Genomic DNA, 72,089 nt, shown 5'->3' with positions numbered 1-72,089 from the left:
GGACCTGCAAGCTCACAGAACACTTAAGTCTTTTTATTTATTTAAATCATTTTAATGACTTAAGCCATTTGATTGTAAGTCATTTTAATTCCCTCTCCAGTTCCTTCCACACTCTATGGTTAAAAAAATGTAAATAAATATAATAATTAATGCATATTAACTTTTCAGATTACAATTTTTACATTCGTCGCATATCGACTTAGCCAGATTTATAAAGATAAAATGCCAGAAAAGAAAAATACTTTCCAATGGAATTTGGGCAAAAGGGACCTCGAAGCAAAACAGAAAATTCTAAACGAACAAGCCCAAGTCACGCGTTTTTTCTTTTTATTTCTGTTTATTAATTATCTAAGTACATCCTTACATATCATGAAGTGGATGGTGAATAAGGCAGCTAATAACATTCTCTCTCTTGTTTTTGAAACATGTTTTCCTCGACACGTTAACGTATTAAATGCGTTAATGTGTGTTTGCGTTTATGCATCCATGTTTCCAGTATCGGTTATGCCTTTTCAATTATTTCTTCCCTTTATAGACATCAGATTACATTTGGTGCTTTTGATATCGTACGTTCATAAAATTGGCCGATCATTGCAGAATAAAAATATCAACATAATTAAGAATAATAGTTATCAAATAATGATAAGGGAAAAACTTAAGGTGCTTATCAAATGTCATCAGGATTTAATTTTGTAAGTATAGTTTTAACATTTGTTGCACATAACATATCCATTCGTATTGTTTGTTCTAGTCATTGGTTTGTTCGGTCATCGTTCAACGCTTAAGGCGCATTCTCACGACTCGTGTACTTGACAAACATTTGTTATTGGAATGTACTCGCCATGTCGTGAGAAGTGAGAACGGTTTCCTTGGTCACTCGTCGCGTTCCCACTCCCTGTCGGTAAACATAGCCTCAGTCAAAGGATCACAATTATTCGTACCCTTGCCAAGTGTAGATTTGGTTAGCCTTGGCTATACTTGCCGATGCGCAAAAAAACTGCGCAAATAATTGTACTGTTATAGTACTGTCCCGTTTATTATCGGATCTTAGTATTTTTCGAGTTAATTGCGGATAATTTAAAACAATAATGAATTACTCTCCAATAAAATCCTTTATGAGTATTTCGCCACTGCACTGCAAGAAAAATCTACAAAATAAAATAGTTATTTTTGTAAACACTTCTGCCGAGGGGGCAACCGCGGCTAAAATTTTGTACACCATTGCCAAATTAATGCCAAAAATTGCCAACTAATGCCAACTATTGCCAACTAATGTCAAATAATGCCATCTATTGCCAAATAATGCCATCTACTGCCAATTAATTTCAGTAATTTCCATACTAATGCCAACAATGCCACTAATTCCTATGACAATCCCAAACCGTACCGTGTAATTTCTGATGTAACAGTGGTCGCCATTTGGTTTGTTATCTAGGTATGTAGTTAAAATTGATATTTGCTTAATAAGGTACTATGCATATTTTGATGTGAATTAACTAATAAACTTCCACCACTTAGAAAGTACTATATGATCGAAAAAAACGGTGTTAGCGATGGCTGTGAAATAAAGATCGCTGTCATTTTATATGTAAAATTTTATGGGGAATGTCATAGAAGAACGTCATTTTAAATTAAAAAAATATGCACTTTTATATTACCTTATTAAATATATCCAAATCATAATTACAGTCTCATATAAAAGAAACGTAATGGCGATATGTAACCTATCTTCGTGGTCAGCCGGTCGTCGGTGGTATGACAATAAATTTGGACTATCAAATGAAATTAAAACACCCATAAAAACATATCTTTATTCTTATATCAAATTAGCAACAAATCAATGAGATCATCTTTCTACTACAAATCATATGTTTTTAATTGTTTTACTTCAACGAAGCATAGCCGATATAAAATTTTAAAAACAAATAAAACGTATAGAAACTATTTACAAATTGATTTAAATATTTTCTTTATGTTAACAAGGTCATGTCTTTTAATAAATGGTGCAACACCCGCCATTTCAACTGGGCCGTAAAAAATAAGTTTTTTTGGACTGTATCGATATCATCCTTTTTAGGCCATATACATTTATCCATATTTTATATACAGGGTGTCCCAGGCTGAGCTTGCATTAGAAGTTTCTAGAGAACCACAATATCTAGATCGGAGATTGTTTGCACGTCATTGTTTTACAACGTATTTCACAAGTACACGGGGCCTACAGTTTATCGCCGAATCCGAACGGCACTATTTGAGAGGCTGTACATGGCAAACATACTCAAGCTGGTTTGCCATTGCTTTCCATGAGGTGGCGCATGGCGGCTCGCTGGTCGCTCTATTTAGATAAATATAATAATATTTTTATTTAAATAAATCTATTTCAAAAATTAAATTGTTCAAATGTAATATAATAATGGCGGTAGCTGTCATGGAATTGAGCGATTAAAAATTATCATAAATCATTTTTTTTTAAATGGAAATCTACGTTTTTTATTTCACTAGTGAAAAGGGTTTTCAATTCGTTACTTTTTAACTGTGCATGTTCCTATATCTAAAATAAATATTTTTTAAGTTATTTAAGATTTAGTTTGAAAACGTATATTTTTCTTGATTTTATATAGCTTCCTTTGACATTAAGTGTCAAACAGTCATGTAATTTATTTCCATCTGTCAGAAAACGAATTATTTGAATTTTCTATTTTATAAATACTGCTGCTTAAAAGTTTAAAATAGTTATTTTTTATACAAGACGATAAAATGGTATTTTATCGTCGACCGAAAAGATTAATTCACGAGCGAGTGAGAATTAATTTCGGGAGACGATAATGCAATTTTATCGTCGTGTATAAAACAATATTTTTTTCCATAGCGAGTTACGTTTTAAAAAATATTCAGAAATTATTATTTCAAGGAATTTATTACGAGAAGAAAATATATTGTGCTGGGTTGGCGTTGGTTTCTATGTAATTTGACAAATAAATAAAGCTGTCTCTTTAGTTGTAAGTTTAGAGTCAATATTTTTTAATTCTTTTTCGTGTCGATTGCTGATTGAATTGGAGCCAGAAATGGCTCAAAACGAAATAAGTAAATTACCGACAGGTATTCAGGCTAAGGCGACAAACGCCATATCCAAACTACTTCCATTTAAATCCCGAATAACTTATGAAAAGGAATACAAAAATTTTCAAAAATGGAAGCAATTAAAAAACGTGCGAGAAGAAATAAAGTTTTTAACTTATCCTCGCTGTTAAAGTATCATTTAAATCTACCCTTGCTGTTAAATTACTATTATATCTACCTACTATTTTTGATAGATATAAGGCAATTTTAACAGTTGCTATGGAAAAAAGTGTATTTATAAAAATATATCTCGTATTTTCGCTCTTTAGTGATATCTAATAGTTGATATTATTAATAATATACTGTATGATCGAAAAAAAATCATTGCAAAGTTGGCCTGGAAATGATAATCGATAACATACTGATTTTTTAACAAAGTGTCACATTATGACATGGCCTAATCTATTGATTACGTTTAAAGTCATAGGCTACTGGTTAAAATCAAGAAAAATATACGCTTTAAAACTATATCTTAAACAATTTAAAAACGATTTATTTTAGGTATAAGAACATGTAAACGAATTGAAAAATCACTAGCGAAATAAAAAAATGGGTTTCTATTTGAAAAAAATGATTTATGATAATTTTTTAATCGCTCAATTCCATAATAGCTGCATGGCCATTATTATATGACATTCGAACAATTTAATTTTTGAAATAGATAGCCACATGTCTTCTCTTTATGGGACAGTGGCTGTGGTAATCAGTAAATTTGACGTTTAGGCTATACACATGTTTTTGACAGGCAGTTTTTTTCGTCTAAAAATTTTAAATATTTTTTTTTCTCTAAAACGGTTAATGCTTGATGCTAGGTATAGAGTTTAATACCAAAATTCATAAAATTTTACAGAGAATTTAAGTATGTAATGAAAAATGGAGGCACCCATTTAAAATACGAAAGTTGCCGCCAACTTCCGACATTTCCGGAAGTTCCGCCATATTGAAAATATTTTGAATCGATAGATTTTGTTGTGTACAAACAATCTCCCATCTAGATATTGTTAGTCTCTAGTTCTCTAGGAACTTCTAATGTACACTCAGCCTGGAATACTCTGTATACACACCTACTTATTATTACACCGACTTACCTTTACCAAAGTTTCCTTTACGTGCACACGATTATTAATTTTATTTTTGACTGACCTTTCATCTTACTCAAGTATATTTAATATATTAATTATAATTATGTATTAAAATCCGTTTTTACAAACGAACTTATCTGAAAATTGATTTTTAATGCAGCAAATATATTCAACTAATTCCAAACTAATGCCAAACTAATGCCAAACTAATGCCAAAAGTGCCATAGTACTGCCAATACTAATGCCAAAAATACACGTAAGTATGTAAAAGTAATGCCAATTATTGCCAATTATTTCCAATTATTGCCAATTATTGCAACTAATGCCAGGGATTTGTACACCATATTGCCACCGCGGTTGCCCCCTCGGCCAAACATAAAGAACATAGAAATCGTATTGCAGTGTACAGTAAAAGAACTTAAAAATAAAAAAGATTCACTAGCAACGACAATTTCGGGACGACCGGTATCCATGGATACGACTACAGTTCGTCTGCTGGATATGTGTCTATGAAAGGAATGCGGACAAAAAACATTTAAATAAACAGCAATATATTTTATATGTCGACTTGACGAGTACGTCACCGCAAATCGCTCCGCCCACTCATTTTATTGGCTACTTGCAAATTTGTCGAATTTCTATTGATGGGATGCGTCGTCTAATTTTTTACGAAAAACATCGAGAGAATATCGTTTCCCCTCTCACGGATACTCCGCAGCCACAGAACGGACAGACGTACTGTATATTGTTTACTTGCCAAGGATTTAAACAATGTTTGTGCTGGCGTACTTGAACTGGCGAAATTTATGGGCGAAATAAACACGTCGTGTGAGCGCCACATTTGCCAATGTTGTTTACAAAGCGGCGACAGGTGGGGGTAGGGGAGAATGCCCAACAGTGAGACAGGTGCAACAGTAAGACATTTAATCTCCTTCACTTAAAACGCGTCGAATCCAATTCCCCTTTCGAGAGTAAAACACTACCTACATGCCAACTATTTTGTATCAAATATGGAACCTGCAGTGTTGGGAGATATACATATGTCAACTGCACTCAATAAAATTTCTGAAGCGAAAAATAATTTTTAATTTGCGCTTTTTCTTCGGTCTGTAAGGCCAACACTTAGTTATTTTAATAAATCCATTAGTGGAGAGGTAAGTTTAGAATGGTGTTTTAGAATATACGTATAAGTTTTTTTGTTCAAGTAGTTCTAGAATAAAATAAATTACAAAATGGCCGACTGGTGTTAATGTCCGGCAGTGAGACAAAATAATATAGTGCCTAACAGTGAGACAGTGTCCCACAGACAGTGCACCCGTTAAGACTGAGACATACGTACCTTTTGGGCACTCGTTGGCACTGCTGAACATGTCTATCATGTTATTGATAGTATTATTGTTATTAATATTTAAAAAACATTATAGGCAAATGCAATACAAGAAAAATACTTAGTTAAGTTAAATATGAACCAAAGAAAATATAATTTAAAGTGGAGAGAGTGAAGACACAAGTGTTTATTGATTCCGATAGCTCTGGAGAAGAACCAATTTTAGATTCATCTTCTGCAGATGAATGCTTTGTCACAATCTACCCTGACGGACATATATCCAATTTCCCCAAATTAACATTTTAGCGTTGTTATTTCATGTCAGATTAACACATATAATATTTGGTTTATGAATTTGTTATATAACAGAGTTTTTTTTAATTTTAAGTCGAAGTTACATTAACAACAAAAATCCATAAAATTCTTTTTTTTATTTCGTTAGTTGACTAAGTTAATTATATTTTTAGCACTTGTGTTTATATTTTAAGTTCTTTGTTTAAGACAGCTCTACTTTGTTTTATGCCAAACGCAAATAAAATACTCTTAACTATTTTTTAAGTAATTGATAAATAGTTATTTGTTTAAAACTTCCTTTGTCTTACTGTTGGACATACGCACTGTCTTACTGTTAGACCTTACCTAGAGCCCAACAATGAGACAAATGCAATAATAACAATATTGTTAATTTTAAGAGATGTTTTTGTCTCAATGAGAGTAGTTAATTAAACATGTTTAGGAAAGAGTGGTTGTCTTTAAAGTATACTAAAATAGTTTATTTTGATGAAAAACTAAAATCTTTTTTACGGTCTTAAAAAAATGTGTCTCACTGTTGGGCATTCTCCCCTACTTACCAAGTATGAAAATATTGGCGCACTTGCCAAGTAAGGCGCATTCTCATGACTCGTCTACTTGGCAAGTATTTCTTTATTGGCATACAGGGTCTGGCGAGAATGCGGCGTAGTTCTTATAATAAATAACTTAGAAATGCTGGTATAGATGCCTGACGCACCATGTATACCCTGTATACCAATTACAAATGTTTGTCAAGTACACGAGTCGTGAGAATGCGCCATAAGACGAGTCGTCAGAATCCGCCTTTGAGGCGGACTCTGACAAACTTGTGAGGTGTACTTGTACAAACGTCGGTTACAATTGTCATTTGTTACAATGCTGTGCAATTATTTGGCACGCGCTGCGCCGCGTGAGCGCCAAGCTTGTTGCAAAAAAAATGTTGTTTTCAAAGATAGTATACTTGCCAAGTACGCAAATATTGTTGAGTTGTGAGAATTCGCCTTTTGATGCAAAGTTAATCTTGTCTAGAATTTTGTTCTCTTCATGTGAAAATAAATAATTTTGTGATGTCATTTTTATTTTCAATTAGTTTGCCTCACTAAATTGAAACATAAAGCAAACATATCAGACTTGTGTCACACACTTTGGTCACACAGGTAGTCGGATTAGTAGTTATTTTAAAAACTATTTTGTGACTTTTGTGTAAATACTTATTTTCTTGACAAATTTGAATTTTAGTCTGTTTATTTATTGTTGTTAATGTGATCATTAAATTGTTATTGATTGACCATTTAATAAAATAAAATTACACTAAATCACCACAATACACCAAAACACTTTTACTTTTACACTGGACGCGCGTTTCGCTAACCATGTTAGCATCATCAGCAGATGATTATAAACTAAAGTACAGTCTACAAGTTGAGCGTTTATATACTCGCCCACTCGGTACCTACTAATATATAAACGCTCAACTTGTAGATTGTACTTTAGTTTATAATCATCTGCTGATGATGCTAACATGGTTAGCGAAACGCGCGTCCAGTGTAAAAGTAAAAGTGTTTTGGTGTATTGTGGTGATTTAGTGTAATTTTACTTTGCTGTGTAACACCAAAGGTTCCAACCCTCAACTGTAATTGACCATTTAATAAAAATATTACTTACATATATTGTTATAAAAATATTATATTTTAGGTATGAAAATGTTTTTATGTCAGCATTCAATAATATGGCGTTTCTGTGCCTCAGTGGATGCGGTCTTTTTGGATGCTATACGCTCTTTCTTATATTTTGTGTAAGTGGCAGACAATGTGAAATTTTTAATAAATGACTTTGTCAAACTTCCATGATTTTTAAAAAATAACAGGACATTTCCAATTATGATATAATTCCCGCTATCAAATGTATATTAGTAAAGCGATACTGACACGGTAAAATATAATAACGTTGATTGAAGAAATAAGAAGATGCGCAACCTTATGGACGATTTCGTGGAACAAAACATGTCCGAGATGTAGCGGGCGTTACCGTCAGCCTGTCTGAGAATTCCGAGCTTTACTTTAGCTCTGCGCTGCTGCGCCCTGATAGTCGTTTACAGCGCGGCGGATACAGAATACTGTACCGTAGCAGACCGTAGTTCTCCTTTCAGTCGACAGAGTGAGTGGTTGCCGGAGACAGTGTTGCCAGAACTACTGATTAATCCGTAAATTTACGGATTTTGAGTACAGTACGTTAATAACACGAATTTTCCATCATTAAACAATTTAATATAATATTATATGTGTGTGTGTGATAATAACAGCGTCAGAGTTGGCTTGGAAATGAAGATCGCTTTTATTTCATATGTAAAATATTATGGTAAATGTCAATAATCGTCATTTACAAGCCAACCAAATGACTTTTTTCGATACGACATATATTCAGTTCATATAAAAGAATTTTTATTTTTGTTGTTTATTCTATGTTTAACACCAATAAATTTTCAATATATAAACGCGGATTTTTCATCCAAAGATATTTATTTTCGTCAAACGTATTACATATATTACACATTTTAATATGGCAACACTGTCGCTTTCAGATTCACACCGTCTTCGATATGCCTTCGCTGGCCAAATTAGACAAAATAAGTGCGTTGGCCGCAGAACGATTGGTGTCTTCACCGTACCACACTTGAGACGTAAGGGGAAATCAAATCAGCCTTGTCGCGAATTCGCTCATTAGGTTGCGCATCTTTCCAATTCTTTCAATCAACGATAATAATCATAAAGCGGAAGACAACATTTAAAAAATGTCTATACCTATGTGGCGGATTCATCTCTCCAAAAAAATCCTTTATGGATATTTGCGAAAATTGATTGGCGAAAAACCCATAAAGGATTTTTTTGGATAAACACTTAAAAAGTATTCTGGGTATCTAGTTTTATATACCGGGTGAGTCTCAAAAGTGGCTCACCCCTATAACTTTTTTATTTTTTTAGTTAAAAAAACGAGATTTGGTATGTTAGTATATGACATAAATTAGGATTGATTGATATATTCAATTGTTTTCGGTCACTTCCGGTTTCACCGGAAATGACTACTTTTGATTTTTAAATAACACCCTCGGTATTTTTTTACTTCATTCGATAGAAAATAACGCTCTGAACAGAATGACATATTATATGTCAACTTTTGGCATTTTCGCATATGGTTTATTTGAAATTATAACTTGCGGTTCGTAACGAAAATTTGACTCGAAATACCAAGTGTGTGGTATCAAATTATTCGTAAAAAAATGCTTTTTCCAAATATGCTAATGAGCCACCCTCATTCCATTTGAAAAAATTGAGATGATTAAAAATACGATTTGAGCATTTTCTAACTGGCCAGGACAAGACATTAAAAACATTAGACGATCAAATCTATTTTTCCAAGGCTCCTTGATAAAGAATTGGTGTTTTTAACATAGCCATGGCACTCTAGATTGAATTTTAAAATACAATTTTTTATTAAGCGAGAAAGTCAAAAGTTGACATATGATATGTCATTCTATTCAGAATGTCATTTTCTATCGAATAAAGTAAAAAAATACCGAGGGTACCATTTAAAAATCAAAAGTTGTAGTCATTTCCGGTGAAACAGGAAGTGACCAAAAACAATTGAATACGTCAATCAATCCTAATTTATGTAATATACTAACATACTAATCTAATTTTTTTATCTTAAAAAATAAAAAAGTTATAGGGGTGAGCCACTGTTGAGACGCACCAGGTATTGCCATAAAGCTTAAAATTTGCAATATTATACAAGTTAAGCGGTCCATACATTATATCAAACAAATTATGCAACACCGTCTGTTACGCAACGAGTTGCCAATGTATGGTAACGTTTGATGCGTTGCGCAATTGTTTGATAAGTTTCAAGAATGTTTGAATTCTTTTGTGCAAAAGGCGTTTGCGCAGCGCGTTGTGAAGTGTATGTGTGTGTTGCGCTTTGTTGTACAATATTTTAGTTCTTTCATCCAAATTCTTTGTTTTCTTTTTAATTTTTTGGTATCATCGACATCATCTAGGGTATGTACGATAATAATCGATGCAATGGCAATTGAGGACATGATTGTTTCTCAAACAATGCACAACTTTTAATAAAAAGTTTGATCAAAATTTTACTAAGTGCATGGGTGATGCAGTTGTGCAACGCAACGTTGCGCATCGCTTTGTTGCGCAATTTGTTTGATAATGTATGGGTCGCTTTAGTATTACTATTCAAAATGACGACGTAGAACGGTTTTATGTCAAATTCAAAATGTCGAAATACTGGAGTTACTCGATAGAAACGAAGCCGGGAAAGAAAAAAAACGGGTTTGTTGTTACTTTTTTGGTTTTTCATAGTAACCAAAATTAATAATTTGACATTAAGTAAAATCACTATTAGTTTAAAACTTGAAATTAAGACTTTTGTCATTACTATTTTTTACTGTTTAGCCTGTCTTTAACTGGCAAACGGCATTTTTGGCAAATGCACTCCTCTTCATATTCGCATTTGGGGCTTGTCATCAAGGACAACTCTATAGCAATATGGTAGGTTTTATTTTTTAGTTTATTTTTATTTTTTAGTTTATTTTTATTTTTTAGTTGAGATGAAATAGGGAAAGTAAAAGTGTGAGAGAGACACAGGAAGTTTATTGGTTATTTTAAATAACAGTTGTATTAACTGTTATTTAAAAATAACCAATAACGTGATAACTTCAATTACACTCCTGTTACTGTTTTAGAATAGTGAATTTTGTAATGAAATATATCAACTGGAATGGTATAAATTGGATGTGGATAATTTAAGACTTTACCGCATGCATCTACTAAATGTAAGAACGCGAAAAATCGTTTTCAGTGGCGTACTGCACCCGGATTACAATTTTTTTTCTATAGTAAGGAAACATTTTTCATAATATATACGTCGAATTTATTGAAAATAAACTCGTATTCTTGGATGTTTTCAATAAAAATGAAGCTTTTATTTAGTAGAGTAGTCGCATCTACAGAAATAAGACTTACATTTTGTTTTTATTTAAGATTATAAAAATATGGTATTCTACTGCGAATCTTTTATATACCAGCCAATATAGGAAAAGTTGAAAATTATTGCTTCAAGAATCAAATGGTATTAAATAAGTACAGGGTGGGTCAAATTGGACGCTTTTAAAGGGAACCACCATTTCCTATAGGAGATAGACAAAAACTAATACCGGTGTCTGGAGCTCAATTTTTATCAAAAACATAATGGTGAAAACAGCACATCGATACCTGTTACCGTTTCGGAGTTATCGGGTGTTTTTCAAAAATGTGTATTTTTAACAAATCGCTGTAAATTTGTTGCTATGGAAAATGTTGTATTTTTTTGAAAACATTTTTAAAACACCTTTTTACGTAGAATTTAAAGGATTAAGTATATTTTTTTTAAAATTAATAATAGAGTTATTAACAGACAAATTCATTTTTTATTTGGGACACCCTGTATATTTTTAATTAACTGAAAAAGACTAACTTTCTGCAATCTTTCCAAAAATATTGCACACTTGATATTTTGTTATAGTCCCCTTCGAAATACTGAATTTTTAATTTAATATACAAATAAATTTTTTATTTTTAAATTGGCCGTATAATCTAGACAAGAATTAGAAGTACTTAGCGGTTATACGAGGGTATCTTTCACCCCCACTGAGTTAAAGAAATCCGCAAAAAATGTTCAAAAACGATCCAGCCATAACAGAAGACGGTCAACATGTTGAACACCTGAAGAGGAATCGAGCAAAATATCAAGTATGCTATATTTGTGGAAAGGTAATTTTAAATTCTTTTCAATGAATTAAAATATACAGGGTGTCCCATATAAAAAATCAAATTTTCTGTTGATAATTCTTAAATTATTAATTTTAAAAAAATTATACTTAAACCATTAAATTCTGCATAAAAAGGTGCTTTGCAAATGTTTTCATAAAAATACAAAATTTTCCATAGCAAAAAAGTTACAGCGATTTGTTAAAAATACACATTTTTGAAAAACACCCCGTAACTCGGAAACGGTAACAGATATCGGTGTGCGGTTTTCACCATCACGTTTTTGATAAAAATTGAGCTCCAGATACCGATATTAGTTTTCGTCTATCTCCTATAGAAAAGGTCGTTTCCCTTTAAACGCGTCCAATTTGTCCCACCCTTTACATGGTGGCTCGAATTCGACGCTCATCATTGGTATTTCGAAAACCGTAAGAGATACAGGATAGGTTAAATGGAGGCAAAGTTGCGCAATTTGATGCTCAATAAAATGCCGTATTGCATTTTTACTTTTTATTTATTTTTTTTTTGCATAAAATATTCTGGTGATGGAATTTTCTGTACGAAACGTCGGCAAATATCAAAGTGACTATATATGTATAGTGTTTTAAGAGTGATGAAAGGATTTAATTAAATTGAAAAAAAAATCAGGTCCGTATTTAAAAAAAATAAATTGATGATGGTCGCCAGAAGCCGAAACGTCAGAGTCAATATTTAATCACACAGAGTTATAGAGCAGAAAAAGTGGCCATGAAAATGTGTTTTTCATTTTAAGTTATCTTAACAAATAAAGCCAGGAAACAATAAAAAACAAAATTGAAAAATCCGGTTTTTTTTTCGAATATAGGTATTCGGAAGTATTCTGAATTTTTCAAAATGCAATACGGCATTTTATTGATCATCAAATTGCCCAACTTTGCCTCCATTTAACCAATCCTGTATGTCTTACTGTTTCCGAAATCCCAATGATGAGCGTCGAATTCGAGCCACCCTCTACATATAGACTTGGTGTTATGTATAGATAGATGTTTATTATATATTATATAGTTATATTAATATATATCTATATAAAATACATAAAGGATTTTATTTCTCCTCTAGTAATCCAAATATTTGATAAAACAGAGCTGCAAAAATTGTGAATATTTTTTGAAAATATGTATTCAACATAAACTATAAATTATATAATTTGTAACGATACATAAATAAACAGAGATCACTTTAATTTAACTCCATGTAAAGCGTAATTTATAGAAATATTTGAACACCAGCTCCAACGGTTTGTTACGATGTTGTAAACCATTCCGTGTATCAATTTTGCCCGTATGTTATCTAAAAATGAACAATAAATTATAGTATACTACACCAAAAATGCCAAACAGTGTCTTAACTATAATATTAAGAATATTTCCTTATTGTTAAATCCAGCAACCAATACAAAATAATCTAAGACCATGCTAATTAAACGGCAACACATTTACTGGTAGTATGACAAATGGATCTGAAACGGTAAGGGGAACGCAGTTTCCTAAAAACGTGGCCGATTTCATTCATCATAGTCTAAAGTGAATTGTTTTTGTAGGGCTAGTTGGGGTAATGGTAAATAGGGGCAATTGTAAACAGGTCCAATAACTTTTGAATTTGGCGGGTAGGAAATAATTCGACTGTACCACATCTTTGATGTGTATTGACTCGATTAAATGAGTTTCTAGTACTATTTGTTTATGGTGCAAAAACATTTTGTTTGGAGAACTGCTTTAAATCTTGTAAAACGTTTTAAGCTTGATTTTCAAGCATCCGTTATACGTTAGTCCGACGGTGCTCTGATTGGTCATAGCGTTTTCGCGCCACTTTTCATCCGTAAATATTTTACTTCAGCCCGTCAACGGACCCGTTTATACGATAACGGACGTTTTGACAAATTTAATCTAACCTTAATAAAAATATAAGTAAAACAGCAAAAACGTTATGGAAATGAAAATATAAAATAACAACAACGTATATCCGATAAACGGAGGCATGAAAATGCAATAAATTTAAAACCTGCGTTATTTTCTAACCAATCAAAGTCTTTAAATTCTACCAATAAAATTAATATCGTATCAACGTATCGTCGGACATCGGATGCATGAAAATTATGCTTTATACCTTAGCGAAATTTTGTTTAAAAATTTCAATTTGCGAATAAGCTAAGATAATTTATATATATAGTCGTTTCATTTAGTGTTGCATTAGTAAAATGCATGTTACAATTTGAGATTAACTTTTACGGGAAATTAAGTATAGAGGTGTTACAAATTCCCCAGTAAATAGGATTGCGGGGCAACTGTAAACTTGATTTTGGGGTAATAGTAAACACGTGTTAACACTGATAAGCTCCACGACAGATATGAAAAAGACCAAAAAATGAGAAACGTTAAAAATGCATGAGTTAGGTTTGTAGGAAGGAGGATAATATATTCGTTTTCGGGAAAGATAGGTGTTTTTGAAAAACCTTAATATTTTTTGCACACTTTTGATGAAACAGTAATAAATAATTTGTCTTTATAATAAAATGTTTTATTTTGTCTCCATGGGGAAAATTGTAAACTTTTAAACACATTGATAAACTTATAACCCAACTAAAAATAAACTTGTATAGTTCTTGGTTCATTATTACCCCATTTAAAAAATATGTTTACATTTATTTAACCTAAAATAGGACAATATTTGATTTTCCTATGGGGTAAATGTAAACAAGTTTTTTTTGGAATAAATTTCTAGCTGTCCATCAAAGCACCTATTAAGTAAAGTGTCTTAAAATATACCCTTTTAGAATTTTCAGTGCAAACGTCAAAGTCTCAAAGTTATACCGTGTTAAAATTATTTTTGTTAAAATCGTTTACCCCAACTAAACTACTTATTTGCCCAGTGGGTGAATATACAATATGTTCCCAGATGGTCTTTACAAGAGGAAAAAAAACTTTTTTATTATTAACATTTTGAGAAAAATGCATTCTACATAAAAATTGTTGCTTATTCTAAAATGGTTAATACCGATTTCAAATTTCTATACCGTTTTAGAGAAAATTAAAAAATACATAAAAATATGGTTGAATTTTTGCCAAGTCCTAAAAATCAAAGCGCGTTTCTATGGTAATATAATCTCCATTTCATTCTTTGATAGAGGGTTATTATTAATATTGATTAACGTCATATGTTTTGCTGTTGTTAAAGTATCACATTTTCCCATAACTATTATTACCCAGGGGTGGGAAAGTGAAATAGCAAAAGCGGTTCAACCGTTTCCACGGAAATTTCAAATAAAATAGTTCCAGCCTCAGGCGCTAGGTGGTAGTGCAATTAATTTTTAAGTTAAGAAGTTGCTACTAGTTATTGCCAAATGGTGTTAAATCAGAATTTTTTTTGTAGTTTCCATAGTTTCCAACGGCCATTGTCATACTATTGTCAAATTCTCAAAAATTATTGGAGTTGTCACATTATTGGTTATAATAATTTGTTAAATGTATTTTAATTAGACAATTCCTTTTGTTTGTGACCCAAAGGCTCTCATGATATGCAGAAGACTGGCGGGAAATAGGTGGGGCTGCGCCCCTAACATTTTGCGCTGGATGTATACCATGATAGTAAGACCCATGATTACTTATGGAGCAGTTGCTTGGTATAGAAAACTAGAGCAACGTACAGCAAGGCAAACCCTGTGCAAAGTACAGAGACTGGCATGTATCTGCATCACAGGTGCCATGAGAACATGTCCAACAGCAGCAATGGAGGTCATTCTAGACCTAACACCACTGCATATTGTCGTCGGTAGTTATGCCAATGCGACAATGATTAGAATGGTCATTGACGGAAACAGTACTGGGAGAATTTTCAGGTCAGGGGCTTGGAACACCCTCAAAAAGAAAATTCCACTTCTCCAACTCCCAGTGGATGACATACCAAGAATTTACAACTTTGAGAAACACCTCACTGTAGTATTGAGTAATAAAAAGGATTGGAAAAAAGAAACGCTTACTCAGCATATAAAAGACCATACCATCACGTGGTATACTGATGTTTCCAAAACCAAAGCAGGGACAGGGATAGGAGTATTTTGCCCGAAAACTAAATACTCCGAACCAATAGGCACCTACCCCAGTATCCTTCAGGCAGAAATTTACGATATCGAAAGATGCGTACAATTTATTTTAGATAGGAATTATCGAAAACAGGAAATTGCCATCCTATCCGATAGTCAAGCAGCACTTAACGCGATCAACTCAGTAACCATCAATTCGAAGTTGGTCAAAGAATGCCTAGAGAAGCTCAACAAATTAGGAAAGAAAATAAAGTCCTCCTACTCTGGGTGCCTGCTCACCAAGGGATAGAAGGCAATGAAGAAGCAAATGATCTAGCTAGAAAAGGAGCGAACACTTCACTAACTGGACCAGAACCGTTCTGTTTTCCAACCGAAACCAACTGAAAGCGGAACTGAAGAATCTGGAAGACTCCATCCATAACTTAGAATGGGTGTCCTCCAACGGTCTAAGACACTCGAAAAAGTTCCTCAGAACTTACAACCGAGAAAAATCAAAGGTTTTCCTTGATTTAAGTAAAAATAATCTTCGGATTGTCACGGGGTTTATAACAGGACACTGTCTCCTCAACGAACACCTCAGTAGGCTGAAACTGAGTACAACGGCGAATGCAGATTTTGTGGGGAAAATGGGGAAAGACCAGAACACCTTATCACTGAGTGCGCCGAGACGACGACCATTCGTGCCATGAACCTTGGCACGTCTGATGTCGAGGATGGAGAGCTGGCCTCTGTGGAGCCGTCTCAGATACTGGCTTTTCTTAAAGCCCTGATACTGTATGATGAGTTATAACTCGTTATAACTCAAGAAAGGGGAACACACAATAGATCTATAAGATCGCGGTGATTAACTCCCCTTCTAAACATTCTACATTCTACATTTGTTTGTGGCCCTAAAAATATAATGTAAGTATTTTATTTTTGCCATCATTTAAGTACCTATTTATATTTACTCCATTTACAAAACTTTGGGCGTATTACGTTGGTCTTGTTTTATTATAATAAACGATGTTTAAATATCTGACTTATATATTATTAACTATAGACTATATATTATTAATAAATAATATAATAATAGCTCCCGTATATAATAATAGCTTTAACGCCTTGGGAGTAGCAAGGTACAGCTTGCTATACTAGAGCCGTTCGGTTTACAAGGAAGGTAATGTGGCTAGCACTACGCTTCAACCGCCTATTATTACCTCAGGATTGTGAATCCCAAGTACTCATTTAAGGCTGAGTCGACCTAGGTACCCAAACTATTTTTATTTTAATAAAAATAGTCGGCTGATGAAATGCCGGGTGTGGGAATCGAACCCACACCTTGAGATTGGTAGACGGGAGCATGTACCTCTACGCCACCGGGCACCTTATTATTAATAAATAAAAACTTTAAAATAATAAATAATATTTACACATGTTTGGCTTCAATTTTATTTAATAGTTGTATAAATTATACTGTTAAATCTTATTTTTTAAACATCACAACGATACTTGTTATTAGTATTGTTGAATTTGTGTAAAAAATAAGATTTAATAATCAAATTTAATTATTTTAGAATAAAATTCAATAAATACGCTCATTTAAAAAGCCCGCGTTTCGATTCATTTAAAACAAGCCCTACGCAATAGATGGCGCCACTTCTGTAGGACCATTTTTCAGTATGGCAGAGTCCATTCTTTTTCTAGCTAGGTATATTCTTTGTTATTACCTTTTCCTTAGTCAAAGTTTACAGAATAAAACTACTTTGGCTAAGGAAAGGGTAATAATAGTTATCGGAAAATGTGATACTTTAACAACAGCAAAACATATGACATAAAATATAATATTTTATTCTGTAAACTTTGCCGTATAAAAAAAAATTATAATCAGGAACGGATTAAGACAGGGGGATCCACTATCTCCAGCACTGTTTAATGTAGTATTAGAAAAAATTATAAAAGATGCAGGAATCAACAGAGAGCGCCTTCTGTATACAAAAAGACACCAATGCTTAGCCTTTGCCGATGATTTAGTTATCTTAGCAAGAGATCGGAAAGAGCTGATATCGGTGACCAAAAGACTAGAAAATCAAGCGCAAAAAGTAGGCTTAGTGTTTAATGAGAAGAAAACGAGATTTATGGAGTGGTCAGATAGGGATTTTGAGAAGGGAAGATGTCTACAATTGAAGTCTGGGAGAGGTAAACGATACAAGTTTGAGGAAGTAGATACATTCACATATCTAGGAGCCGTATGAATCCAAATGTAACTCAAGAAATTATGGCAAGAATAATGGCAGGAAATAGATGTGTCAGTGCATTACAGAAAATTATTAAGAGTAAGAACATTTCTATAAGTTTAAAAATAATTATGTACCAAACAATGATAAGACCAATAGTGCTGTATGCATGTGAAACGTGGTTTTGAATGCAACGGAAAGTTCGAGGCTAGAGATTTGGGAAAGAAAAATACTGAGGAAGATTTTTGTAGGAAAGAAGATAGAAAACATATGGACCAGAAGAACAAATGAAGAATTAAAGCTACTATATCGGGCACCAAGTATAACGGGAGTAGCAAGAGCACAAAGACTGACATTCAAGCAAGAATTCCTAGTATGATAATGAAACGTGAAATAAGTGGAAAGAGAAGGAGGGCTAGACCGAGAATCAGGTGGAAAAAGGATGTAGAAGAGGATTTGAGAAGGATAAGAGTGGATGGGTGGAGAATAAAGGCGAAAGACAGAAACAAATGGAGAAAGATAACCAATCAAGCCATGAGCCTTTTAGGCTTTTAGAGCTATTATATATTTAAACTCTGCAATAGCTTTGAACTAAATAAATTTTGTGCTTCTTTAACATTTATGTATATATTTTAATTTTTATGTTACGAATCAGGAAATATTTCGACAGACGACATCCAAAAACTACCACTTTGCTGCTTCAGATCCCTTTGCAGGAAAATATAACATCGATGTTTTTACTACCAAAACAGATTGTCAAAGTATAGGATTGCCAACTTTCAAAATAAAAAATAGAGAACGAGAAAGTAAAAAAGAGGCACAGGCGAAACATTTTTGTAACCTCGCCCATATGTCTAGAATTTAACAAAAAGTTATGTAAACGGCATGCGATTGATGGTCTTTCTTACTTTCTTAAAAATATTTATACTCAAAATTTGTTAAAATAAATCCGGAGTGGGAGTAGCGAAAGACACAGATTAACAATTTTTAAAAGCATTGTGGCGATAGACGAATATTTTTTAGATTTTGAGTATGATATGAGGTATGTAAGAAACAGAGAACTTTTTCAATACATAAAAGAGGACAGTCAGATCAAAAAGAGGACTGTTCTCTGAAATAGAGGACGGTTGGCAACCCTACCATAGTATAACTAATGCATTAAAAAATATGTGATATTACATATTAAATATGTTGATATTACTCACTATCTTCTAATAATCTCTGCAACTTGTGTGGCGCAATAAACTTTTCTACTTGATGAGTCCCTCTTGGTACAACCTCCAGTATGTTCTCCGTTACATAAACCGCCAAAAGATTTGCCCAAAATGTCTTGTTTATTGTAGTGATAAATATGGAACCGCACGGTTTCAGACACCTGGCACAAGCTTCCACAAACTTATCTTTTTCTGTGACATGCTCTACAATTTCCGATGCCACTACCGCATCGTAACATCCGTTGTATTGCTGGGAATGGTCCTCGATGGCGGTAGAACAATAATTTATTTGTAGACAATTTTTTTCGGCGTGTTTTTTGGCCACGTCGATAATGCGCGAGTTGGCATCAATGCCAGTGACATTTGCGCCTAACCTTGATAGCGATTCTGAAAGTATGCCTCCTGAAAACCAGAAACAATGAAAATTATAGAGTAAAGAAGATGAATTTTAGTGACACAATATTAGTGACATTTTAATTGACACAGGAAAAGGTGAAGTAAAATACAGGTTGAGTTTTCTACGACGTTCTCTATGGGTATCTCGGAAACTACTGGAGATAGAGAGTCGGTTAAATGGGGAAAGAATTGCAATTTTGTGGGGTCATAAATATGGGCCTTTCAGATTTTTGAAAAAGTTTATGGCTTACTAGATATTTCGGAAAAAACAAATTTCGGCCATTTTAAAAAATGCTCCCTAATACCATTATAGTCTATTTTAGACAAAACTCTGATAAACACGTGTCGATAGGATACTTTTGTTTAAATATGACAATTTGACATCTCTGAGAGGTAACGACGATTGAACCTGTTTCCATGGCTAACTAAGTGAAATTGTTTAAAAAAAGAAAAGAATTGGCTATAACTCAGTAATTTTTCGAAAAAAAAAGATATAGCTTTTATCACTGGAAAGCTTTCAAAATGACCCTTTTTCTGAAGTTTCCGAGATACCTACCCATAGACACATCGTAGAAAACTCACCCTGTATAAAAAAATTGTTGCATATTTTATGTGAAGTTCTTTGAAGACTATGTATATGACATTTCCAATAAAATATTGAAGGTAAGAAAACTTGATATCAGCTATCAATAATAACTAATATAAACTATCAATACGTCAACATTTTCTAATGTAGGCCATTTTTAATTATGATTAAAAATGTGTAGAAAAATATTAAAAATATAGCTGCATATTTTAAGTGAAGAAGTTCATTGAAGACCCTGTATATCGTCGGCTTTATGACGAAAATGCGTATCTCGATTTTTGGCGATTTCGAGATATTATATCAACATCATGACATGCCCACTAGGTCCTTTATTTTAAGTTATGAAAATGCGTCCAAGAGAAAATGACACATTCTGCTTAATTATTTTCTGATGGTTGCTTGGAAATAAATAAATGTTCTATCATGGCAGCAGCTTTCTTTTACAGTGTGGTTTATTCAACACACTTGAAAGAAATAAGTCTCCGTTTTTTGTCATAAACCATGGCCAGAATGAGTTAGACTCTGCACATAGATATATTGCGTATCCCGAAAATTGTCCGAGAACAAATGGCCAAAGGAAAATTGACCGAAAGCAAATCACCGAAAGGAAGATTGCCCTTATGGAAAATTGCCCCAAAATCATAATTTCCCTAAGAATATTAGAAACCAGAAAGTTGCCCGAAAAATACAATAATTGTTAGCCCATTATCATTGTCAGGCCTTGTCATTGTCATCTCTGCCCATTTGTGGAAAACGTATTTATTGTGCTATATCCAGCCCTACCTGTTTGGTCAAGCAAATTTGTGGTCACTGAAATTGTTAATTCACAGTTATTAGTATGAAAGAGGCACGGGGAGAAGAAACATGTTTAGTTTGGTTTTTATCAGATTTTAACAGATTGTGTTGAAATGCCCTGTATTAGAGCAATCTTTTACCAAAAATCGACATTTTGGGGAATTTTTATTTCAGTCAATTGTAATTCGATGGTTTTTCTTTTCGGGCAACTAACGTTTGGTTAATTTTTTGGTTTTCGGATAATGCTCCTTCGGTGAATTGTTTTCGGTCAAAAATCAAAATTCAAACCAAATCAAAAAAAATTGAGACTTTAACCAAAGTTTACAGAATATATACTTTTGTAAACTTTGCTTCAACCTCGTATTGCTACGAAATAAAGCAGAATCGGACCCATGCCCATGAGAGATGGCACATGTTTTTTGAAACACCTTGTATAGTTCAAGTGGAGTAGTCGTATGAAGAACCTATACATGACATTATCTAAACATAATAAGAATTCTACCTAAAACCTCGATTTGATTAATGCCATACAGCCACCATCTTTCGATTTGTTCTGTTCATAATATGCTGTCATACCTAATCTTGGAAATCAGTAGACATGCAGAATATTGCAGATACACAAATATTTCAAAAATGCCACTCTAAATTTTCAAAACAATGCAATAACGAAATTTGTTTTTTTTAGAACCACAGACAAACACTACAATTTGATTTAAATTTATAGATTAGATTATTTACATCTTGATTGCTTCTTCTTTTCCTATTTATCAATTTTTATTGAAATCTTTGTGGTGGCAGAAGATTATTTACAAATTCTACTTCAAGTACCTTTTAATAATCTTAAAATAAAATTGATTTAAATCTAAGAATTGGGGGATATATACAGGGTGGTCCGAACTGTTTTCCGGAAACTTCGGCATCATATTCTGCACATAAAAAGGAGTAGTTTCGGAAATACAGGGTGTAGAAGTTTCGTTTTTATTTCGATTTTATCCAAATAATTTTTGAAGTAACGTCAATATTTCGATGAAAATTGGTGTCTGGACACTTGCTGAAAGTATTTTTCGTACTCACTTCGTAGAGTACGAAAGCACTTCGTACATCGTACTCACTTGACAGTAAAATTATATTTTGGCAGTACAGGGTATCCCATTTTAGTTGAAATCATACGGTATCTCCGTTATTAGTGAAGGACGTGGTTTGCACAAACTTGTCTCACTTTTTTGGTAAATGAAAGTTGCTGTAAACAAAATTTTCATAACCCTCTTCGTTTCTGGGCTACAGGGTCTTTTTTAAAATATTGCAATTTGGAATACCCTCCGTATCTCTGTTATTGTGAAAGGTATTGAAAAGGTGAAAACCGAGGTGAAAACTGTTTCTGGTTGAACTTTTTACGTAGAATACAGCAGTCTTGTTTTTCTACAAAAAAAATATTTCTGAAGAATAAAATAAAGTTATATTTTCTCAAAATGAACACCCCATATATTAATGAAATACATTATTCTTATGAGCTTCTCAAAAATATATAACACTCTATATTTATTTTGTAGAATACGGGGAGGGGGTGTCCCAAATTGCAAAATTTTCAAAAAGGCCCTGTAACCCAGAAACGAAGGGGGTTATGAAAAATTTGTTTACAGCTAGTTCCGTTTGACAAAAAAGTGAGATAGGTAAGTGTAAACCGCATCCTTCTATCTTCATTAATAACCGAGATACCGTATGATTTCAACTAAAATGGGACACCCTGTTCATGTACATTTTTTGCCCAAGTGAGATTACCCCTCCTATAAAAATAATCTGATTACGTAGTCTCATAATTCCCTATCGTCTTCAGTCTTCAAAGAAAAATACAATTAAATATTAAAACCTTACCTCCACATCCAACATCTAATATAGACAACCCTTTAAGCGGTGCAGATGTATTTAAATATTCTTTACTGACTACACCTTCATTAACTAGGCCGTCTCTCACAAATGGAACTCGTAATTTGTTCAAAGAATGAAGGCCTTTGGTAGGACCAAATTGACTCCACCATTCATCAGTGATTTTTTCGAAGTTTTCGATTTCTTGCTTGTCAACGGTTGCACCAATCGATGACAAACTGAAAACGAATCACAATAGCTTGACGACAAAATCTATTAAGCCAAATATTTGTTTTAATAAATTTGTTTTTAAATTTATCCAATGTTAAATGAACACTTTCTTTTACATTATCATATTAATAACAGATATAAAAATAAACATATTATAGATATTCAAATGCATATACCTATCTAACCTCCTATGTATCAAGACATATTAATTTTGTTTTTATTTTGAAATGTCTCACTTACAAAAATTATCTGATTTACAGTGAACATTTTGAAACTGCAGAATTTTCTACGAATATCTCCGTTTAAACAAAATACTTAAAAAATCAAAATATCTATGCTGTCCAAAGCAAAATAAGAAAAATCATATCAGTTATTTTGAGAAAGAAATCCATTCTAAATTTAAACTGTCTTATATATTAGGGTGTCCGTTATTTCCCAAGTTGATTATTTTTTTGCTGCCGCCCTCTGAAATTCTAGTTTTTGGTCCAAAAAAATTATCCAACGTAAACTAGCTCTTAATTTTTAATTTAAACCGTGCCGGAATCATGATACTTTTCCCCTTTAAATAACATAGGATTTTCTGACCTTTTGCATTTAATTTTTTATCACCAAAGCAAATAAACTTACAGGTGGAAGAAAGACATATTCTAATACAACATTTTTCGCTCTACAAAAAAGGTCTCTTTGATTTTTTCCATAAAAACATTTCTTTAAAAGTTATTCGCGGTCAAAGTTATGCACATAGTTTATAATCAATTTTTTCTATCATTCACTGCAAATTTTAATTGCGCCTTTTGATTTTGACTAAAAAAGGATCTAGAGGCACACTTTTTTCAATAAAACAATATTTCTTGACCAACTTAATATGGAAAACTAATATTGCGCCATCTATGACCAATTGATCAAAACTATAATTTAAGGTTATTGTTTCATTGCCTTTCAGTGTTCGTAAATATGTGTGTCAATTGAAAAGAATGAACAAATTTCGAGTGGTTTTTATCTTAAATATTACTTGTATCGAATTAATTAAATTAAATTACTACAAAAAACTACTACAATCACATGGTTACTGATAACAAAATTGAGATCTAATAATATTTACTCAGCTGGTACACGTGAATCAAATTTGACTTTAATAAACCAAAGCTACATTTATCAAAACCAACATGACTAATAAACTACAAGTGATTTGAGCGGATGTAAAAAGGGGTCATAAAATTTTTTGCATTGAACTAGATCATCTAATTTTATTATGGAGGAAGAAGCGTAAATAAATAAACCATAATCTAAATAAATAAAACAGTCCGGAAAGAAAAGGAATAGAAGAAAATTGTAGTGAAAATTTGTGTCTCAAAAAATATATAAAGAACTGCTCGCGCCAACTGAACCGACAGACCTACTCGTTCGGTTAAAAGCTAAATTATTTGACGAATTATTATATCTCTTTCTAAATTAAACAAAACGAGGAAAAATAAAATGTTTATGTGTAATATGTTAAGACAGCAAGAAATTTAAGAAGTATTTATCATCTAGGTACATCCTTTCTCGATAGTTTGGTTTTTGGTTCATCTCAATCGCTTTATTTTTGTTGGAGTTCGCTTTTGAAAAAGACACTAACTTTTTCGTAATTTTTACATTAAAACCAAGCATTTGCTGTTGGTCCTAATCAACAGACCTAATAAGTTATCTTGACATAAGATTTGCTTCGTTAAATCTTCTTCTTATAGTCTTCTTCACTTACATGTACGTTCCTTAGATGCAATTCATTATAAATTTGAAAAGCTGGTAAATGGCGGTTTCTTAGCGACAAACTTATAATAAGTCAATTGTCTTCTGGTACTGGTCATCAAGGTTCCTGAACTGTACTTCGTGCACACTTAAATCTGTTGCGACATAATTTTGATCCCTATGATCTTCAATTAAAGCAACTACAGCGGATACAATACTGGCCTTGAAACCATCTCTTCTAGAGTAACTGCCCATAGACACTAATAATATGATTTTTCAATAATATTGATATTACATAAATCATAAACAGTATGGTTTTAATGTAAAAATTACGAAATGTAAAAAATGTTAGTGTCTTCTTCAAAAGCGAATTTCTCCAGCTGTTGAGATGAACCAAAAAATAAACTATCAACATCAAATTATCAACAAACAAACTAGCAAACATGCACCTAAATGATATATAAAATTATTTTTAAATTCCTTCCTTTTGTGACATATTCCACAGGGCGATGTCACAGATACTTCCGAAATTCTAATTACTTTGATTTAGATACATCATGAAATTGGTATCTTTTCCTTTTTGCTGCAAACATTTAGACACAATGACACCATATAAATAAGAAAATAACGTCATTTAACTAAAAATTTAATAAGCATGGCTTACCTTTTATGTAAACACGACCATAGTGGTGTTCTTCTCAAAACAATACTCATGTCAAAAGCAACTGCAAAAAATATGAAGCTACGTAAGTCATCAAATATAATATGTGCAACAGAAGAAGGTTTGACAGTGGCAGTGATTGCTTGTCAATTTAATTCAAAAGTAAATATTAGGAGTAGATCGAAGTTTATAAGATCTAAAGAGTAGATAAATGGCATTTTTCTGCAATTTTTTGGATGCCATCTGTCAAAATGTAGTTTATCTCATTGAACCATTGGAGTAATAATAAACATCATAATAAAATATAATAAATGACTAAATTAAATTCACATCTGATCATTATCTTATTTATAAACAAAACCATTCATAACATTGCTCAACTGAATATTTTAAAAATACATACAGCAAAGATAAAAATCAATCGATAAAGATTACAAATTTTCGCTGTATCTAATGTATATAAATAAAAAATGGCCAACAAACAGTCAGTTAACCTAATCATAAAATGTTTTCCAAAAAGTTCAGTATTTTTATTATCGGTTTATACTATATTCCTCAACTGATACCATCCAGAAAGGTTTCAAGTATGTATTTTCCTTTAATATAAAATATACAGGGTGGTGATAATTTCGAAGCTCAACTCCGGCATCTCATAAACTGCGAGAATCAAAATGGCGATAGTACGTAAGGCTGTACTTAAAACTTCCAAAATTATGGAAATAGAAATAACAGAAAGTTTATAATGTAAAAAAAGACAATACCTAAATGAAGAATATGCATCTGAAAATGGATTAGCCGCAGAACTACTTATATGGTGCATCTAATAATTTAAATCTAATGATTTACAAAAAAAAAAATTGTAATCCTAGAGATTACAAAAAAATGATATTTAGGGTGGATACAGAATAAAAAAATTAATTTAAATTTGATTTAAATCAGTATTTTGTTGGAAAACGTTGCACCTAGAATTAAAAAACAAGACACCTTATGTAACGCGTAACGCTATTTCTCCTTGGCTTATAAGCCCCATACTCACACTTCGCTACTTCACTTCGTTCCTTCCTCGCGTCCCTTCATCCAAAAATCATATATTTACTATGGGAAAATGTCGATTTTATGCGACTCTGTGTGTTCCTTCCTCCTTCGTCAAAACGCTACTTCGTCCGTTTACTTCCTCGAAACGCTCCTTCCACGTACTATCGGTTTTTGGAGGAAGTAGCAAAGGAAGTATCACGAACACAAAAAAATATTAAAATATATAAAATATATAAATCCATCTTGGATTTCATTCGTAGTTGATTTCTTGATTTGGCAGTACGTCTGTACAGGGTGTCCCATTTTCGTGTGTTTTGCAGGGTTTCTCGTTTATGAGTCGAGATACAAAGATGCGGTTTTCACATTACGCTGTTACTTTTTTATGAAACTAAAGATACTACATACAGATATGTCCTAGCTCTCTTACTTCCTAAAATACAGGGCGAATCTGAAATTATTGCAATTTTCGATCCCCTTTGTATCATAACTTATCGAAAAGGTGAAAACGGTCTCCCGTACAGTTTTTCACGTAGAATGGAGTGACGTAACTATTTCTTCGTTGGAATCTGTCTTTTTTTAAATTGACTAAAACTTATATGTTTCTTTAAATACGATATTTTGTATATTATTTTATTTTCCTTGTTACGAGCTTTCTAAAATACTTATTTTCATAAACGGGGTAAAAATGCATTATTTAACTTTATTACATAGTCGGTCGATTTAAATTAGGTAATCAAAACAATCAACTAATTTATTCGACGTAAAATGTTGGTTATTAGCATGTTATTTAAAAGCAGCCCAAGTTCAGTTTCCGTGTAGTTTATCAAAATATTACGATGCAAAGCAAAATTATCTGGTAAAATTAAGTTAAATAAACGGCTCTTATTTTATAAGAGCCGCTTAGCAGTTTAGCAGTACCTAAATAAATAAATATAGAGTATATTATAATTTTCGAAAGCTCATAACAAGGCAAATAAAATAAAAAATAATATATAGAGTGTCCTGTTTAAAAAAAAGAACATAAGTTTGAGTCGTTTTTCGAAATAGACAGCTCCCAACGAAGAACAACTTTCGTCACTGCCATTCTACCTGAAAAACGAGACACGGGCGGTGGGTAAGTACTCAATAGGTAGAACAAAACAAAATCAGGGTATCCAGTATATACCTGTACATTTAGATGAACAGTCTAATTTTATAAAAGGTATTTCCAACGACCGCATAATAAATACCCGGTATAATACCAGTAATATCAGAATAGGCATCTAAAAATTATTTACGAAAATCTATCTTCAAATTACTAAAAATTATTTATAACACGGACGGAAAAAACTACAATTAAAATACCAGCAAAAATATGATTTTGTCATTATTAAATTCGATGTCATATTGTTTACAAGAATTACTGCGGTTAATATAATAATCATAACATTTGAATAATCTTTAGCATTCACAGAGGTGTCGTTTTCAATCCATATAAATTTCTGTATTTAATATGTCCATAAAGACGGTTTTTGAGTGTGCTCGGCACGAAGAAGTCATTCGGTGAAAGGTAATGTGGTCTTTTCCTACTGTATCCCCAATAAACGGGAATAAAAATTTTCTTTTCTTCAACGTGAAGAATATTCAAGTCATTGTTATTTTCTTCCTGTTCAATTATCTTTGACTTCACAGTTTCATGTGCTTAATACCTGAGTGCCTTTAGTTTCAAACCTCCCATATTTATTCCTTAAACTGTTGACTTATTCGGTTAGGCTTTTCGGAGACAACTGCGAATATATCTAACACAGCGGGAATGCTATTTCTAGGAAAATCCCGTTTAACAATCGTAACTTTTTCAGAAATTGCGAAAATCATAATTATTTTATACAAAATTACTCTCATTTCGTACCTTCGAATTATTTTAAAGAAATGGTGGGTTCATACAGCCAAATAAAATAAAATAAGAATAAAATAAAATAAGAAATAAGGAATTCTTATTTGTGTGCGTTCATACAGTCAAATAAAATAAAATAAGAAATATATATTTGCTCATGCGCAGTACGATGAGGCTGGATAAAAGTTAACTTTTACGATTGTTTATAGTAATTTTACTATTTATATTATATTTATTTATTCGTTGCCTACTATATTATACATTTTACTTATGTGAAATTATAAAATAAATTAAATCCAAACTGAAAATATTTGTAGGTTAGAATTAAGCGTGCGCAAAGCCGTTTTCACATAAAATAAAACAAGAAGTTAAAAGATAAAGACTTCTGTTGGCAATTTTTGTTATATTGCGGGCTCTCTTCAATCAAACTTCCAGTTCCGTGCACAATATGTTTATTATCGAAAAATAATGCCACAGTTTATTCCACACTATCTGATACGACTTCACTCCCGGCTCTCTCTCTCACGCGACTTCTTTTATTCGTCTTCGCTCTTTGATCTTGACTTATTCGGCTCGTTGGACTCTTCCTCTGGACTCTTCAAAGGTTGGACTCTCGCGACGCTCACTCAGAGACCACTTCTCTCGACCGTTATCGACGACTCTTCTTCAATGGCGGGTGACGGTCCGTCCGTCTCCCTGCGTTGGCTTCTTTCTCCTTCTTTTTCTACAGCACATTTGGAAAGGGGGGGGGGTCTTCTAGAGAGAACCGTATAGTGATCTGTGGTACATATAAAAATAAAACAAAAGATATAAGGAAAATACAAATAAAACATAAAAATGTGTAAAAGCAAGAAAATCTACCACAATCGGCCATCCTATATCTTTGGTTTGGCCTCAAACAAAGTCCGCTAAGTGATGAGGTCTGCGGGTTGCTCTTCTTGGACGTGCCTCAATTTGGGTTCCACTCTCGGGCTCGATCAAATCTTCCTCGGTTGACCATTCTTCGGACGAAAACTCTTCCGCGCTCTCGTCTTCCTCACTACGTTGGATAGGGTTCTCCTCGGTTACCTCAAACTCAACCTCTTCTTCCAGGTCCAGCTCACTATCTTCTTCATGATTCTTGTATATCTTCATCTGGGATACATGGGCAACAGTGGTGACATTTCTTCCTCCATCTTCTTTATTCAACCTTTCTAATCTATAGGTGTCCCCAGGTAAACATTCAATAACCACTAAAGGTCCACGGTATTTCGCCTGTGTTTTCGTTGGTTCTCCTGTAGATACGGGATAGTTCTTCACTACTACTATCTCTCCTATGTCATACTTCACTCCGACAAACTTTTTCTTATCATAGTACTCCTTATATTTCTTCTGGGTTTGGGTTACTTTTTCTTTTACTTGCTCTCTTATTTGTGTCATGGTTTGATCCTCTTCTTGATTTGCCAACTCCGTCATTTGTGCTTCCTCAAATATTGGGTCGTATCCATATAAACACTTAAAAGGTGTATATCCGGTGGTTTTATTAACAGTACAGTTCAAGTCTCTTTCCACAACATGGAGGTCCTTGTCCCAGTTTTCACCTGAGAAGTTCATAGCTGTTACAATTTTGGGATAATTATCTTCATTTTCGATTCCACTAGGCCATCTGCTTGAGGAAAGTGCGCTGCAGTTAGTTGATGTCTGATCGCGTATTTTGCACATACTTCTTTGAAATCATTTCCTGTAAAAGCAGTTCCTCGATCTGTGATAATTATTTTCGGCGCTCCAAACTGATTAACAAATATTTCAAATTTTTGTCCAGTTTCTTTGGAAGTAGTACTCTGTACCGCAAAGAGTCTTATATATCTTGAAAATGCGTCGGCAATTACTAGAATATGAGTGTTTCGCTTCTTACTTTTAGGAAAAGGCCCTAAATGATCTAGGTGCAATTTTATCATTGGTCTACTTTGAACTGAAGGGCGGGTGTAGTAGTCCTGGTAATTTCCTCCAGGCATTTTCGCTACATGAGACACTCAAGAAACAACCCTTTTATGTGCCTCCTTACATATCTTCTAAGCCCTCTAAACCAGAGATTTTTGTAGAATGGCCGCTGCTGTCTTGTCAAGGGACCAGTGTCCTTTCAGGTCATGATAACGTACTACAGTTGATTTTCTCATACTATCTGGTATCACATAGAGACATTTCACCTCTCCGTTTACCTTCACCTTCTTAAATATTCTTCCGTTTTGTAGTACATAATCTTTTAACTTCATTTTTCTCTTCTTGATTCTGATCGTTAAGCTCTTTCCTCAATATATATCTATTTTTTTGTTAACTTCTCGTCACTCCTCTGAATCATTAATATTCGGTCCTCTTCAGTCAGTACTGTAAAAATTCTCTTCATATAAACCTCTTCTATCATCTCTGTTGAACTTGGTTCTTCGGTTTCGCTGCTCTGCTCAAACAGTCCACGTGCGCCATTTTCTCTCCAGCTCTATACTTTTATCTCAAAATCGTATTCCGCTAAGGTTTGATACCACCTAGCTATCTGAGGATCAACGTCTTCTTCACATTTAGATAGACTAGTGCTTGGCAATCACTCACCACAACAAACTTCATTCCTAATAACCAATGTCGTAATCTCTCAATACAATATACGATCGCAAGAAGTTCTAGTTTTGATGCTGGGTATACCTGTTCCGCTGCATTTGTCTTCTTTGATAAGCAATATACTAAATGTAATTTTCCGTCTTCCCCTTTTTGCAACAACATACCTGCTATAGCCAGCTTTGAGGCATCACAATGCAACTCTGTATATGCGTGTCTATTAAAGAGTGCTAAAGTAGGAGCTCTAGTTAGTTCTTGTTTGAGACTTTCAAAGGCTTTCTGTTGCTCTAGTTCCCATACATACGGTTTTCCTTCCTTCAATAGATCCGTTAGTGGTCGAGCAATATTGGCATAGCCAGTAATAAATTTCCGAAAGTACCCTGTCAGACCTAAGTATCTTCTCACCTCGTGTTTGTCTTTAGGCTCTACAAATTTTTCAATTGAATCTAATTTTATCTTACCTGGTCTTAGGCCTCGTTCTGACAACTCCAATCCGAGAAAACTCACAGTCGTTTCTCCAAAACGGCATTTGTTTAGCTTCAGTGTTAATCCAGCCTTTCTGAGTGCATTGAAAACCAATTTCAGCCGGGTACACATATCAGAGAAATCCCTTGCTGGAATCAACAAATCATCAAGATATGACACTATCAGGTTGTTACGTAATGGTCCTAAAACTATTGACATGAGCTTTGAAAATTCATAGGGTGCGTTGACTAGTCCAAAACAGAGTCTTTGGAATTCGGCGGTCTCATCCGGGGTTATAAAGGCAGTCTTGGCTTTCGATTCTTCCTCTAACGGTACCTGCAAATAACCTGACATTAGGTCTAACGTACAAAACAATACACATCCAGTAAGAGTATCGAAGCAATCCTCCAAATTTGGTATTGGAAAATTAGTTTTCTCTGTTTGTTTGTTCAACCGACGGAAATCCACGACTAATCTCTGCTCTGGAAGCTTTCGGCACTAACAGCACTGGCGAAGCATAGGGGCGAACTTGTCTCCTCGTATAATCCCGCATTGCTTCCATTCTTCCAGTATGTTTTCATAATGTCTCTATCTCGATGGCTAGCTCTGTATGGCTTAGATCGTACTGGTACATTGTTATCCTTTATTTTCACTTCCATAACCTTGGTGCATCCTAGTTCAGACAAATTGGTGGCAAAGACATCCCTAAAATCATTGACTAAGTTTAATAAAATTTCTGGCTCACCTTGCTTTAATCCTTTTCCCAAATTCAAGTGACTTAATCTAACTGGTTCCCGATAGTTTGGTACTGGCTCTGTCTTCTTAACATCTTTAACACCTCGTATTTCACCTATCCACTCGTCTTTTTGTATCAATCTCTCTTCATTTGTGCTTGTCTCTATTTCTGACTCTTTCCTAACATGAATACAGTTTATCTCGCCCTTGTTTATTGTTAAATCACACCCAGAAAAAACAGATTCCTTTACTCTATCATGATTCCATTCTAAATTTTTAAAGGGTTCTTCTTGTTCATACCCAAAATATAAAGTATCCCTCAGTTTAATGTATGCAATGTTCTCCCTCTCAGTGAAACTACGGCCGATTAAAAAGTCGACGGTCTGGGCATCATCAGACACTATCAGTAACTCCACTTGCTCTTCGACATCATCAACTCTCAACAGTACTTTAGTCTTCTTCTGTATATATTGATCGCAGGATATCCGCCAAACTGAATAGAATATAATCTGTGTCCCACTCTGGTAAAGTTTAAATCTCTGGCTACGCTTCTCTTCACAGTACATACAGCACTACCGGCATCGATCATTGCGAGCCTTATGTCATACGGTTAACCTCTATTTCCTTAACATATTTGTCTATTCCGCTACCTTTATTGTATTCCACCTGGCAATAATTTTCTTTTCTCACTAAGTGTCAGCTGGGTATCTGAAGAAGTCTGGGTTTCTTGGACAATTTCTAGACTGGTGACCTGCTCTCCTACATGTAAAAAACAAACCTGAGGTCGGGTGGGTGCTGACTGTTCCCTATTTTCTCTACAATAACGTGCCACATGCCCATAATTCCTGCAATTAAAACATAAAGGTTTACCTTCTTCGTTTCTATCCGGCTTTCTCCTGCCTATTTGCTGTATGATTATCCTCATTCCATTTTCTTTATACTTGAACACACTCAGGGGATACTGCGATTTTAGTTCTTTCAACTCTAGCTCTTTCCACTTTTTTTCATACTCCTGGATATCTCTTAACAGCTCATCCAGATCATCATGTGTCTTAGACAACAGGGAGGTGCAACAAATTGTTATCGTATAAGCCTATTAAGATTTTGTTGCTTTGTATCCTGAAAATTTAATTTTAAATTAAGTACAATAAATTGCATTTCTCGTGAAAATACTCATTGATATCTTCGTGCTTGGATTGGTTTCTTTCTGACATCTTTTTCCATAGAGTGGGTAAATCTTCTTGTCTCAAAAAGGTTTTTCTAAATGCCTGTTCAAAATCCTGAAAATTTCGTATTTCATTCCTCCTCGACAGATACCACTGGTGAGCTCCTCCTTGTAAACTTGAACGGGCAGTTTCCAAACTAAATGTGTCTGGCCACTGGAACAATGTCTTCATGCTCTTGACAGTATCGAGCCATACCTGCGGATTTTCACAAGATTTTCCGCTAAAAATAGGGACATTTTTCGACAAATCAGGTACAATGTGAAAATGTCCTTGTTGTGCCGTCTCTGGTTGTTGAATATTGACATTTTCCTCCGATTTGATCAGTAAACGCTCCAGAAGCGCATCACGCCGCTGGCTCTCTGCCACAAAAACTTGCATTATCCTTTCAATGCTGGATTCATAGCTCGTGGGTCCGGGTGGTAAGGGTGGCGAAATACTTCCTCTTTCTGAGTCATCCTGGTGATCCATGTCTATTATCCTTTAAGTATTTATAACAACAAAATATATATATCTTTCTCTTGTTTTTCCGGTCTTCAAAAAGTCGGGTTAGATCTCCTTTTTAGTAGTATTTTTAGATTAACGGCCTGAGCTGCCAGGGTTATTCGGCCATGTAATAGGATATCCAATCCTATACTTTTTTTAATTATTTTTCTTCTTTTCTTTATATATCGACTTTGCTCATTACATTCAAAATATACAGCTAACTTAGTAATCGTCTTTTAAAGCAAACTTCACACCACAGCTCTACCGACTAACTTCACACCCAAGCTTATTTTTGGCGCCAAAAATTTTGACAAGTTGCTTTACCTTATTTTCGGATTTTTCTCGAGTTTTTCTTATTTATCTCCACAGCCTTTTTTCCTATCCTCGGAAATCTGTCAGGAATCCCACTTCTGAATATTGTTGGTAATTTTTGTTATATTGCGGGCTCTCTTCAATCAAACTTCCAGTTCCATGCACAATATGTTTATTATCGAAAAATAATGCCACAGTTTATTCCACACTATCTGATACGACTTCACTCCCGGCTCTCTCTCTCACGCGACTTCTTTTATTCGTCTTCGCTCTTTGATCTTGACTTATTCGGCTCGTTGGACAGCCAAATAAAATAAAATAAGAATAAAATAAAATAAGAAATAAGGAATTCTTATTTGTGTGCGTTCATACAGTCAAATAAAATAAAATAAGAAATATATATTTGCTCATGCGCAGTACGATGAGGCTGGATAAAAGTTAACTTTTACGATTGTTTATAGTAATTTTACTATTTATAGTATATTTATTTATTCGTTGCCTACTATATTACACATTTTACTTATGTGAAATTATAAAATAAATTAAATCCAAACTGAAAATATTTGTAGGTTAGAATTAAGCGTGCGCAAAGCCGTTTTCACATAAAATAAAACAAGAAGTTAAAAGATAAAGACTTCTTATTTTATTTGTTATTTTATTTGGCTGTATGAACGCATATACGGTATCCCATATAGCCAACTTTCTTATTTTATTTTATTTTATTCTTATTTTATTTTATTTGGCTGTATGAACCCACCAAAAATGTGGCATCGAATTTGGCAATGACACAATCACATTTTTGCTGGTACATATTTTAATTGTAGCTTTCTCTGGGCCGTATTAGAAATTTTGCTAATTTGAAGATAGATTTTTTGCAAATAACTATTCCAAATGAAACGAAATTCTATACAAGAGTACAACTTTAACGCCTCTTGAGGATATAATATTTGACCTTTTCAAAATTAACATAGGATTTCCTGTGTCCGGTATTCCAATATACACACGGTATAATAAATTATTATATTGTTTTTTCTTTCAAAGACACCAATGGACATGACTGTGTAGCAAAAGACTTCGGCCAAGACAGTACAGTATGTGTATGTAATGCCAGTTATTGTGACACCATACCTTTAATTGAAAAATTAAACTCCTCAATGTATGTCAAAATTACAACCAACAAAGATGGTCTGAGGTTCCATAAGGAAATTGGAATAGTTGAAGTAGTAATATTTTCTCAAGAAAGAAAATCTTCGTAACCTTAATATTAACTTTTTAGATTGAGAATAAAGCTTCATACAGTGACATTGTTATTAATGTTAATGCATCCGTTGAATATCAAGCTATCCATGGATATGGCGGGGCATTTACAGATGCCACAGGAATCAATTTGGCCTCATTGGATGGAAAAGTGGCTGAACAAATTATGAAGTAAGTAGATAGCTATTTCATTGCAAATTTATGAAACTTATATTATACTTGGTGGCGCCTCTCATACGCCGCGGAGGCTCCAAGGAGAACGACAGTTTGTATTGAAATTAAATTTAGTGAGCATATGTAAGTTAATTCAGAGCACTTTTTAAAAATATAGTGTTGCCTTGATATATGTGGACTGTATAAATAAATGAACTGCACTTGTATAATATAACAACTATATTAATTTAAAGAATAATACTAAATTTAAGTGAACAGCAAATAACAACGTGGTAGTTGCACCAAGGAACAAAAGCAAAGTGAAATAATTTTTACCCGTCTCGCACCCTCAGACAGGGTTTAGGTACAGAAGCGCCGTTGCCACTTCTGTTCGAACGGACATGAATTTATGGAATAAACCAAACTTAAAAATACATTGATTTACATTTTACATACGGGCTAACATATAGAGAATTCTACAGGGTGTCCGCAAAAAAGTTACATATCAAAGTTGTGTTTTTTGTAATGGAACGCACAAACTGTACAGGGTGTCCCATTTTGGTTGAAATCATACGGTGTCTCAGTTATTAGTGAAGATAGAAGGGTGCGGTTTGCACAAACCTGTGCCACTTTTTTGTCAAACGGAAGAAGCCGTAAACAAAATTTTCATAGCCCTCTTCGTTTTTGAGCTACAGGGTCTTCTTGAAAATTTTGCAATATGGGACACCTCCTGTATCTCTGTTATTATTAAAGGTATTGAGACGGTGAAAACTGTTTATTGTAGAACTTTTTACGTAGAATACAGTGGCGTAGTCTGTTATTCTACAAAAATAATATTTTTAAAGATATGAATTAAAGTTATGTTTTCTTAAATGGAACACCCTGTATATTTATAAATTATATGATCTGACTTGCCATAAGCTTCTCAAAAATATATAATACTCTATATTTATTTTCATTATTTAATGCAATATTTAAAAAAATATATTAAAAGATCATATTTATTAGTAGGCCATGATTGATAATAAAAGAAATTAAAGAATTATTAAAAGTAATACTGCTATCTCTCTCTTGTTGTATTTTGAGAGTCACTAATTGTTAATATATAATAATAGCTCCCGTATATAGCGTTTAACGCCTTGGGAGTAGCAAGGTACAGCTTGCTATACTAGAGCCTTTCGGTATACAAGGAAGGTAATGTGGCTAGCACTACACTTCAACCGCCTATTATTACCTCAGGATTGTGAATCCCAAGTACTCATTTAAGGCTGAGTCGACCTAGGTACCCAAACTATTTTTATTTTAATAAAAATAGTCGGCTGATGAAATGCTGGGTGTGGGAATCGAACCCACACCTTGAGATTAGTAGACGAGAGCCTGTACCTCTACGGCACCGGGCACCGATAATTATTAATTCTTTGTATATTAAAGAAACTTAAATATCTACCGCTATTTGTAAATCTTGGAAGCTATCGTATCGAAGCTTTTAAGCACTCTTTTAGCTAATTTACTTGAAATATACTTTCAGCAAAATGCGGCTCCCCTTCACAACTTAACTTACAACGAAAACATTAGAATTTTGTTAAATTATTATTTCTTAGATCAATGAATTGGAACCAATGTACCCTAATGATGGTCTCCCTGATTCCCCGCTCCCTGATTTGTCCATTTTCGATTTCTAATTTTGGGGATTTTTGAAATATGAAATATATCGTGGCAACTAATACGATGTCGAACACCTCAAATGCTTTAATAATGAAAGCTTTTAGATATTTGCAAACCCATTCCATTATAATAAATTCTGTTATAAAAAAGAGAAAAATATATTTAGAGGTTCAGTGGTAACAGTTCAAAAATAAAATATATCAATTCCAAATAAAATTTTAATATGTGCATGTCTATTTTAGTAAATACCATTTTGATTTTGTTATTTATCACGGCCTACTAATAAGAAAATTATATATTTTAAATATTGCAGTAAATAGTGAAAATAAATATAGAGTAATATATATATTTGAGAAGCTGATTGCAAGGCGTATCATATGATTTATAAATATACAGGGTGTTCCATTTGAAAAAACATAACTTTAGTTCATATTTTTAAAAATATTTTTTTCGTAGAAAAACAGACTACTCCACTGTATTCTACGTAAAATGTTCTACAAGAACCAGTTTTCCCCTTTTCGATATATATAACGGAGATACAGGGGGTGTCCCAAATTGCAAAATTTTCAAAAAGACCCTGTAGCTCAGAAACGAAGAGGGCTATGAAAATTTTGTTTACGGCATCTTCCGTTTGACAAAAAAGTGGCACAGGCTTGTGCAAACCGCACCCTTCTATCTTCACGAATAACGGAGATACCATATGATTTCAACCAAAATGGGACACCCTGTACTATATATTAATTGATTTTCGGATTCTGGGAGAAAAATAAAGGTGAGTTTTTAAGAAGTATATGACTAAAATGTAAGGTTTTTGACATATTTAAAATTTTCTAGAAATAAAGAATTTTTAAATTACAATAGAAGCTACCTAAATTGGAATTTACCCGGTATAGCCTAATATGTAGTTAAATTAAATATTGTACTTATCAAATTAAAACTTGATCCAACATTTTATACAGGGTGAGACAAAATTCATATTGAACATTGGCCACCTTTAAAAGCATGTTACTCTTTTATTATAAATGGAACACCCAGTATATTATTCCGATATTCAATGGAGAATGCATGTCTCTTCGAAATACTATTAAGGTTACCTACCCCTTAAACAAAGATTTTCCTAGATATTTTCATTTACATGATTTGATCTGAGTAGATCTTTATTATTTGGTAAATCTAGGTGGCTGTGATATGTCTGACGTTACTTCAACATAGCTGTCTAATTAGTCCAACTTTAATAACTAGTTACCATTTTGTGTCAGTTAAAACAAAAACATTTCTCACAAATTTGTCAAAAATGCAAACTTATCCTACATAAGAGAGAATATATGATTCTGTTAGATGCACACTGCATTCACCAATTAATAGAATACTTAAATGCTCCTGAATTTATCTAGTCGAGTTTTTTTATGGGGATATGTTAAAGACAATGTTTACAAAACTCGACAAATTGTCGACAACATGAGAGAAATTATTGTAGCTGCTTTTCGAGGTAGAACTCCACATAAACGCCTTTTAAAATGATAAGACAAATTTTGATGATTGTTTTTCCTTTTGAAAAGACAATCATTTTATGCAGTTAACAGGAAAGGAAGCATTTTGAGCATCTGATTTCATCTAGCTAATTTTGTCACATAATTAATAATAATAATAATAATAATAATAATAATTTGACTTTATTTATGTAGGTGGCTTATTTATGTATGTGGTTTAAATTATAGGTTTATATCTAGTTTAATTCTGTAATAATTATAATGTGTTTTAAACATGTATCTTTTTATTACCGTTGAGTATTTTACTCTACAATCTTTAATTCTTGTTAAATTAACAAAAGGTATATCACACAGCCACCTAGATGTTTTCAAATAATAAAGATCTACTGACGCAAAATCATAAAAATGAAAATATCTAGGAAAATCTTTGTCTGAGGGGTAGGCAACCTTAATAATATTTTGAAGATATATAAATTCCATTGAACACCGTAAAAATATACTGGGTGTTCCATTTAAAATAAAGGAGTAACTTGCTTTTAAAAGTGACTAATGTTCCATATTAATTTTGTCTCACCCTGTATAACTTTTCGGGTCAAATTTCAATTTGGTTTAACATACAATAGTTACTGTAATTAAATATCAGGCTATACAAGGTCAACTAAAATTTAGGTAGCTGTTATCGAAATTTAAAATTTACTCTTCATTTTCACAAAATGTGAAATATGTCAAAATCCTTAGATTTTAGGTATATGCTTCTTTAATAAAACTCACCTTTATTTCTTTTCCTAGAATCCAAAAATCAATTAATATATAGGGTGTTCCATTAGAAAAAACACAACTTTGATATGTAACTTTTTTTGGGGACACCCTGTATAATTCTATATATTTTTATAAAATGCTTTCAGTTAACCTAGATATCCTGCCAACGTATCGGTCCTAGAAAAAGCTAACTGCGGGAGTATTGAAGTCATGATTACAAAGTCCCGCTTAAGATGGGCTGGTCACGTATGCAGAATGCAAGAAAACCGCATATCAAAATCTCTGCTTTACGGTGAACTTGTAGACGGTACGAGGAGGCCGGGTGGACAACTCAAAAGGTACAAGGACATTTTCCACAAAAACTTAAAGGAATTAAAAAGCAGAATGAGTGGGAAGAAGCAGCTCATAATAGAACGGAATGGAGAAGAATTGTAAACTCAGTTAACAGCGACAACCAAAAAGTAAAGAGGCAACAAAGCAATGAGATTTTTGAATGTCCGGAGTGCGGTAGACAGATAACATCACGTATCGGGCTTTTCAGTCACAGAAAAGCTCATGAAAGAAAATGCCTTGCGTGACCATCTTCTGATGCGTGTCAAATACTCGTCAACGAGTAATGGAAGTATGTATGTATATTCTGCCAAAATTTCATTTCGATATAAACTACCGTTCTCCTTGGAGCTTCCGCGGCGTATGAGAGACGCCACCCTGTATACAATTTTATAGAGAATATTTGTTATGCTAAGAAATGTTTTGTTTTGTTATGACTATTATCTGATTTACCTACTATTGGTGTAACAGAAGAAATCAATAGTGAAAAATGAATAATTCTGTTACACAGGTCATGCCAAAAGCTCACAAACAAATAGGATGACTAAGTAATCAAAAGTGACGCGGAGTCAATTCAACATAATATCTACATAATAACAAAAAGAAAACTTTCCGACAGAATTTTCACAAATTATTGAAGTTTAAAACCCACTATGTATAACTTGTTGTACACCATTAGAATCGAAAGGAATTTTTATACCGTATGATCAAAAAAAAACGGCGTCCAGTTGGCTGGGAAATGACGGTCAATGATATTACACATATAAATTTACATATAAAATGATAGCAATCGTCATTTCATAGCCATCGCTGACGCCGTTTTTTTCGATCATACGGTATTTAGATATATGTAAATATCTAATATGGCACCTACAAGAAAAAATAAAGCTGGTGAAACGTATGAACTGGATTAAAAATATGAAAACACTATTGTATGGCTGGAAAACCGTGGCAATATGCTTTTGGTTTTGGGATACCTCGTCTAATAACACCAAAAAAAATAAAATCAAAATACTAATTTTCAGGTTTTCTAGAATATCTCCAGAACTATTCGAATTTTAAATATTTCTAAAGAGCATAATATATTATTGACACATTAATGCCATAACTTTGCCGTAATTTAAACATCCTCGTAATCTCTTATAGTTTTGGAGATCCAAAGGGTAGGGTTAGATCCAGGGTAGGGATCCAAAGGGTTCAATTTGAATGACACTGTATTTCATTTGTATAAAACAAAGGTATAAAACAATTAGGAACTTTATAATTAAAAACTTTGATGATTTAAAGGTCTTATTTTGGAATAGAAGGCATTGGGTTTAGTTTGTGCCGTGTTCCAATAGCAGCTACTGATTTTTCAACACGTCCTTATACTTATTTAGAAAACGAAGATCCTGAGTTAACTTCATTTTCTCTTCAAGAAGAAGATTATCAGTACAAGGTAATATTCAACACTATACAGGGTGTCCCAGAAATAAGTGCAAGTATTTTAACTGGTAATATAGTTCAACCCCAGAAACACGCCAATGAGGTTTTTTAGGAAAAAAAATTAAAAATTTTGAAAATTCGATTTTTTTTTGAAAAATTTTTTGGAATTTTTTTTAGTTTTTAGTTAAAAAACATAATTTATTGATAATATGGCAACATAGGCATTAGATTAAATTTACAAGAAAGAAAATCCCAGAAAAGATCCAGTGGTTCCCAAAATTTTAGCGAAAAATATTTTTTTTGAAATAAAAAAGTAAAATAGCTCCATTATTTTGGACTTATTTGAAAAACGATAAAGAGAAAATATATCTACCACCCCTTAAAATACTTGCACTTATTTCTGGGACACCCTGTATACGGAGTGTCTTAGTGACCATATCGAGATGATATAGATACTAAACACTATTATGCACTTCTAATGAAATCGGAAGTGATGTTCTGTTGTTTTTGATGCATTTTTGTCAACAGTGTTGACAAAATAAATTTGAACCGAATTTTCAATAAAGTTAGTTAATAAAGAGCAAAAATGGTGGCCTGTTTAGCGGTTTCATGGTTACTGGGTATGCAGGGTGTCGAATATATCGTTTTGACTAACGTATTTTTGGAATCAAAAATTAGTTTTTAAATGAAAAATAAGTTAATTGGACACAATCATTTTATACACAAGTATTCAAGCGATATTGGGACACACTGTATTTACGTTTTACTTAGGCCTACCAACTATTTTGAGGTAAAAGTTGCAAACTAGTTTACAATCAGTTTCCAACTAAAATAAAATTTCTGCACGCACGCACGGATGCAAACTCATTCTGAATCATCAGTTTGAATCAGTTGATGTAACAGTTCATTTTTATAATTTCTACAATGTCAAAAATTCCGACTATTTAGTAACAGATTATGAAGACATTATTGATTATTTTCAATACCACAAACAACGCAGAACACCGCGAGAGTACTAGGTCCATCCATACATGTCTTTTTCTGTCACGTCTTTCCTTGAGTACTCAGGAATTTTATATTTATTGAGTTATTCGTGTTTCTCAACCTCTCCAACAAATCTAATGTTCAGTTGTTGATCACCCATTTTGATATACATAAAATAACCACGTGGAAATCACTTGAAAACAGGTAACTTTAAAATTGCAACGCAATTGCGACCTCGGGAAATGCTCACAAACATCACATTTGTGACTGATTGCAAATTAGTTCCATTCGAATTGATTCGTGTACGGATTTACACTGCTATACGTACGTTACCGAGGTTGCAAAACAGTTGCAAGCTCAACCAATTTGCAACTTTTGTCACAAAACAGTAGCACTGTGGGTCTTATGATTATGACGTTTCAGATTCCATACATTCTTCAAGCGTTGAATCTAACCAATAATAACCTTAAACTGATTTCATCGCCATGGATAGCTCCTTTATGGATGAAAACTATAGCAAGTTACGCAGGATCAGGAACGATCAAGGAAGAATATCATCCGACGGCGACGTGGGCAAAATATCTTTTGAAGTTCTTAGAAGAATATGAAAAGCAAGGAATTGATTACTGGGGTATAACAACTGGAAACGAACCTAGTTTGGCTCTATACCCAGATGCAATTCAAAGCACCCCTACTGTAGCTTGGACTTCAGCAGATATGGTACATAACAAAGAGTAATAAAACTATAGAGATGACAAGTCATTCATAAATTCATATTTGTTTATAGTCTAACATACATTTCTGATTAAAATAACCAATCCGTGGTCCGGACCTTAATGTTAATAGTGATGAGCAAATGCCAGACCCCCTTGGTCTTGGCCTTGCAGTTTATAAAGTAGCCTTGGTCGTGTGGTCAGACTCTTGCAAGTCTTGCAGTTATGTAATATGTAATAGATTTTTACTAGAGGAATTTTCTACATAAAAAATCCTATTTTAAGTAATTGAATCAAATGAAACTTTAAAGAAAGAAACATTATTTCTCTGATGAAAATTTTTATGCTTCCTTCATCTACGTTAACGTAGATGATTTTTATGTTGTACTACATTATACAGGGTCGCTTTTATTACATGCATATTTTTTTATTACATAAACGGTTGATTATTAGGTAAAATATAGGAGGTACCGCAAAAAGTTAAATACAAAAGTTATAAGATTTTCAAATATCTATTAGCGAGTAATAAGTTCATGTATACAGGAACGGTCATAAAGTCGTGGCACATAAAAGTTTTATTTTTTTAAAATAGAACCTCCGTATATTATTGCATATTTGAATCCATCCTTCAATTCTAAGCAAAAATCGAAATACACACAATGTACCTGAAACCAACCGTTTCCGAGTTATTGACTTTGAAAATGTCACTTAAACAATTTGATTTAATTAATTTCGATATGTTCAGTTTTATTTAACGATGCCATTCTGCCGAAATTGTGATACTTATAATAATATTTGACATCAGTTCTCAAATTAGCATTTATAGATGAATAAAATGAGATTATATCAAGTCTAGAAAGTTTAACATCTCAATTTATGTACTTTGTGTATTACGATTATTGCTTGAAATTGAAAGAAGCAATAATATACAGGGGGTTTCATTAAAAAAATAAAGTTTGATGTGCCGCAACTTTTATGACCGACCCTGTATACTTAAATTTATTAGTAGCTAATAGTACTAGTAGCAACAGTATCACAGTTTCGGCAGAGTGACATCACCAAATAAAACTGAACATTTCGATATTAATTAAATCAAGTGATATGTTCAAAAGTCAATAACTCGGAAACGGTTGGTTTGAAGTACATTTTGTGTATTTCGATTTTTGCTTAGAATTGCAGGGGGTTCTATTTAAAAAAATGAAACTTTGATGTGCCACGACTTTATGACCGACCCTGTATACATAAATGTATTACTCGCCAATAGACATTTAAAAACGCTATAATTTTTGTATTTAACGTTTTGCCGTACCTTGTTGCTAATGTTTCAACAAAAAATACCCATAAGACTTATTCTTGAAGGCTATTATAATTCACTGACAATACTTTCGGAATAACCTTTTATTATTTTTCATTTAATAAATTAATGGGGAAGGGGTAAGTAAATAAAAATGTCATTATTATTATTATTATTTAGGAAAAATTACATATTAATAAAAACATTACTAGTTTTTGGTTTTGCGTAAATAGTAAATCTTGCATTGGTCGGTCTTGGACTCGCAGCTTTAACGCTAACGTCTAACGTCTTGGTCTTGCCTTTTGGCAAGACCCTGACCAAGACTGCAAGACTAAGAGCAGTCTCGTTGTAGTTTCGTTACTATTTAAGTATAATATACTTTCAGCAAAAATTTATCAAAGACCATTTAGGACCAACTATTGAAAATTCATCATATTCAACAATCAACCTAATTGCGTTAGATGATCAAAGGGGATATCTTCCAGACTTAAATGAGGTATGTTTATTAAGAAATCCTTTGTCTGATATATTTTTCAGAAGTTTGTATTCTTCTTTCTTGATAGTTTGTTTAATACGTAAAAAAACTCAACCGGAATAAACATTTCTGAAAAACTTAAAAAGATATTTACTATTTCCATTCATATATCTTGAATACACTGTATATTTACACAGATACTTAATGATTCAGCTGTTAATAACTACATTGATGGAATTGGTATTCACTGGTATCAAGACTGGTATGAATCTGCCAATTTACTTGACGAAGTACACAATAGGTATCCAAATAAATTCCTTTTGGGAACTGAAGCTTGCTCTGGTAAATTAATACAACAATAATTGAATAAACATTTTAGGTACAATACTTTTTACTGTTTTAGGTAGTACCGTAATAGACTTAATATTTAATACCCGAGTTTTATTAGGGTCATGGCAAAGAGCAGAAGATCAAGCGAAAGATATAATTGAGGTACTTCATTGTTATATTTTAAACGTATAAATTATGAACATATAAGCTTTGATATAAGTATGTAATACCACATAAACTTTTAGTCACGTGATTAAGCTTGACCGGCAGAGCGTTGTCCACTTTTACATATTTTCTCTTATTCAAAATATTATAGGAAACAAAAATAAATTAATAATTATAAATATATAAACAGTTTATTATTTACTTCAACAAAACTCACCACCTTAACAGCACTTAAAGGACATAAAGGGCCAAAATATTTTAATAAGGTTGCGATGAGTTTTTTACAATAGCTATTAAGCTATCTTGTACCACTTCGCACTAACAGAGGTTCTAAAACGAACAATGTTCTATTGTAAGATCTGCTAGTTACTAACTTTTTAAGCTTAAATTATTACAACACAATTATTCATGTATGTGGCAACTTGACATTTTTTACAGCAGAGCTACCACCTGAATTCCCAGACGGAAATTTAAATTCCAGTTAATCAGCCCGGCAACGAAATATTGCTAAGGTTGGCAACAATGAATTTTAAAATCGGCCCTCGATTACGTAACTTAAAGTTTAATCGGTATCAAATATAGATTGCCTACCATATGATCAAAATAATAGATTTAAGCATATTTAAAAGAATGTTAATGCACTTTTTCCTACGAATTATTCTCAAGTCTGTCTCAGAAAAAAATCCCTGCAATGTCTGTTGCGTCTGTCATTTTAATTGATAGGCAAACGCAAATCGTATTTTCTGTCATTTTTTAGATGTGGTCTGTTGGACAGACTTTATAATATAATATTAGGATAAGAATAATAATTACGATATATTATATACAGGGTGCTGATAACATAATGTTATATGCATTTACAAATCAAGTGCATTTACAAAAAGATTACAGTGAAAATTTCGAACATTGAACGATATGGAGGATCACACTGTATTTTGTGAAATTGCGTATATTTGAATTAGTTTGTTTTTTTAGGACATGAACCATTGGGTAACGGGTTGGATATCTTGGAATATGGTTCTCAATACAGATGGAGGTCCTAGTTATACATCTAATTTTGTAGACGCTCATATTATAGCAAACATAACAGCAAATGAATTTTATAAACAGCCTGCCTTTTATACGCACGGACACTTTTCAAAATTGGTACCTCCGAATTCTAAAAGAATTCAGATGATACTTCAGGCAAATAATAATGAAAGTGATGTAGTAAGCACTGCTTTCAAAAAACCGGATGGTGGAATTGTAATTACAGTTTTAAACAGGTAAATTTCTTTGAATTTCAACATTTTTATTTGATAAAATATGTTTACGAATTTGTAGCTCAGATAAAACCCTGGATATTAATATAATTGATGAGGATTTGAGGATAATAGAGACAGTAACACCTAATTCATTATCTACAATCTTGTATTGGAAAGACTGATAAATGTTTCTTTTTTGTCTTAGATTAAGTTTAGTTTATAACAAATATGCTACCTAATATAGGCTATGTATATTGAAAATAACAATTATTATAATCCTTGTTTATAATAAACAAAGTTATAAGAACTATACGAGTACATTTCATAACGACACCAAGAATTATTATTTTATACAGATTTCAAAAATAAAAATAGCTTCCAATCAACTTACCTTAAATATATTTAAGGCCAAAATTAATTAACTCCCGAAAACACAAAAATAAATAAATATTGAACTAATTTTTATAGAAAAACAATATTTTTATTTTTATTTTTGAAAACTAACCTCAAATTAAATTTAATTAAATTCTGCTTGTCGCGCCATCTTATAACGAGTAGTTTAAGTACGCGAGGTAAATCAATAAATCTAAAACAGAGTTTTCTACTACCTTGAAACAAGGAAGTTGCAATGTTGGTTATAGCGTACGAAATTATTGATAGATGGCACAGAAAACACAAAATTCAAATTATAATTTTTAAGTTTATTATAAGAAATTATACAGTATACAGAGCGTTCCAATGTCTCAATGTATGATGATGATTTTTACTTAAGAATTTTTGCGGGTGCGTCTCAAAAGTAGCTCACCCCTATATTTTTTTTATTTTTTCAGAAAAAAAACGGGATTTGTTATGTTAGTATGTATATGACAAATTATTGTGATTGACGTATTCAATTGTTTTCGGCCACTTCCTGTTTCACCTGAAATTACTACAACTTTTGATTTTTAAATGGCACCGTCTGTATTTTTTTTACTTTATTTGATAGAAAATGACACTCTTAACTCTTAATCGAATGACATATCATATGTCAACTTTTCGCTCAAAAACAAATTGTATTTTAAATTTCAATCTAGAGTGCAATGGATCTGTTAAAAATACTAATTTTTAATCAAGGAGCATTGGAAAAATAGATTTGATCGTCTAATATTTTTAGTGTCTTGTCCTGGCCGGTTAAAAGATGCCCAAATCGTATTTTTAATCATATCTCAATTTTTTCAAATGGAACGAGGGTGGTTCATTAGCACATTTGGAAAAAATATTTTTTTACGAATAATTTGATAACACACCCTTGGTATTTTGAATCGCGCATGTTATAATTTCAAATAAACCATATGCAAAAATGTCAAAAGTTGACATATGATATATCATTCTATTCAGAGTGTCATTCCCATATAGAATAAAGTAAAAAAATGAGCGCTGAGGCTCTTAAATGTGCCATTTAAAAATCAAAAGTTGTAGTAATTTCCGGTGAAACTGGAAATGACCGAAAACAATTGAATATGTCAATCAATTATTCTAATTCATGTCATATACTAACATAGCAAATGTCGTTGTTTTATCTCAAAAAAATAAGAAAAATTTATAGGGTTGAGCCACTTTTAAGACGCACCGGCCGGTATAGTACCTTGATACATATACGGTATAAGGTACTATACCGTATATGTATCAAGAGTATTTTTATATATTTTTTTATTTTTCTTCAAAACAGTACTTAAATTGAGTTGTAAAAACGGGATTAACCGTTTTAGAATAGGCAATTTTTTCAAAATGTTAATAATAAAAAGTGTTTTCCTCTTGTAAAGGCATTCGGGGGGCATACTGTAATGTAGCCACTTGCGGTTAAACCAGAAGCACCACTAAGTAGAAAGTATTTTAAATTTTAAACAATTATACTATAGGAAATATTCTTATATAGTATAGGAAATATTCTTACTCTAAATAACGAGAAATTATGATAAATAAGACAAAATGTGGTATACAATAAAATTATCACAAAAGAAATTAATGATCCAGACCCTCAAAGTTTTTTCGTATTCACATTCAGTCTCAATTCTAAATTTAATATTAAAATCTAACACTAAAGAAAAACGGTGTTATATTAGATGGCTAGGAAGTTATCGCTTTCAAGTTTAAAAATGTATTTATCGGTTTCTAAATGGGTTTGACGGGAGTGACACGCGAAGTGAAAGCTGGCCACTTTCCGGGGTTCACCAGGTCTAACGACCTTTTCGAATCTTATGAAAGAATGACTGACTGTATGCACTTACTCCCAAAATGCATTTTCGGCAGGTCATCGGCCTCAGCACACAGGATGCACCAGAGGTTGTTAGCCTTGCACAACCCGGAGTGTGTTTTGGTACTGCCACGAACGACAACATTCTCGCGCCAGTGATGTGACAGAGGAGTGACAGGAGATAGAACTACTTAGGTATATATAAGATGTAGGTGATTTAAAATAAGCCTTCGAAATCGTCGAAACTCGTCTAATTTTGACGACAAGCGTATTAGTAAGTATAGGGAAAGGTATAATAAAGCGGCATTGAGTTTATTGCTCTATATGACTTATAGTTATTTTTTATACAAGACGATAAAATTGTATTTTATCGTCGACCGAAAAGATTAATTCACGAGCGATGAAATCGCGAGTAAATTAATTTCGGGAGACGATAATGCAATTTTATCGTCGTGTATAAAACAATATTTTTTTCCATAGCGAGTTTAAAGTTAGATATGTTTAGATATGTTTTAAAAAATATTCAGAAATTATTATTTCAAGGAATTTATTACGAGTAGAAAAAATATTGTGCTGGGTTGGCGTTGGTTCCTATGTAATTTGACAAATAAATAAAGCTGTCTCTTTAGTTGTCAGTTTTGAGTCAATTTTTTTTAATTCTCTTTCGTGTCGATTGCTGATTGAATTGGAGCCAGAAATGGCTCAAAACGAAATAAGTAAATTATCAACAGATATTCAGGCTGAGGCGCCAAACGCCATATCCAAACTACTTCCATTTAAATCCCGAATAACTTATGAAAAGGAATACAAACATTTTCAAAAATGGAAGCAATTAAAAAACGTGCGAGAAGTAAAAAGTTTTTAACCTATCCCCGCTGTTAAAGTATAATTTAATCTACCGTTGCGGTTTAAGTATTATTTTATCTACTATTTTTGATAGATATAAGGCAATTTATACTTTAGAGTAAGATCTCAGAGCGATTAGACATAGGTAACTAATTTTCACCAGGATGAAACCTTAGGCTCTCAGTAATGCTCTGATGTGCTTTGAATACCGGCATGTTCGTGGTGTTCGCCCTGTGACATCTTGGCAGATACCAGGTGAGAAAGGTAACTAAAAGAAATAAATGAACTTTACTTATTTTTACATGTCTGATTTTTACATATGTTATTGTGTGTATGTAAAAGTGAAAACAATACATACTTATGGAGCCGATCAGCCTACTATTTGATTGCATGTGATCGCGGCTTTATAAATATTATATTGGTTACAAATCGGCAAATCGACTAAACAGTCGGCCGACTAAGAATTGCATGTCACCCCCAGGCTTATTTTCCAATATTTCTTTTTACAGTATCCAAACTATATTTAAAAACGTAAGTCAGATAATTCAAGATATCTTGTTTTTCAAATTAATATTTTTTTTTAGAAAATATGCCATGCTTAATTGTTTTGAGTAGTTTATATGCAATAAATTAATTTACTTTAATAACTATTAATTATTACTTTAGTAAAAAAGCTTATCATATTTAAATAAAGATGCAAAAATATTAAATCGAAAGCAGTAAGTATTTTTAAAATATTTAAATACTTTACTCGGAAGGGCATAGTTCTCCCGCGCTCATAGTCGCGGCCGAGTAATTTTTGTGTTTAGAGGATGTTTGGTCATGACAATCTGTTTGACTGATTAAATATAACTTTATATGAGCTATCTTAATAACATATGTAAAAATCAGACCTGTAAAAATAAGTAAAGTTATTTATTTCTTTTAGTTACCTTTCTTATCTTGTATCTGCCAAGGTGTCACAGGACGAACCCCACAATCACCCAAGAGTCTAAGGTTTCAACCTTGTAAAAATAAGTTATGTCGGATCGGTGTGGGATCTTGGACTATTTAGTTTATGAATATTTGCTCCACTACCGGGGAAATTCATTACTGCAGGAAAAGTTTTGCAAAAATTATATCAAACCACCTGCAGCCACATATAGAAAAAATCCTCTCAGAATCGCAAACGGGCTTTCGCATCAACCGCAGTACCGTTGATTCCATATTCTCCATCCGCCAACTACAAGAGAAAGTGAAAGAGTAGCAAAGTAAATTTTATGTTGCATCCATACACATCGACCTAACAAAACCCTTCAACTCTGTAAACAGAGATGCACTTTGGGTAATTATGCAAAAGTTTGGGCTACCAAACAAATTTCTTACAGTGTGTAAAAGTTAAGAGTGTCACCATCATGGATCACTGAGCGATCCCTTCCTAACAAATACAGGAGTTAGGTAAGGAATGTGTCTTGGCGCCTATCCTATTAAACATATTCATCCTATTCAAACTATTCAACATAAAAACGCTCAGGGAAAAAAACATGTATAAAATTCATCATGGAATTTCAATACGCTCTAGTCGGAAAAACGTTACAGCAATTTAATTAATACTAAACACATAAACCTGGCCATACGAGGCTTTGGGCCTTAAGCTGAACATCGATAAAACTGAGGATAAAACTAAAATCATGTGCAGTCCCTCGGAAAATCACAACAATGTCATAAACATCGGAGATCTATTGCAATATGTAGCAGAATTCAATTACCTCGGCAGTTTGATTTTGTAAAAAGCAAATTCCGACTCTGAAATTCAGCACATAACACAGGCCGACATGATTTTTGTAACACGAGTCAGTTGCAGAATTTCTTCATAAAAATATGCTTCTAATAACAGAAAAAATACTCCTGAAGCTCCTACACGTACCACTTTTCAGTTGCCTAATTACGCCTCTTTTTTGCAGGTAGTCAATTTTATAGATGTCAGGTATTAAGTCTAGCTTGAGTTCCAAAACAACTAAAAACATTGATAAATATTTTATATGACATGTAAAGGGTGCAGGGAAAACGAGATTAGAGTGAAGAAGCTGAATTAACTAAAACACGAATTTAAGTTGAAAAGTGACATAAACTTTTGTTCAATTATTACCCTTTATCAAAAAGCGATTTATTCGTATTGGATATTAAAATAATAAACACCATGGCCTTTGTCAGCCCTACAAATTAGAACTCTCGGGATATATTTATTAATAAAGCAAGGAAAAGCTTCCCCTCTATATCGACCCCATTTTGGCACATCATTTCCAACCCGTCAGTCAAAGTTGTCCCCTTGTTGTCCCAAACTCGGTACGGTTTGAATAAAAACGCACCACGAAAACAGAAAAATGCCTAAAATAGGGCGTAGGACAGCAAATGTTGTGCGTTTTGGATATTGGCACGCCACGATGCCAGATCTTTAATTTGTTGAACGTACTTTATCATTTTCACCATAGAATAACAAGCAATCTATATAGGTGAGGTGTTTACAAAATGTCTCCGCAGTTGTTCTCTAGCTTTTAATTATTTACAATATACTGGGTGCCCTTTAATGACATCCTAATAGGGGCGCCGACTGCGTGAGTGCTCGGGTTCTCTAGAACCCACGAAAGGAGAACAGTGGATGCGGGGCACCCACGAGCATAAGCATCAAAACTAATCAGATTAACAACTTTAAGCGACATTTATCTCATCCACCGCAAGACAAGACGTCGAGCGTCGGTCAAAAACTGTAGAAGGTCTTTTGATACATGCATGATGCCCATCAGACTGTGGTAGTTTTCCAAGAAATCAATTTCAATAGTTCTAAGTAAAAGTTTCATCGTCCATTCTTAGTTAGTTAAACCATCCTGTTTTTCAACTTTTAAATCAGCAAGCAAATTGACATGGGAATACTCTTATTTCCACAATAACCATTCCACTATTTCCAGAATAAAAAGTTTCTGACTCAACAAGTAATTTTCAACAAATTCTTTCTATTTTAAAAAATAACAAATCTATATTACCCAATAACAGTAAATACTATGCCAAAATAATGAATCCTTCACCCCCACTACTCTATAGTTTACTAAAATTATATAAAGACAATAATCCAATTAGACCAGTCGCAGTCGTCTCGTACATAAATGCTCCCTCTTATAAATTATGTTCGAAACCAGCTAGAAAATTAAAAAAAAAATATATTGCGAGTTACTTTTTTATAGATATTTTTATTTCATAAATCTACCTAATTTTGAAGGCGCTCGTTGTTTTCCGGAGTATTTTAATCAGATATATCAAGAAAGTGACTTCCGTTGACAAAACTGATGTCTGAATTACTGATTCAGAATTATTATAATATGAAATTAAATAGGCACTTATAGTTATATTCGAGGAGTGATTATGAATCCATTTGTAATTAGGTAGTTTGGTTAGGTTTTTATGTATTCTTGGTAGCGAATATGAAACCAAACGTAACGTAAGTGCTTAGCGACGAATTTTAAGTGACTAAAATCCAACGTAATATGGTAGAATTCCAAGGTAATTGGTAGAATTACATTCCCTATTAGGTCATATACCGACGTCGAGGCGACCCGAATCTGTATTCCCCATTTAGGTGCAAATAAGGGTCGTCCGGCGGTCGAACCGACGTTGGTACCCGACGTCGGGTTTATTGAACCCGACGTATACCCGACGTTAGATAACGTCCAAACGCTACTTGGGGAGTGTTGTATACACTGTATTTTTTTAAATAAATTGAAGAAGATTCAAATGAATCTTTGAAATAATTGAAGATTTCACCCAGCTATCCGGCTCGAAGGACCAAATATGTTGTAGATTGAACTATTTCTTCGTTGATAGTATTACTCAGAGGTATTACTATTGCAATTAAAAAACTTGTATTAAAACAGCGGACGTATTACTGACTACTTTATTGTTCCGCCATCTTCTTTTATCCCTTTTGACAGACGACTCTCAATCTTAAGGTCGTCCCACACGTACAATAACTAAAGGTAACTTTACACATAAAAATAGGAAAACAGAAGACAATAAAAAACACTGAATGACCACTAAACACTGGGGAACGAATAGATATGTTACTAGTGATTTTATTTTGTAAGAAAAATTGCTTTTTGGCCTCAAGGGCTTAAAGATATCCAAATATGAATCTTCCTGATAAGAGTTCCTTAAAAAAATACTTTTCTATTTCGCAGAGCTATGGTAGTGTGGTTTCTAAGAATCCTATTAAGCAGAAACCTGTCTTTGGAAGTAAAGAAAATGAATTTGACGTAGTTGGCTCTTTTATAGAACATCCATATATCAACAAGCGATCGTAAAATAAATGAAAGAACTACTTATTCGTTTTTCTTGATAAAATAATAAATACGTATTAATTAAATATTATTTATTAAACTACTGTAGGCAAATTAAATAAAAGTAAACTGCTATAAATTTAAAGAAAGTCCATAAACTAATTTCGATTTTGAAAATAGCTACTAACTGTCACTAGAAACTTGACATATCAGTCATCTTGGTTGCCATTTTATTGAAAAATGGCACTTTATTCAAAATCTGAGGTAGATAGGTATAGGAAACCCTAATATAGTTGGAAAGAACATTTGAATGTGCTTCGATTTATTTTAAAAAATACAGGGTGTGTGTGAAATAACGAAGTTTTTATGTATGAATATTTAAAATAGACCAGCAATTTTTGATACACCTGTATAAATTTAAAATTTAACAAAGCAATCAAATTTTTTAGTAAAGTTTATTTCTCTGGCTTAAGAGTCAGCACAAGAATTAATTCTGAAAAGCAATGTACAGGATGTTAATAATTTATTCTATTGTAGCATGTATTTTTAAATATCTTTAAATATCTTAAAAACCAAAGATTTTAAACATACGTAATTCTTATAATAAATATCTTTTTTTGGGCCCAAGAAATAAAAAATGAAATAAAATACAGGGTGTTCCATAAGAAAAAATATAGCTTTGGTATGGATCTTAGTTCTGAAACACCCTGTACATTTAAAAATAATTTTAAATTATGCACGTTCCCTCCCCACATATACTCTTAAACTATTTTGTTTCTACATCTTTCCGTTTTCGCATAATCAACCGAGGCGAATGAGGTGCGCCACCCTGTACAATAGTAAAATCAAATTTAATAACAATTCAAACTTGTTTGGAACAAAACTATTTTCAGTACAACAGTTAAATATTTAAACAGAAAGATGGGTTACCCAAGAGTTTACGTTACTCTTTTTTATAATTATATAACGTCTTATAATTGCACAGCATCATAATTAAAAGAATAATCTACCATTTCGATTACTAAGTAAATCTAAACAGTGCCCTATTAAAGATAAAAGTTTTTTAATTAGAATAGAATATCATATCCTGCATTTCCCAAGTCATTATAACAATTATTGCAAAAATTAAGATAACTAATAATATTGATACTAACAATTTGTAACAAAATTGTTAAATATGTTCTTAAAGAGAAACTAAATAAAATATACTGACTTGGTTTTACATGAGATCTCACAACTCTTTATAGTGGAAGAATTGTGTTGGGAGACTTGATATTTTTTACATTCTATGTTTTTGATGGGATAGATACTTTTCTGCCCATCCGACAACAACGTATTCATGCGTACGTTGAACTTCCGAATTTCCAAGTTGGGGAACTGGAAAAAAGTGTGAACCTTTTGGAGTGAGGAGTAGAGAGGAATAAGGAGGATAAGTAAAAGAGGGAAAGAGTCCGAGCAAGGAGGGTCCGGGATCATTTGTTGCCGAAATTTAGGAGAATAACTGGGGGAGTTGCTAGGGGAACGGAAATGTCTTCCAGTTAAAATGGGGTCCGTTGTGCGTAGATTGTGCCTTTGATGACCTACTATGGGGCAAAATGTGGTGGGGTGCTTACGGCAGGCATTTTTATGCGTTTTGTTTTTGTTATACCTTCTTTTTGTTTACATCCTGAAATATACCGTGTGGTGCATCAAAACACGGGACATTTGGAGACAGGAAATCCCATGTCAATTTTGAAAAGATCAAATATGATCTCCCCAGATAATTTTATGTAAAATTTGTATTAGACTTTTTTGTAGAAGCGTTAAAGTTTTACTTATGTCTAGAATTTTGTTTTATTTGAAATGGGCATTTAAAAGTAAAATTTATAATACGGTCCAGAGAAAGCTACAATTAAAATACCAGCAAAAATGTGATTTGTCAAACTCGATGTCATATTTTGTTTTCAGGAAATTGAAGGTACTAAAGAGGGTCATTTTAAATAAAATAATTATGATTTTTACAACTTCTTAAAAATTAGGATCGTTAAACGGCGTTTTGCTGGAAATATATGGAAAAACAATTAAAAAATAACCAGAGGTTTGAAACTAAAGGCAAGGTATTAAGCACGTCCAAATGAAATTACGTTTCTACAAGGGAGATACATGAGAAACCAAATATGTTAAAGTGAACCTAAGTGTTCATCTAGTTCTAACGTATACATATGAGATACACGCAGGTTTATATTGATGGAATTGTGATACAGTGTTTACTAGTTGTATACCGTATGCACTCAAGATTCTAAAGAGTTTTTTGTAACGTAGGTAACAAATAATTATTAAAATGATGAAATCTGACGTCGGTATATATGCGACATACAATGTATATGTCATATATATGTGTGATACTTCGTATCATAGTTGTGCCTATAGTACACAATTTCTATAAAGACACTTTGTAATAGTGTACTGTTGTGTCTACATTCTAGCATGAAATGAAGGTACGCGCGGATAGCATCAGCGTAGACACACCAACCAAGTGTATCTTATGTGTTCTCTCTCCTTTCTCCTTTCTAGGAATGGTATGTGTTAGCAGCCATTATTGTTTTATCATTCGGAAGCTCTATATAAATGTTCTGTTTGTGTGTAGTTTAAAAGAGATTTTAAGGTAAGCACAAGTTTTTAATTACCTTGTTACACCTTCCTAAGAGTATTATTAATATTATATCAGCGACTCTTCCCTTACTCGATACCCAATTTACCAAATTTTGACTCCAATGAATGAAAACTCAACTATTCTCGTATAATGATAAAGAGGTTAGCTCTGCAATATAATTTTTTTAAATTTGGAAATAATAAAAATCTAAATGGACCAGAGAAAGAAAGATTTAAACATTTTAAAGAACTTCTCACACTGATATTCGGTAAGTTATTGATGGATCAATATACAGGTATGTTTAATATTCAATAATCAGTTTCATATAAAATTTAAGGGTGAGATTGTCAATCTGAGATTGATCATCTCGATGAATGAGTATGCTAACAAACCAACTGCTTAGAGGGAAAAGAAGAGAAAAAATTACTAAACGAGGTCCACCAAATCGTGGCGATATACCAGTGTTTACCATTTTAGTATGTTGTTATACTAGGTACTTATATTTTTAATATATTTTGATACAAATTCTGTTCTTTTACAATGTTTTCTTACTTCTGGTTTCTGCAGTTAAATAATTATTATTATTGTGTTATTTGCGCTATTGCGTTCCATGATATAAAGAAATATAAGAATTTTATTTTTAACCACTTAATCCATTTTATGGAAAAAAATGGTAAATTTAATACAAAACAAAAATGGAACAATTTTAAGGCTACTTCTCTTGAACTTACGATCGAGATACTTTTGGAAAATACAAAATTTTGCCTCCCTAATTTTCGTTCTAAAAAATTTAATTGGTATCATTGAATAAATATTTCTTAAAAAGAACGAAAAGTTAGGCATCAATACTTGTATTATTTCCTAAATTTGTTCATAAGAAGTAGTTTTATCTAGCACAAGATGTATATGCGAAGCAAAATACATACGTATACACGCAGCAGTTACAACTGCAATGTGTAAACAGAGTTTAAACGGAATACACAAGCACTGTGTATCCTACGGCACACTGTGTATCCCTTACTTTGTGTATACGTAAATGCTATACTGTGGCTACATTGTGAGGCGGACGTTTAACCTTTGTGCATACGTGTTGATCTACAATGTGTAAACGTAACATATTTACATCGGGGGAATTGTGTTACCCTGTGTCTACATCTAATAAAGTAAACACATCGTAAATGTGATTTGATGTGCTGTATGGGTTTTAAGAGTGAAGCCAAAAATAATGAACAGGAAGAAAACAACAATGACTTGAATATTCTATGTTGAAGAAAAAAAATATTGACTCTCGTCTATGAGGGATACAGCAGAAAAATACCACAGGATCTTTCGCCGTATGGCTTTTTCATGTGGATCACCCCTAAAAACCGTCTTTATATGTTTGTTGGTATGTTTATTGGTATGTTTGTTGGTATGTTTTAGTATTAGTATGTTTGTTGGTATGTTTTAGATATACCCCTGTAGAATGTAGAATGTTTAGGAGGGAATCACTGCGACTAAGGGAATCACTGCGAATAATCACCGCGACTTTACAGATCTATTGTGTGTTCCCCTTTCTTGAGTTATAACGAGTTATAACTCATCATACAGTCTCGGGGCTTTAACAAAAGCCAGTATCTGAAACGGCTCCACAGAGGCCAGCTCTCCATCCTCGACATCAACCGTGCCAAAGTTCATGGCACGAATGGTCGTCGTCTTGGCGCACTCAGTGATAAGGTGTTCTGGTGTTTCCCTATTTTTCCCACAGAATCTGCATTCGCCGTTGTTTCTCAGCTTCAGCCTACTGAGGTTTTCGTTGAGGAGACAATGTCTTGTTATCAACCCCGTGACAATCCGAAGATTGTTTTTACTAAAATCAAGGAAAACCTTTGATTTTTCTCGGTCGTAAGTTCTGAGGAAGTTTTTTGAATGTCTTAGACCGTTGGAGGACACTCATTCCAAGTTACGGATGGAGTCTTCCAGATTCTTCAGTTCCGTTTCAGTTGGCTCCCGTTTGGAAAACAGAACAGTTCTGGTCCAGTTAGTGGAGTGTTCGCTCCTTTCTTAGCTGGATCATTTGCTTTTTCATTGCCTTTTATCCCTTTGTGAGCAGGTACCTAGTAGGAGAACTTTATTTTCTTTGCCTAATTTATTGAGCTTCTCTAGGCATTCTTTGACCTACTTCGAATGATGGTTACTGAGTTGATCGCGTTTAGTGCTGCTTAACTATCGGATAGGATGGCAATTTCCTGTTTTTGATTGTTAGTAGTAAATTTCTGCCTGAATGATTCTGGGGTAGGTGCCCATTGGTTCGGAGTATTTAGTTTTCGGCCCAAATACTCCTATCCCTGTCCCTGCTTTGGTTTTGGAAGCATCAGTATACCACGTTATAGTATGGTCTTTTATATGCTGAGTAAGCGTTTCTTCCTTCCAATCCTTTTTATTACTCAATACTACTGTGAGGTGTTTCTCAAATCTGTAAATTCTCTGGTATGCCATCCATTGGGAGTTGGAGAAGTGGAATTTCCTTTTTGAAGGTGTTCCAAGTCCCAAGGTATACCCATACATAGACATAAATTTGAAAGAACTGGAATAAGTGTGAGCTTCTTGGAGTGAGGAGTAGAGAGGAGTGTGGAATGCTGAAGATTCTCCCCATAACAGTTTTATATTGTGAGGCGTAGATTTTACAATCATTTGGGGTATTTTTTTTGGCTGTGATTGGGGGGTTTATGTGAACATTTTATTTATTATTGTTGTTTGATAAAGTTCCTTTAGTTATAAATATTTCGTTTATTTCTTAAATTATTGTGGATGTGTCTGGTATGGGCCATAACCGAGGGCATATAAAACATAAGAGGGATCGAGTAATGAACAGCAAACAAGTCATACAGCGCGAATACTATTGTTATGTATGTGATAGTTAGTGTCGCCATATAATCTAGTGCAATAGGAATCTATCGATAAGTGTTTCATGGAATACGGTCTGTTATGCCTAGTTTATATCTAAGTGACAGCTTTAAGTGCTTAATTTTTTTGAGAGCGACCCTGCAAGGTCCTGTGCCTGGTCATCGCAACCAACTTCTAAGGTTCAATCTCTAGAACTAACCACTAGTGGTCTCGAATTTGATTCTCACCAAGGAAACCCAGCTGGAAAAACGTCAGAAGCCTGAGTTTCCCGAAACAACTCAACTGGAAAAATGCCAGAAATCTGAGTTCCTGTGCCTGATCATCGCAACCTTCTAGGATTCAACCTCTAGAACTCACTACTAGCAGTCTTGTGTAAGGCGCTTGATTTAGTCACAAACTGCTAAGTAGACTTTTCTTTTTTTCTGTATTTTCTTTTCTTTTACATTTTTTTCTTTTATTGCTGTTTTATTTTATCAAAATGACACAAATTTCAGCTCAGCAAAATATAACACCCTATCATACTCAACCTTCTTCAAATAAATCGCCAATAAAGCTATATAAAAAATTGTTCTTTTTGTAAAAAACTCGGTCATAATGTAGAGTCTTGTTATACTAAATGAAACCACGTAAAAATTGAAGATGATCACGTTGCAGGCTCACTATCTCCAATTAAAATGAATACCGTTAAAATAATTTCCTAGCTTTTTGTAACTCTTATTGTTTTTCGCCTTGTTATTTTTGGTAAAGTTAATAAAGTTGATTAATTTCAACTGGAAGTCGATTTTCATTTATTATAACTCTATTCTCATTTCAATTAACCATATTGTAGATTTCAGTTTAGAAAAAAATTAACCACCATTTCCAAAACCACACAAATTCTTGTAAACAAAATGTGATATCGAATTTGAAAATGACAAAATCATATTTTTGCTGGTATTTTAATTGTAGCCAATTGTAGAATTATTTGGGCCAAATCATAAATTTTTAGTAAATCGTAGGTAGATTTTTGCAAATAACATTTAGATGTCTATTCCAAATAAGTTGGTAATAGTACAACTTTAACGTCTTTTCATAAATTATTTAGGTCTATTTATTTTTTATTTTTACAGTTACGGCCAAAATGTTAGAAGCAAATGTGAAAATTAACCCTCTAGCACGGCACTGTTTGGTGACAAGTTGTAACAATTTGGTTTCTGGTGTTACTGGTTATATTGTATTCTTTAGACATTCTTTTTAGCGACATTCGCTTTCGGTTTTCGCAATTCTCTTCTATATGAACCTAGAGAATACGTTTTTACTGATAAAACAATTTTTAATTCCTTAATATGATCACTTAAATGCCTTACATAACCTGTACCGGCAGATGGAATGCATTTGATACACGCCGAAAATATTCCAGTTCACAGTACACGCGTTGTGTGGGTCAATGCCCCATTTGTTTTGAATAACTATTTGATAAGCTAAGTATTTCTTCCCACATCTATTTTCGAAAGTATTAAGTGTCAGCTGATGATAGCTACAATTACTCCATTATGTACGTAACACCTAAAGAGATTACTTTATTGGGCTTAGAGATATTTTTACAGCTGAGCCATAAATTTAAATAACGCATAAAGAAATATACATGCAGGGATAGTTAATATTAAATAAAAGAATTACAGAAAATGTAATAGCAAACATAAGTAAATTAGTTTGATAATTTATTAAACAATTTGATTACTACACTAATTACAATTGACAATCGGCTAATCACAATATAACTCAAGTAAAAATTAAAAAAAAATGTGCGCATATGTATTTGAAGTGAAACTTCTTACTAACCGCTATTAAATTGAAGCATTTGAAAGACATGTTTGAAAAAGTGTAGTTTGAAATGTTGAAAAAGTAATAAATTAAAAATTATTAAATAATTTGATTCACTTTCACAAAATTTGTATTAAAATTACTGCCTGCGCCTGTCCGTCTGAGGACTCCATTCGGGTACCTCTATCCACGTTTTATAACAAGCTTTATTGGCGGTTTATTTGAAGAAGGTTGACTATGAGGGGGGGTTATATTTTGCTGAGCTGAAATTTGTGTCATTTTGAGTATGTAGTGAGTTCTAAAAGTTGAATCTTAGGTTTCTAGCGTTTTTCCAGCTAGGTTTCCTTGATGAGAATCAAACTCAAGGCTGCTAGTAGTGAGTCCTAGAAGTTGGTTGCGATGGCCTGGCACAGGAACTCAAATTTCTGGCGTTTTTCCGGTTGAGTTGCATCGGGAAACTCAGGCTTCTGGCGTTTTCAAGCTGGGTTTCCTTGGTGAGAATCAACCTGAACCGCCATGACAGGGATGCAGTTGTTTCTTAAGTTTCCTCGTCGAGTCAGTACCGGAATTAATGCTCGAAAACAAAGATTAACAGTGTTATTTTTCCGGAATTCTACCGACTGCGGCAGTTATAATAAATGAAAATCGACTTTCAGTTGGAATTAATTAACTTTATTAACTTTAACAAAAATAGCAAGGCGAAATACAATAAGAGTTACAAACAGCTGTATACTTGACGATGGTCAAGATGAATCTATACCTACATTAGGGTTCAGATAGGACTTCGCAGGGTCTCTCTCAAGAAAAATAAGCACTTAAAGCTGTCACTCATATATAAACTAGTCATAACAGACCGTATTCCGTGAAACACTTATCGATAGGTCCCTATTGCACTAGATTATATGGCGACACAATCTGTCACATACATAACATAGGTGATTTCAGCTAAAGAAAAATCACCTCAGAATTCCCTTTAGAAATCTACATTATTGAAAAAAAAACTTTTTATTTTAAATTACTTTCTTAGCTTTTTATTTGATATTACTTTCTTACTACTTCATAGTTACTTCAGTCGTAAATACCGGCCGTTTAAGATAAACAAATTTCTACACACAACACACATTCTCATTGCTTCACTGTAACCTAACCGGTAGAACATAATTGAAAAACTATAACAAAAATTTCCACTCCAAACATCTATCTAGTCGTTCATTCATTTTATTCGTTGTTTATGTGACTCGTCCAGCGCTTAACCCAGTTTCATTACTATTAATGAAACACGCAATAAAATATTTATTAAGGCTGGTTTGGAAACAACGCCTGACGATTTGAATTACAAACCTGCAAAACGCCTACAATTTATCAATTTCTTCGAAAAAATATTTGTTTATTTTTAATCTGTTGCGTAAGCAAGTAAGAAAGTTTGTAAATAATCTTTTTAGGAACTCCATACTTCGATTCCTATAAAAAAGTACATTTATAGCCTTAGGATATACAGGGTGGTCGGAACTGTATTCCGGAAACTTGAGAAGCATATTCTGCACATAAAAATAAGTAAAAAAGTTCGTATAGATGTATGTCCGAAAATGCTTAGTTTCGGAGACACAGGGTGTAGAAGTTTCATTTTTATTTCGATTTTTATCAAATAATTTTTTGGAGTAACGTCAATATTTGGATCAAAATTGGTGTCTAGAAGTTTTTTGATATGAGAAATTTGATTTTGATGTCAATATGACTTCTACTTATAGAGGGCGCCACCTATACAGGATCCGGCAATAGTGCGTCGGGCATCTGTAGCTCCCAAAATAAAAAACTTGGGAATTTTGTTTAAGTGCAAACCTAAAGTATGTACTAGGATGTATTTCAGGAAAATATTTTAGCTTCTATAGGGTGGCTCGAAAAAGTGTGAGTGGATCGAGATTATTTTTTCAATGTATATTATTGCATTTTTGGCTTCCTTTCAAATCACTTTACATAATCCTACGACATGAGTAAATGTATTTTGATAATTTCAGAGATATTAATAAATAAATAAAAATATTTTATATTTTTCAGCCTTTCATAAAAAAATATTAATAATACAAGAATTGTCCTGAAATCAAAATTATATTAGATATTTACTTTCGATGGCCTGTACTTACTTTGTTATAAATATCGAAATCGTAAATCATACAGGATGTTCAAAATTCCACGCCAAACTTTCTAAAATATAAAATAATTTTTCTTTGTTTTTTTTTTAAACGGAACACCCTGTATATTATTTTTTCAATAGATGGAAAATTAAAAGATAATCATTTTTGGCATTTAGAGTATTTCAAAATGTTTAACGGTTTCGCAGATATTCCCGGTTTTGTATTTCATATGGCATTTTCCATAGTAATTTTTTATCAAAGCCACCCAGAAGCCACCCAATGATTTTTCTCTCGTATTTTACCATTGAAAGCGCCATATGAAATAATACTGTGTGTATCCGGAAAACTATTAAAAATTTTGAAATACTTTAAATACAAAAAATGTTCATTTTTTAATTCTCCATCATATAAAAAAATAATATACAGGGTGTTCCATTTAAAAAAACGAAGAAATATTATTTTATATTTTTGAAAGTTTGGCGTAAAATATTGAACATCCTGTATGATTTACGATTACCATATTTATTGCAAAGTAAGAACAGACTTAAAGTAAATATCTAATATTGTTTTGATTTCAGAACAGTTCTTGTATGTTTAATATTTTTTTAAGAAGAGTTAAAAAATATATATTTTTGATTTATTTTTTAATATCTCTGAAACTATCGAAATAGATTTACTCATATCTTAGGATTATGGAAAGTGATCTGAAAGGAAGCCAAAAATTCAATAATACACAGGGTGTTCCATTTAAAAAAAAATTATCCAGATCCACTCACACTTTTTTGAGCCACCCTATAGAAGTTAAAACATTTTCCGGAAATACATCCTCATACATACTTTAGGTTTGCACTTTCTTAAGACACAAAATTCTTAAGTTTTTTATTCTAGGAGCTACAGATGCTCGACGCACTATTGCCGGACCCTGTATTTTTTAACTGGTTTGAAGAGTAATAACTTTTTGTCTGTACCTGTATAAAAGTACTGAGTAAAAAATATACATTTACGACGTTTTTTACGTAAAACAAGGCTCTTGGTAAAATCGCTACGAGTAATGGTTCTCGAGATATTTTGAATCGAAAATATTAATACCTGTCATCAAGTCATCATTGACATAAATTAAACATGTTGACTAAATAGTTATTAGACTGAAATCATAAATTTGAAATGTTTTTGTGCAAAAAGTTCAACAGAAACTGTTTTATCATCATTTTTTCGAAGAAAAATTTATGATTAATTAAAAAAAACAAAAAGTTCCAAAATGTACACTCAGATGCAAAAAAAACGCAACGGAGAAACTTTTGGCCAAATTTAAAATGTTATATTTTTGTTATTTTTAGCCCTATTTTCACGAATTTTTTAGCAAACTGTATATAATTAGATCAACTTTAATTCGTCAACAAAGTTTTTTTATAAACTTTAGTATTTGGCATATTATACAGGGTTAATCGAGGGGTTGTATTTTTACCCTAACTTTGACACACCCTGTGCAATAATTTTGTGTGTAAATTTTCCTAAAAGATAATTTTACAGTTAGAACCATGTCTCCTGAGCATTTTCTTTTTTGGATCATGTCAATGCTTGCCTTAGTTAATTTTTAAGAGCGACATGAACGAGCCACCAACAATTTGCAATTTTTTTCAACCATCATTTTTTGAAGTAATTTTTCAATATGAAAGGCCGCTTTGGGGATTATTGTGAAGTATATGCTACTATGAACTGACCATCATGTTCGACGTTTGAGAAATGTCATTTTTTTTTGTTTTTTATTATACGTTTTATTAATATTATATATACGTATTTTTTACATTTTTTTTCTGTTTGTATACTTGGGTATTACAGTTGTTTTCTTTAATATCGTTAGTTCTGTTATCGTTATTTATGTTTATTAAAACCAGGACAGTATAGTTAGCCTTTAAGCCTTTTTTTTTAAAATTTAGTATATAGAGTATACAATGCAGCGTAATACGACGTTACGACAATAGTCACCAAAACTATCTCGTCATATTAAAAAATTACATCAAAAAGTAATGATAATTGAAGAAATTGCAAATTGATCGTGATCATTTCATTTCGCTCTTAAAAATTAAACAAATCATGTATTGACATGAATCAAAAAATAAAATGCTCAGGAGTCATGGTTCTGGCCGTAAAATTATATTTTAGGAAAATTTATACACGAAATTATGGCACAGGGTGTTTTAAAGTTAAGGTAAAAAAACAGTCCCCCGATTAACCCTGTATAATATGCCAAATACTATAGTTTTAAAAAAAAACTTAGTTTACGAATTAAAGTTGATATAATAATATACAGTTTGCTAAAAAAATCATGAAAATAGGGCTAAAAATAACAAAAATATAACACTTTAAATTTGACCAAAATTTTCTCCGTTGCGTTTTATTTGCAGCTGAGTGTATTATTTCAGTCAAATACTACTTATTGAAATTAGACTGCAAAACCACACAATACCCAAGGAAGTCTTGGTTTTAGTCTTGCTTTTGTTCATCAGTAAAGAAACTATACCTATGTGTAAACACATTTCAGTTAGATATTACAGGGTATTCCAACTAAATGTTGAAATTTTAATTAAAAAGTATCTACTTATTTTATATTTTCTCATCTGACTTTATAAAATTTTTTATCCTTTTATTTGGACTTTTTAGAATTTAATTGTCCTACCCTGTACTACACTATCCCTTTCCCTCATATAAACCTGTATTTTTAGTGACCTACTTTTTTAAAAAGCACGTGCTGATACACCCCTCTCTAATTAAAAATAAAAATATAATGAAATCGATTGGACTTGACTACATAACGAAAGTAAAAGGAGAATCCGATATCAGATTAAATGGGAGTTCACAAAGGGCTTTTCTGTTGCCTATGTTGCCAAATCTTTGTTTATTTTTATTTAAGCAAATGAGAAACACAACCATAAATTTGGGAAGTGAGAAAACAGAAAAAAAGTACAAAAAATATGTACTATAAAGAAAAACATGTTCTGTGTGCTATCTATTTCGTAATGTTTAATTAGCCTCTCTGTTTTAGATAATAATAGTGTTTTTAGAGGGGTCTTTTTTATTTCTGATATCTATTATTTGAATGGTAATGATTAAATTAAGAATGGAAGTCACTTTTGATTTTTTTTTAAATAATGTTTAAGACATACTAAACCCCTGTCTTGCATGCTGCAACCCTATGCAAAGCCATTCCGACATCTATCAAGACATGATAGTCTGTCGGTGGTAACACAGGCTGAAAACTTAATAATGACATAAATTTTGACTTAATCGATTTGTGATACCATTGACATACCATCAGCTGTAAATAAAGGTAAGCACACCGTTGTTATTTTATATTGCATTATACCTACCAGTGTTATTATGGGATTTTGCCTACTAGTCAAAAGGTCGAGGATTTTCTTTGTTGCAGCATGATCAACTAGTGTTCTTAGTGATAATTTTGAAGCTCATGAAAAATTTACGGAGTTATTTTTTCAAGTAGAACTATTAACCATTAGAATTATTTATAACGATCCGGTAAACAAAACGGTGGGAAAGTACGTAAGTGGTGACAGTTACAACAATAAGATTCTGCCCGGTTGCATGATTTGACTTTGCACTAGACTTGTGTTATGCCGGAATCTATTGACTTCTTATTGGTCCAATAATTAAGCGCCAATTTTAAATATTTAATATATCAAATAGATATGAATAGTTATCAAAACAAATCATTCGAAATGCGATTGTAGGTATTTTACAATTAAATTGTTTTACTTTCAAAAAAATGATTCTGCCCGGTTAGGTTAGAAAGAACTCATCGAGGCAGCACTGCGTCGGAGTCTCTTACAAGCTTATGAATATAAGAATGTACGCCTAACAAAACGGTTATCTTCTACTGACTTTGGATAGCAGTTAGACGAAAACGAATTGCGACCTATCATGTATACCCAACTCGCATTACCAAGTGGAGTACAAGAGTTAATTCAACGCAACTTTGAACATTTTATTTTCAAAGTCAATGTCGATCGGACTATAACGATTTCTGTTTACACTTTATATACAATATTTTATTGGTCCATTTCGGTTTGAGCAAACCAGTTTGCGCAAATTAACTGAGAGTGTAAACGGTACTTAAAAGAGTGGTCGCCGACATCCGTTAATAGAGACGGCACGAGAAAAAGAAGAATATGTCGAAAAATATAACAAAATTCTATTTACTGTACAGATCAGAATAGGTCGCAAGAAGCACTCTTGCCAAATTTGATCTCAACCAATCAAATTCAAATCAATTGGAAAGCTACTCCTATATTATTTCTACTGGCTATTTTGTACTATGGATTTTGTTTGCTTCTGAAAGAATCAATGGACGGCGCCACACTTTTTGACACTCAAGGGTGTCAAGCAAACAGGTAGCCAAAAAGGTCTTTCGTTTCTCCATTCTATGAAATAAAATACATATCTAAAACATAATAGTTTCTTGGATATACATAACATAATATTTTAACCCTTGTCTTGTAAAAAATAGTTAATAAATTCATTAAAAATTTAATTAAATATGGTAGGTTTAGGGTATAATGCAGCCAATGACGAAATGTTCTATTTTCATCTGAAGGCATGAATGAAAAGCAAAATTGCAAAATATGATGATGTATGACATTCGACATAGTCGAAGCCTTAATAAATTAATTGAGAATTTAAAAAAAATAATTGCGTGCAGAAAGTAAAATCACAAGACAACATTAAAAACTAGCCTTAAATAATAAAAATTATAATGTAATACAGTTTAAACAACATACATATATTATTTTGAACTCAATTGCATTTCCATTGTAGCAACAGTTGGCAACGCCGATGTGGAAATAGTTACGCAAAATCAATCCAGGACACGCAACTGCGTAGTGGGAAACGACGCACGGCTTCTCAACTGCCGAAAAAATTATATCTTGGCAAGAGAAATGATTCTTCTGTGGAAGACAGAGACGGGTTAGTTTGTTTTAACATTTTTATTTTATTAGCTGTATTATATTCACCCATATCTTATGTATCCACCCATCATTATTCTAGAATTATTTTTCCCGCTCATTTCGTTTGATTCCAATTTTGTTGTCAATATACCAACATAAAAAGTTCTTATATTTTGAAATTAAATCGATTTTTCAATTAACTAAAACAGTGGCTTATAGTCAATTGTGACATGGCTATCAGAGCTGTTAGTTGCAGTGAAGTTCTCTCTTCTCTGCCAAAAACTATCCTTATATAATTTCATTCATCAAATGGCGACACCCCCAATTGCTCTGACCAGATAGTGTACCATACGAAGAACCATTATTTTCATCACTTCTTGCGGTAGGTATACCACAGTTTAATTAATAGTTAATATTCGGTGGTTGTATTATCTATCCATTATCCATTTCTAAAGATGTATCCATTTATAAGCAGATCTACCAATTTATAAAGTCAAGGATAGTTTCTTGGACAGTTACATGATATTTAAATTTTAGTTAAGGTTTTCGCTAAATATATTATGTAGATATAGCGCAGTATATATCCGAAGCGGAACAAATTAGGCAAAGATAATAAAGTCCTCCTATTCTGGGTGCCGGCACACCAAGGGATAAAAGGCAATGAAAGAGCAAACAATCTAGCTAGAAAAGGAGCAAACACGGAAAGACAAGGAAAAAAAAAAGAAAAAGTTACTAAATTAAAACTCCATCCGGAACCTGGATTGGGAATTCTCCAACGGTCTAAGACACTCGAAGAAATTTCTTAGAATCTACGACAGAGAAAAATCAAATATTTTCTTGATTTAAATGAGAACAATCTTCGAATTGTCACAGGGTTGCAGTCCTTTTAAAGGACACTGTCGTAACGAATACTTCAATAGATTGCTAAGAAACAACGGCAAATGCGGATTCTGTGGGGAAAATAGGGAAACACTAGAACACCTCATTACTGAGTGCACCGAGGCGACAACCATTCGTCCTATGAACTTTGGTATACTGATATCGGAAATAGAGAACTAATCTTAATAGGTATAACCGTCTCAGATACTAGCTTTTGTCGAAGCCCTACGTATGATGAGTTATAACTCAAGAAAGGGGGATACAATAGATTTGTAAGATCCCTCCCATACATTCTACATATCTATTTTGGTACAATCCTTGATCCGAAACTAAACTGGCGAACTAACGCAGAAGAAAAAAAACAAAAACGCCTACGTTGCCCTCTACACGTGTAAAAATGATAGGTAAAAGTGGGGCTCCAGCCGAGTATGGCTAAGTGGATATACACTGCCATAGTGGGACCAATCCTCACATTATGGATCCCTGGTATGGTGACCACCTTTGAAAAAGACAACCAATATATCCAAGCTTGGAAAGGTATAGAGGAGTGCGTGTGTGCATTACAGGAGCGTTAAGATTGACGCCCTCAGATGCTCTCAATGTGCTTCTCCACCTCCTCCCATTAGATCTTCATATTAAAAAGCTGGCCTCTAGTAGTACAATCAGGCTCAGAGAAACTGTTTGCTGGACGGAGGAACTCTACGGTCACAGCAGTATTCTTGAAAGATTACCGAAGGATGTTTTTGCTGGACCATCAGATTATCTGACACCTAGGTTGGGACTTCCTAACTACCGAAGGAGCTTAATATTGCGCTATTTACTGACGGATCCAAGATGGATTCAGGTGTAGATTCGGGGGTGTTCTCGAAGGTCTTACCGACTTCCGGATATACCAAGTGTTTTCCAGGCAGATATACTTGGCCTTCGAACCTGCGAATGGTTGAGCCAGCCAACAACCTTATAGGCGCGGAAAATTGCAATAATCATTGGCAACCATGTCGGCGCTGAACTCCTCTACCATATCCTCCAAAATAGTTACAAAAACGTACGACAAGTTATCCTACATGGCAAGTAGGTATGATACAACCTTGTTTTGGGTTCCAGGCCACAGGAAGTTCGAAAGGAACGAACGCGCTGATGAACTTGCAAGGCGAGGATCGTGCCTTGAGCTAAATGTATCAGAGGAAGTTCTTACTCCCTTCAATACCATGAAAAAAAAAACATTTACCATCATTTTCTGTCTATGGCGAACAGTAGATTGAAAACTTCAAGCACTTGCAGGACAGCCAGGAAATCTTGGCCCAAATACGACTTTAAGGATTGGCGTGAAGATATCGGCGATATAAGGCTTACGGCGGTATATACGGAACACTACCAACCAACGAAGCCATTTGGATTGCCAACCTTTGTAAGGAGAACTTGATAGATCATATTTGGTCACATTTTCTCATGGTCTCAGGGTCAGGTCTCAGGTCTTCACAGCGGGTTCCTTCAGGGGGTCCTATACCAACTTAACGGAGCTGTGATCTTGTGCTTTAACATGACGGCCAACTTCTTTTGAGGTGTTTTCCAGTTTAATGAATTCTTTCTTGGCATATCAATATCTCAATTGCTCAAATTACTCTTCATTAATAATTTCTCACTTTGTCCAAAGTAAACTTACTTTGGCTCCGTATTTTCGACTCTAGACGCATTCCCGTCCTCGAGGCGACTCCTCCTGCTCTGTCTCACACAACGAAAGTCGAGAGCTTCCTTTGCTCTGCCCGAATTTTTTTATTACGCACCAGCTAGTTCAGTGACCGTCCTAGGGGAAGTGCGTGGCTAGCGCGGGGGGAGAGGGCCCTCTCAAGTCAATAACCGCCGCACAGAGGCCTAGACCCATAAAAGTTACCGGAAAGTCGAAAATTGAAATATGAGATTTAAGCAAAAAAATACTTGCAAACTATACAAAATTCTTCTCTTTATTTGATCATGCCAGCCATGGATCAGCATCTCCAGTAGAACACCTGCTGCAGCTTGTCAAAGTTGACAATAATCCAAGCGTAATAAATTAATATCTTTTAATGAAAATATTACTCAATTTCAAAGTGGTATTTCTTTATAACGAAATATAATAAAATTAAAATTTAAATGGCTAACACTAACTCCGGTAAGTGTAGATTATTTTTATAGAAACTGTTTTTGGATACTTTTTAGGCTTGAGCAAAATAATTAGGTTACAGTTAAAAGTGAACAAATTCTGCAAAACAATTTAAAGTTGTTGATTTATCTGTCCAAAAAGTTAATGATACCTTTGTATTCCCCAAGCACTTTAATTCATTCTTAATATACAAGCTCTTACCTTTAATTTGGTACTAAAACTTACTGCTGTTTTGTGCTGATTAACTAGAAAATTATAAATTTGAATACATAGGAATAGACCCCAACATAATATATTATTTTGCAATATAATTTTTCCATATCATTTTTTGTTTTTTAGACTTAAATATTAAAATAAGCCACAGTGATTTGTGAAAAAAAAACAAAGAATGCTCATCAAGGTTTTAAGGCCTTTAAGACGTTTAAAAGTTAAATAAATTTTTTATTTGCTTGTATAAAATGCATTAGCTTTTGACATACCTCGGCTGATGTCTTGTGCTATAATAAAATCTTTTAAATCTTTTGACAAAATATCATTTTACGACTTAAGAAAGCATTTAGAAGCAGTTTTAATAGATATGAAATAAAATTAGATTTTTCGGTATCTTTTCGGGCTCGCTGCCCCACTGTGCGCCGGTCGGCCGTGCCCTACTTTACGCCCTACTCCGATTGGCGCCGCTTTGGCCCAAAAGGGACCGCTCTCCCTTTCTTGTTGAGGGTGGAACAATAGCGCATTTTTTTGGATGCTCCTGATAAGAACAGAGGCGTACGCCTGGAGTAATGGAGTAAAAAGAATGTTTTCCCAGAGCTGACTTTAAATGGAGCCATACAGTACGTCGATCCGTTCTGTAGCTACGGGGCATTC

General features: G+C 33.1%; 2 protein-coding genes across 4 annotated transcripts; one reads left to right on the top strand and one right to left on the bottom strand.

Moving 5' to 3' along the window:
- Nucleotides 1-12,779: 12,779 nt before the first annotated feature.
- Nucleotides 12,780-48,701, bottom strand: LOC115889469 (ubiquinone biosynthesis O-methyltransferase, mitochondrial). 2 transcript variants are annotated; one of them, XM_030909456.1, is made up of 5 exons: nt 48,674-48,701; nt 25,411-25,471; nt 22,797-23,026; nt 19,139-19,549; nt 12,780-12,968 (listed from the first exon to the last, which is right to left on the bottom strand). In XM_030909456.1, the coding sequence occupies exons 1-5, from the start codon at nt 48,684-48,686 to the stop codon at nt 12,853-12,855; spliced, it is 831 nt and encodes a 276-aa protein (XP_030765316.1). In that variant the 5' UTR covers nt 48,687-48,701; the 3' UTR covers nt 12,780-12,852. The 2 variants fall into 2 exon arrangements, with proteins under 2 accessions (XP_030765316.1, XP_030765317.1); XM_030909457.1 differs by lacking the exon at nt 48,674-48,701 and adding an exon at nt 46,798-46,962.
- LOC115889467 (lysosomal acid glucosylceramidase-like) lies at nt 25,894-46,718 on the top strand. 2 transcript variants are annotated; one of them, XM_030909452.1, is made up of 10 exons: nt 25,894-25,991; nt 35,164-35,345; nt 35,399-35,550; nt 41,064-41,214; nt 42,609-42,905; nt 44,578-44,688; nt 44,865-45,009; nt 45,071-45,159; nt 46,138-46,427; nt 46,486-46,718. In XM_030909452.1, exons 1-10 carry the CDS (start codon nt 25,913-25,915, stop codon nt 46,586-46,588), a joined length of 1,599 nt encoding a protein of 532 aa, XP_030765312.1. In that variant the 5' UTR covers nt 25,894-25,912; the 3' UTR covers nt 46,589-46,718. The 2 variants fall into 2 exon arrangements, with proteins under 2 accessions (XP_030765312.1, XP_030765313.1); XM_030909453.1 differs by having other exon boundaries at nt 25,901-25,991; nt 35,164-35,342.
- Nucleotides 48,702-72,089: the final 23,388 nt, after the last annotated feature.

This window comes from Sitophilus oryzae, unplaced genomic scaffold, assembly GCF_002938485.1.
Source record: "Sitophilus oryzae breed Bouriz unplaced genomic scaffold, Soryzae_2.0 scaffold_815_pilon_pilon, whole genome shotgun sequence".
In the NCBI taxonomy this organism is placed as follows: domain Eukaryota; kingdom Metazoa; phylum Arthropoda; class Insecta; order Coleoptera; family Curculionidae; genus Sitophilus; species Sitophilus oryzae.
The sequence above is the reverse complement of the archived record's forward strand: the minus strand, read 5'-3'. Positions and strand labels throughout refer to the sequence as shown.

Coding starts and splice junctions, on each gene's coding strand:
- LOC115889469 (XM_030909456.1), bottom strand. Junction 23,027..25,410: donor TGGTCGTGTTTACATAAAAG/GTAAGCCATGCT, acceptor ATTCGTTTTCAG/TTTGTCATCGATTGGTGCAA. Junction 19,550..22,796: donor ATTAGATGTTGGATGTGGAG/GTAAGGTTTTAA, acceptor TCTGGTTTTCAG/GAGGCATACTTTCAGAATCG.
- LOC115889467 (XM_030909452.1), top strand. CDS start 25,913: ATGTTTTCCAAAAAGTTCAGTATTTTTATTATCGGTTTATACTATATT. Junction 35,346..35,398: donor AAATTGGAATAGTTGAAGTA/GTAATATTTTCT, acceptor TTAACTTTTTAG/ATTGAGAATAAAGCTTCATA. Junction 35,551..41,063: donor GTGGCTGAACAAATTATGAA/GTAAGTAGATAG, acceptor GATGATTTAAAG/GTCTTATTTTGGAATAGAAG.